Genomic DNA, 72,089 nt, shown 5'->3' with positions numbered 1-72,089 from the left:
CAGTGACCACAACCCCAATCCCCCTTTCCACATTTATCCCACACTTTACCTTCCCTCTGTTACTGACCATCACAGCGTTCTCTTGGCCACAATACTGAAATAAAAGCCACCTCAAAGCAAGCCTTCCAATCCAACTTTATACATCTATCCATCCAACATGACACCAAGAAATCAACTAATCACCCTTATGCATTCCCTTAGTGACTGGCTTGTGTGTGCCTTTGCCTATCCGACTGATGTCATGCAGGGCTACCCCAGTGGCTGCAGCATGACTGGTGGCAGGCTGCTGACTCAGTTGGGATCTCTTGAAAATGGCCTTGCTGGTCGACCTTGAGGAGCTGGTGGCTGGGAGTGTGAGATCGAGTGACAGAGTTTCTGCTTCTTCTTCACTCTCCTCTCCCTCTTCTTGGTCAACCACTGGCTGAGCAGGCTACATTTCTTGGGTGTGTGAAATGAGGAAGGCACAAGGGTGGTATTGTGGTGAGAGGAGGGCAGGAAAGCAAGAGGTGCATGCAAGAAGGAGGATAACATATGAGGATACCGGAATCTTGTATCTGTTCAGCCCCGCTGCTGGCCAAGGGCTCAGCCATGCCCCTGCCAAGATGGTCAGCACCGTCTCCTCCAAAGGGGTGAGGTGAAGCTAGGAATGGGAGGTGTGCCTCGTGTTAGGTACAGATTGTTGGTAGGTGAGTGATTGGTGGGGGAGTCGTGCATTGAGAAATGTGTGAGGCTAGTGGTGCAGTTGGTAGGAGACGGCTTTTGAAGATGCATTCACTGACCTTGACCACTGGTCTGAGGTCATGAAGCTTCTTTGGGCACTGGAGCCAGGTGGTGGGGGCGACAGCCTCGTTGATGTGGTCCCACATCCTTCTTTCTGGAGGGCCTCCTGGCCCCTGTGGGTAGAGGACCTCTCTTGCAGTGTTGACCCCTTGCACAAAGCTGGAGTGCTGTGTGCAAGACCCTGGGTGCCCCTTCCCTGGCTTGTTGAGTGCTCCTCTTTTCGTTAGAACCGGTTCTTTGTGTTAGTGCTGTAGCACTTTTCCCATTTTTTATAGATGCGGAAGGGAATTCAGCTTTAAGAACTGAAGACTCCCATTTGGAAATTCTTATAATGGTAATTTTTTTCAGAAGGCAGTTGAGCAGTAAGGGCTAAAAACTGCCTATTTTTAAATGATTTTTTTTTTCATTTTAGAAGGCAGTACCCCTTTAAGGGTCCGGGCTGCTTTCTAAAATGACAGCCTCGCTTTAAGAGAAGGCTGTTCTTGCTTCAGTGACGCTGCGGCCACGCTACATTGGGCTTCCTGCTCGGACTACTGCCACGAAAACAGCCTTGCACGGTGAGTTTAGCGCTGGACTAATATTAATTAGCAACCAGCGCCAATATCCCGGTCCTACCAGCGCCATTAATTTTGGTGGCCACTAACTCTGGCCCGCGGTGGCACTGGCAGGTTTTTAGCGCTCTCGAATTTCTAGACCGATGAAATTCACAATGACACAAGCAATTGGAGATTCAATAACATTGGGCTGGAATTTGCGGACGAGGGCGTACCTCCGGAGTACGCCTCCGACCTGATAAAATAATCCGCGCCTACCTTCAGGCTCCCGGGCTTCGGAGACTTCAGGCCCTGGGCCTGCTTAAAGGCCCACGGATACCAGGGACGCAGGCAGTTTGGAAAAGTCCCTGGGATCACGTGTGCCAGGTCTTCCAATCAGAAAGGAGGGGCTGGATTTTGCTAATAGGGAGCTTTTGGAGGCGGGACTCCCACTTGTCAGGTTTAAGTCGACTTCTGGCCAACCGACGCTATTTTCCCTTGATTGACCTTGTTAAGCCCGCCCAGCGGGATTAGCAGACCAATTAAGGGAAAGCCGTTAACAGAGAATGTCAGCGTATCACGTTTCATCTGTCAAAAGTTTTTGACAGATGAATTGTCATCGTTTGACAGCTCTGTGAAGCTATCAAACACTGACATTCTCTGTTGTTTGATGAGTCCTTGTATTGAAGACTCATCAAACCTATCTGCTGAGCAGAAATCAGATGGCTGTTGCATCGGAGAATGCAGCAGCCATCTGTCATCTCTGCCGGTGAGATGCGAGATTCTCCATTTCCCCAATTGTTGAAGCCTGCAGGAAGAAACAAAGATAAGTAAACATTTTCTATCACTTTACACTCACCTCACATACTCACCTCTCCACACTTGCACCCATCACTCACCTCCACAGTGCACTTTTGGGCCCCTCCGACCCCCGCAGACCCACTGCTCACCTCGCTGACCCTGGCGGGGTTTCCTGACGTTGGGAAGCCCGCACTTGCAGGGGTAAAATGGGGATAATCCTCTTAACTGCGTGGTAACTACCTGTTATCAGGCAGTTAAGTGGCTATAATCCCCTTCCCGCCTCGGGGAGGCGGCTCCCAGTGCGGGTCGGGTACCCGCCTCCTGGGAAGATGGCACGGAGGCGTGCTGTGGGAAGGATGGGCACCCGCCCCCAGATTCTGCCATTTTTCTGGCAGTCCCGCCTCCAAACCCGCCTCCCCAGGGCTGGCAAGATCGCACCCAAGGATTCCTAATATGCTTACGAGGATTCCTTTTACGAACGGAATCTCCATAAACATATGAGGAATCCCCAAATAATTAAATAATTTATACAACTGGAATAAAAATAATTGTTCCCATTTTCACATTTAATTAAAAGTCCAGTCAATAAAGCATTTACAATAAAACTGTAATTGTTTGAAAAATAATTTTAAACATATTAATCTGAGCCAAAATTTACATAAACTAATTTTAAATGTTTGTGCATGATTTTTTTATTTAAATTTTTTAAATTTAAGTTCTATATTAACCTTTACACTGGTGTAAGCAGGCCCTGTGCCTGCTTTTACCAGGTGTAATGGTTGCATGGGCATTTAAATAGCCCAACCCTGCACCAGCGAAAGTGATTTTTAGGTCTGTGGGGTTGAACCTTGACAGATCACAAGTTCCGGGTTTTCGCGCATGTCTTTCTGATGGCATAGGCTGTGTGTACGCTGCCATTGGGGGCGCAAAATCCGGGCCTATGTTTCACTGCTTACACCATTGCACCATTCACCGTACATGGACATGGTAGTATCTGGTGAGTTATTTTCTCCCTTCACCCAACTGGATGTTCCTATGTATCATACCATCCACAGCCAAAAAAAAACGGAGTGGTGGGGAAGTTCCTTCTTGGTATCTATTAATACAACTCCAAAAGCAGCATTAGAGCAATCCAGGTACAACTCAATCTCTGCTCTTAACTCCCTACTTATGGGGAAGTGCTTAGCATCTACTCAGTACACCCCCACAAGGTGTTTATCTCATTGCTAATTTAAGTGCTCAGAAAATGATACAATTTATAACATCAAATATTAACACGTACTTAATAATCTAAATGCAGTGAAATTGTCAACTTTTGGGAATATCCCAAAATGTGGGAACAGAACCCATGGATGACTAACCCGCGTTGTACTGCACAATGACTGCATCAGCTCTTAAATCAGCCAGCATCCACATTCTGATGTGCAATGACTTATTATGAATTTGAACAAACCAGAACCAATGATAGCCAAATATATGGTGTTTTCCTAATTGGTTTGCCCTGAATCTGCCACCAATAAAATTCTCCACACTTTCAGAAATCTGATTTGATAGATTGAAAATCAAAAGTAGAAAAGCCCGATTCCAAAATAGGACTCCGTATAATTGAGGTTTAAGGGTGAACTCTCCTCTATTGACCAAACAGTTTTCAGACTTGTCTGCAGTTGTGACTGCTTAATCCAGGTACTGCTGATTCTCCTCAAATGTATTGCCAACCTGCCATATTTCATCAGTGCCAGACTGCATGTCAGCAGATTGCGGGGGGGCGGAAGGGAGTAGTTAAAATTTGCTTTGCCAAGTCCTTTATACAAGATTCAGTTTCAAATGCTATCCAAAATTCATGAGGTCAGTTTTCCAGTTCTTCCCCACCCTAAACCTCAGCCAGGCAGCTCGTAAGAGCAGAAGGAGTCACAGGCTCAACAATCAACGTGGCCTTGAACGTCTTTTGAGTACAGCATGCCAAGGTGGGTCTCAGAAGATGATTGCTTAATTGAAGATGTGCTAGGTTCACATTTTAAAACAGAGATGGGAAAAGGTTTGGATTTATGGGCCTGTAATAAAACTTAATTGTTGATATTACCAAATGTATCTAGCGTGCAACCTGGTTAAAGGGGCATTGACTCCATAAGGGCGCGTTTGCTGACAGGCACAATTCATGGAACACCATTTAAGCAAGTTTGTTATCAATCTTTAACTTAAATTATAATAAATAATTTATACCAGGAGGTAAGTTGTGTTGCAATAATGTTTTTATCCCTCAATCATGCCATAACGTGCTTCTCCGTCAGAAACGCTGGTAATCTATTGGAGGCAGCAATGTTATTTTAAGGCATAAATGGTTCCTTGCAGCTCAAATGCAAACTCTGGCAATTTGTGGCAATGAACTCCATGTACTTGTACTGCCAAAGCAGCTGTTTCACAGCACACAGAAGAGGAGCAGCCACACAGGGATCAGAATCCACAAGTGAACTTACTCAAGATTTTTCAAATGCCCTTATTTTAAAGAAGAATGACAGTAGATTGATAAATCTGTATGCCCCCCACCTCCACCCCCCACCCCCCCACCCCCACCCACACCTCCGAGGCTTAAGGCTAGATTCGAGTTGGCATGGTGATGCCATGTTTCAGTGTTCTAATGTGTCATGCAACAGCCCAACAAATGGTGAATGTGCCATCAGGAAGGATCATTAAACTGAAACTAGGCACCGAAATGGTGAGTCAACCAGGGATACTCTCTCAAACTTCCTGCAACAATGCAGAGACGTGGTCAGCTATGAAAGAATGCATACCATGGGAACCTAAATAGCGGAGCAAATGACAAAAAAAAATACTTTTTTATTAAAATGTAACTATTTCTTCTTCTTAGGCAGTCCCTCGGAACTGAGGATGACTTGCTTCCACATTAAAAATGAGTTCTCAGGTGACTGATGAGTCCAATGCGGGACCTACAGTCTCTGTCACAGGTGGGGCAGACGGTGGTTGAAGGGGCGGGTGGGTGGGGTGCTTGGGTTGACGTGTGCTCCTTGTGCTGCCTGCGCTTGGCCTCCGCTTGCTCCCAGCGAAGAGACTCAAGGTGTTCAGCGCCTTCCTGGATGCTTCCCCTCCACTTTGTGCGGTCTTGGGCCAGGGATTCCCAGGTGTTGGTGGGGATGTTACACTTTTTCAAGGAGGCTTTGAGGGTGTCCTTGAAGCGTTTCCTCTGCCCACCTGGGGCTCTGAGGAAGAGAGTGTTTGAAGACCAGCACCTCAAACCCGGCACTAAGCTCATGGTCTACGGAGCAGCAGTGATACCCGCCCTGCTGTATGCCTCATAAACATGGACCATATACAGCAGGCACCTCAAAGCACTGGAGAGGTACCACCAATGCTGCCTCCGCAAGATCCTGCAAATCCATTGGCAGGATAGGCGCACCAATGTCAGTGTTCTTGCTCAGGCCAACATCCCCAGCATCAAAGCTTTGACCATGCTCGATCAGCTCCGATGGATGGGTCACATCGTCCGCATGTAACTATTTACTACACAGATGAGACCCTTTTGGTTTGACCTTTAACAGCACTTAATTATTGTTTGGTTATTGACTGAAAAAATGGGGAGAATTTATATGCTGAGGTTGGGCATTATATATAAAAAGGATATAGAAACACTGGAGAGTGTGAAAAAAGATTGATAAGACTAATACCAGAACTGGGAGGCTACAACTATCAAGAAAGACTGAACAGGCTCAGGCTCTTTTCTCTAGAAAAGAGAAAATTGAGAGTTGACCTGACGGAGATCTTTAACATTATGAAGGGGTTCGAGATGGTAGACGTAGAGATGTTTCCACTTCTGTGGGTGTCCAAACTAAGGGCCATAAATATAAGATAGTAATACTAATAAAACCAGTAAGGAATTCAGGAGAAACCTCTTTGCTCAGAGATTGATGAGAATGTAGAACTCGCTACCATATAGAGTGGTTGAGGCAAATAGCATAGATGCATTTAAGGGGAAGCTAAATAAGTACATGAGGGAGAAAGGAATAGAAGGATATGTTAATAGGGTGAGATGAATTAAATAGAGTGGGAGGAGGCTCACAAGGAGCATAGACCAGTTGGGCCAAATGGCCTGTTTCTGTGCTGTAAATTCTATGTAATTCTATGTTATAGTTTGGTGCTTGAGTTCTTAGTTTTGGAAGAGGCCTGAGAACCTGGCCTTATCTGCACCTTTGCACATATGCCTGTGAAAGCTCAGATCTGCAGTTTCTTCACATTTTAAATCAATTCCAAGTGGTAATATTATCACACACATCTGAAATTAGAATTGACCCCACAGGTGGAGCATCAGCATTAGCAGGACCAATTATGCCAGAACCACAGAGCTCCAGACTGAGCAGTTCTGTGCAGCACAGGCACTGCCAGCAGCAACAATCTTGATGTGGCAAGAGTGTAAATTAGAAGCATGGAAAAATAATTGATTAAAAATACTTTGCCCCCTTGAAACTCTACAGACTCTTTAAAGGGGGTGGAAGTGCAGGATGGAAGGACTTCTTAGTCCGTGAATGGCCCAGACATGCCCCAAAACTGCTGTCGGGAGACAGGGGGAATAGGCAGAAGACAGGCCTGACGCACCCCATCAGGATTTCCTTTGCAAAACAAATGACGCAGAAACCAGAGGATCCAAGTTCTGCCCCAAATTGAAACCTTCCACTTGGGATCATATCGCATTTTTCCCCAGGCCATGGAATTGTGGGTGCATTGTGTATATTTTTTCATGTTTTAACAAGTCACCTTATTACACTTTTTTTTAATGATTTCATCTTTTTTCTATTCATTTTCTTTCCCCAATGATCTCCCCTCTTTCTCTGAAGGCAATGACTCACGCTGGCGTATAATGCCATATGCGAAGCTGGACGGTGCGCGGCAGTGTGCTATTTGACCATAGGCTAAAGGGAGAGGTTGTCACACTTGAGCTCGATCTTGTCCTCACCCAACATCCACGCATGCTCTTTCCAGCCGGGGAGGGCGGGTGGAGTGGTGGGGACAGATCACTAGGTACAATCAGGGTGGTTTCCCCACCCTTACCCATGAGGCCAGATGCAATACCCTTACCACAATCCTGGTGATCAGCTAACATGTGGGCCAAGGAGCAAACCTGGGGTCTATCCATTTTGTATGACTCAGTGCAGGCCAGACAGTGGAAATTATTATTGTTTGAGTCAAAACTAAATAAGGACCACACAGAAAGAAAGAAAACTAGCATTTATATAGCGCCTTTCACTACCTCAGGACATCCCAAAGTACTTTTGAAGTGCAGTTGCAATGTAAGAAACACGGCAGCCAATTTGCACACAACAAGGTCCCACAAACTGCAATGTGATAATGATCAGATGATCTACATAGAAACATAGAAGATAGGAGCAGGAGTAGGCCATTCGGCTCCTCGAGCCTGCTCCGCCATTCAATGAGATCATGGCTGATCATCCAAATTCAGTACCCTGTCCCTGCCTTCTCCCCATATCCCTTGATCCCTTTAGCCTTAAGAAATATATCTAACTCCTTCTTGAATATATTTAATGAATTGGCCTCAACTGCCTTCTGTGGTAGAGAATTCCACAGGTTCACCACTCTCTGGGTGAAGAAATTCCTCCTCATCTCTGTCCTAAATGGCTTACCCCTTATCTTTAGACTGTGACCCCTGGTTCTGGACTTCCCCACCATCGGGAACATCCTTCCTGCACCTAGTCTGTCCAGTCCTGTTAGAATTTTATAAGTTTCAATGAGATCCCCTCTCATTCTTCTAAACTCCAGCGAGTATAAGCCCAATCGACCCAATCTCTCCTCATACGTTATTCCTGCCATCCCAGGTATCAGCCTGGTGAATCTTCGCTGCACTCCCTCCATGGCAAGAACATCCTTCCTCAGATAAGGCGACCAAAACTGCACACAATACTCAAGATGTGGTCTCACCAAGGCCCTGTACAACTGCAGCAAGACATCCTTGTTCCTGTACTCAAACCCTCTCACTATAAAGGCCAACATACCATTTGCCTTCTTAACCGCCTGCTGCACCTGCATGCTTACTTTCAGCGACTGGTGCACAAGGACACCCAGGTCTCGTTGCACTTCCCCTTCTCCCAATCTATTGCCATTCAGATAATACCCTGCCTTCCTGTTTTAGATATGTTGGTTGAGAGATAAATGTTGGCCAGAACTCCCCTGCTCTTCTTCGAATAGCGCAGTGGGATTTTTCGCATCCACCTGAGGGGGCAGACGGGGCTTTTGGTTTAACATCTCATCCAAAAGACGGCAGGCAGCTCCCACAGTGCTATACTCCCTCAGCACTGCACTGGAGTCTCAGCCTAGATTTGTGCTCAAGCCTCTGGAGTGGGTCTTGAACCCACAACCTTCTGACTCAGAGGCGAGAGCGCCACGAGACATGCGCAAAAAGTTTGAGTTGTCATCGATGTGGCAACTGCTGCAGTGCAGTCCACACCTGGCAGTCAGTAGAGAGTTAAGAATTGCCCTGGTCACTATTTGCACTGACATCATAGTGTATGTACCTTTAAGGGGAGAACTACTTTTTACAGCTCCTGTATACTGTAGTACCGGCAGTGACCACACCTGTATATAAACCCTGAGTAGGGATCTGTACAGTTAGTTTTAGAGTAACCCTCATCCAGTAAACACCTGTTGATTGTTCCCTGCAGTCTCTTGTCTAATTATTGAAGGACACACAACATCAAGATACACGGATCTAACATTGGCGACGAGAAGATTCAAACCTACCTGCAACTCTGCATCACCTCCCAGGGATTCGCTCCTGGAGAACAGTGAAAGAAGAAGGCCGAGTCCAGAAGCACGGGCGTCGACCATCCAGCGGAGACTTGAGCATCGCAGGGGAGGCTGTTGAGAGCTGGGCTTGGTTCTCCAGTCACGGTGGTCCAGCGAAACGGGCTGGCAACAGGTACGGCGCAGACCCTTCCCAGACAGCGGCGGCTAGAGCCGACCGACGGCACAGAAAAAGGCCGAGCAGCGTCGACGGGAGAAGAGAGAGGGTAGAGCGCACAGGGCGCAGCTGGTGTTCAGAACTGAGCGGCGTCGATGGGAGAAGAGAGAGGGTAGAGCGCACAGGGCACAGCCGGTGTTCAGGACCGAGCGGCGTCAACGAGAGAGAGCAGAGCGCAGCTGGTGTTCAAGGGCCGAGCAGCGTCAACGAGAAAGAGAGGCGCGCAGGAAAACGCGCAGAGCGCAGCCGATGTTCAAGGGCCGAGCAGCGTCAGCGGGGAAGAAAGGAAAGCGCGGGAGCCGCCATTTTGAGCCGCAGTGGAGAAGAAGGGAGAGCGCGGGAGACGCCATTTTGAGCCGCAGCGGAGAAGAAGGGAGAGCGCGGGAGACGCCATTTTGAGCCAGTCTAACCACACCCAGGGATGCCGAAGAGTGGCAGTGTCACAGCGTTCGACAATGAAGTCGAAGATTGGACGACATATGTCGAACGCATAGAAGTGTACTGCAAGGCGAATTAAGTGCCAGATGACACATTGTTGAATTCAATGAGTGCAAAAACATATGGCTTACTGCAAAACCTAGTAACCCCAGAGAAGCCAGTGGAAAAGGATTTTGAAAACATAGTGTCAATCCTACAGGACCACTTAAACCCCACACTGCTGCTGATAGCAGAAAGATTTAAGTTTCACAAAAGGAACCAGCATAAAGATGAAAGTAATGCTGAGTATTTAACGGAACTACGCAAGCTATCGAAACACTGCCAGTTTGGAACGGGACTAGCAGATACTTTAAGGGACAAGTTTGTGTGTGGGCTTCAAAGTGAAGGAACCCAGAAACGGCTTCTATCAGAATAGGATCTTACGCTGGACAAGGCTTTCAGCATTGCAGTATCACACGAAGCAGCCACACGGGGCACTGCAGAGATACAACGGAGACCACAAGAATATGGCACAAATGAAATGTCATACGGAACAGTGAAGTGCTATCGCTGCGGCAGAACAACACATGACCATAATGATTGCTGGTTCAAGGACAAAGTATGCAGACAGTGTGGAAAAGTAGGACACATAGCAAGAGTCTGCAGGTCGGGAAAGAAAACCAGCAGCAAGAAATCTCCACAGGAGAAGTACAAGAAGGTACATAAGGTGACGGAGAGTAGTTCAGACGAACAGAAAAGTGATACAGACTCCGGAAGCAAGGAGCTGGGTTGTCTGAAACTACATAATGTGATCAAAACGGAGGATCACCAAACTATCTGGGTCACGCTCAAGATAGCCGGAGTCTAAGTGAAAATGGAATTGGACACAGGATCAGCCCTAACAGTCATAAACTGAAGGGACTACAAGCAGCTATTCTCACATATACCCTTGAGAGATACAGAGATTGTCTTGAAGACGTACACGGGGCAAAAAGTCTACCCCAAAGGAAAAATAAGGGTGAACGTTATATATAACGGCAAGGGATCACCAAAAATGGACCTATATGTATTGCCAGATGGAGGACCACCACTACTAGGACGTGAATGGATCCGGAAGATACAGCTAGATTGGCATTCCATACAAGCACTGACTGTAGATGCCAAAAATGATGATGATGTCACACCTGGACGACTGTCAAAAATGCTAACTGATGCACAAGAAGTGTTCCAGCAGGGACTCGGAACACTAAAAGGCATAACAGCGATGATCAAAATAGAGGAAAATGCAAGCCCAAAGTTTTTTAAGGCCAGACCGGTACCTTATGCGATCCGCCCAGCCGTCGAAGCAGAGCTGGAAGGTTTGGAACGTACAGGAGTACTGTCCAAAGTGGACTGGAGCGAGTGGGCTACACCCATCGTTCCTGTAATGAAGAGGTCGTTGAGTAATACGCCTGGGGAACCAAAGAAGGTTCGCATCTGTGGGGACTTTAAGGTGACAGTGAACCCAGTCCTTCACACTGTACAATATCCGCTTCCGCGGATTGAAGATATTTTCGCCTCGCTATCTGGAGGGAAACACTTCACTAAGATTGATCTGGCCCAGGCGTACCTGCAAATGGAGGTAGAAGAAGCCTCGAAACAGTACCTCACGATCAACACTCATAAAGGTCTCTACCAATACAACCGGCTGGTGTTCGGGGTAGCATCAGCTCCGGCTATTTGGCAAAGGGCAATGGATCAAGTCCTGCAAGGGATTCCAGGGACCCAGTGTTATTTGGACGACATCCTGGTCACGGGCGAAAATGACAGTGATCACCTCGCCAACCTGGAGCAGGTGCTCACTAGATTGAAGGAATATGGGCTCCGAGCTAATCGCCACAAATGCGAGTTTTTCCAGAAGCAGATCTCGTATTGTGGCCACGTTATTGATAAAGAGGGGTTACATAAGTCCCCTGAAAAGATTGAGGCAGTAGTCAAGGCTCCAGCACCAGAAAATGTGTCACAACTGAGGTCGTTCCTCGGGCTGGTGAACTACTACCATAAGTTCTTGCCAAATTTGTCTACAGTACTACACCCACTGAACACCCTACTGCAAACGGGGGTACCATGGAAGCGGAATGACGAATGTAAACGAGCTTTCCAGAAGTGCAAAGACTTGATCACATCAAAAGAGTTGTTGGCTCATTTCAACCCAGCACTACCAATTCGGTTGGCGTGTGATGCATCACCCTATGGCATTGGAGCGGTGCTGTCGCACAAATTCCCGGACGGCTCGGAGAGGCCAGTAGCCTTTGCGTCTCGGTCACTAACCTCAGCCGAGCGTAACTACGCCCAGATTGACAGGGAGGCCCTCAGCCTAGTGTGGGGAGTGAAAAAGTTCAACCACTATCTGCACGGGCAGAAGTTCACCTTGCTGACTGACCACCAACCACTTGTCTCCATCTTTAATCCAAAGAAGGGCGTTCCGGTGATGACTGCGCAACGGCTACAAATATGGTCCCTTTTTCTAGGGGTGAACCAATATGAAATCGAGTATAAGGGCACGAAACAGCATGGAAACGCTGATGGGCTATCACGCCTGCCACTGCCTACTGCGGAGGAAGCACCAGCAGTGGACCCTGTCGAAATATTTTATTCGACTATAATTGAACGCTTGCCAGTAACTAACGCTGATATAGAGAAGGAGACCCGAAATGACCCGACACTAACTCGGGTATATGACTTGACGGTGAAGGGATGGCCAACACATGGCGACTCACTGTTGCCAGCATTCTCATCCAGAAGAGAACAGCTGTCAGTATGCCAGGGGACCTTGATGTGTGGATCCCGAGTGGTAATTCCACCCAAGTTAAGGGAGAGATTGCTCAATGAGCTTCACGAAGGCCATCTGGGAGGGGTGAAAATGAAAAGCCTTGCTAGGGCTTATGTGTGGTGGCCGGGGATCGATCAGCAAATTGAGGACCTGACAAAGAGCTGCTCAGGATGCCAGAAGGTCCAAAATGCACCACCACATGCCCCTCTACACCCATGGGAGTGGCCCTCATCTCCATGGCAACGGGTGCATATTGATTTTGCTGGTCCATTCATGGACTCAATATTTTTAATAGCCATGGATGCGCACTCGAAATGGCCTGAGGTGATCAAAATGTCCTCCACCACCACAGAGAAAACTATTGCAGTCCTACGGACCATTTTTGCCAGGAACGGCTTGCCAGAGCAGATTTGCTCTGATAACGGACCACAGTTTGTGTCTGAAGAGTTTTGAAGATTTATGAAAAGGAATGGGGTAAGGCATTACATATCCGCCCCGTATCATCCAGCCACAAATGGATTGGCTGAGAGGTTCGTACAAACCTTTAAAAAAGCAGTAAGGGCCATGTGCGATGACGACATTCCACTGCAGCATAAGGTGGACAATTTCCTGTTAGCCTACAGAAATGCAACACATGCAGTCACCAACCAGACCCCGGCCATGATGTTCTTTAACCGAAGGTTGAGATCTCGTCTGGATTTGCTCAGACCAAATGTACGAAGAGATGTTGAGAATAAGCAATTCCAGTACATCAATGAGAAGCCGACAAGGAGCTTCAATGTAGGGCAACCAGTCTTGGCCCGCGACTACTGAACAGAGAAATGGCAACCAGGAACTGTAGTGTATGTACCCGTCTACCTTTAAGAGAACTATTGTATGTAACCGTTCACCTTTAAGAGAACTATTTTAGGTGTGGCACTACTTTGTTTGGCTTCTGTATACGGTAATACCGACGGTGACCACACCAGTGTATAAGTGTTGTGCCAGGAGTTATTGGGCAGATTCGCCCTGACCTTCGAATAGTAAAGTCCTGTTTTAAGTTACTCTTGGAGTCTGTGTATTAATTAACTAAACAACCCACAGACTTTACAGTGGCGACGAGTCCGATCGTACCCTGCGGCAACAATACGTCCGAAGCAGTTAACGAGCGTCGAGAAGAGGCAACCGCCCTCGTCGTTCTGCTGGGAAAAAACTCGAGGCTGCAGAACTAGAAAGGAGGAAGAATTTAGAGACAAAGACTTCCATCAGCAACAGGCACTGACTGTCCCTTCTGCCACGGTGAGGAGTGAGCCGTTCAGCACGAGAAGCAAGGCGGCCACGGTGACTGTGAGTAAGGGAAAGTAAAAAGAATAACCGGAGGATAAGGGCGGTGCACTCGACCACGGTCGAGGGGGAAAGGAGCCGGACAGAAGTCGGGCCCAGAGGCGCTGAGCCTGGGGCAGCGTGGAGCAAGGAAGCCGCGGTACAGACAGACTGGGGGACGCAATGGCGTCGTGAGACAGCTAGACCGTGACCGGCGAAAAAGGCCGGGCAGCGACCGAAGCCACGAAGCGCTGTGACCGGGAACGTAGGCGCGGGAAGAGATAAACTCAGCTGCAGCCGGGGAGGGAAGCACCGGACTGCGAGAGGGCTGGGAGGCACGATTGGGAGCCGAGCGAGCGGGAGAGGCAGAGCCGAGCAAGGGAGACTGAGCGAGAGCCAGTCCAGCGGCTGAAACTGTCCTCCGTCAACGGGGTGTACCCAGCGCCGGTTGCCCTGCCGAGAAAAGGGAAAGCACTGAAGCCGATGCGCAGGCTTGAAACCTGAAAGCCAGCGGCCGTCGCCAGTGGGGAAAGTGTACCCCTCCCGCCAGGGAAGAAACGTGGGAAGCCGCCATTAGGCGGGGAAGAAGACAGAAGCGGGGAACCGCCATTGAAGTGAGCGGGGAGAGAAGATAAGCGCGGGAAACCGCCATTTTCGCGGGAACCGCCATCTTGAAAAAAAAAAAAAATTTTAAAGAAATAATTCGTGGTGTTTATCAGGAAGAGAGGAAGATGCCTAAGCGTGGTAACATCAACGATTTTAATTCCGAGGTAGAAGACTGGGCCACGTATGTGGAACGCATTGAGATCTATTGTGAGGCCAATAAAATAGAAGAAGATGACAAAGCTATAACCTTGCTAAACTCGATGGGCGCGAAGACATACGGGCTCTTGAAGCATCTACTATCACCGGCTAAACCGGCGGATCAGACTTTCGATGATATTGTGGCTGTTCTGAAGGATCACTTGAACCCCACACCGTTGATGTTGGCGGAACGATTCAAATTCTATGCGAGAACGCAACGGAAAGACGAAAGCAACGCAGAATACTTGGTCGAACTGCGTAGACTAGCGAAATACTGCCAGTTTGGAGGGAATCTGACAGAGGCATTGCGAGACAAGTTCGTGTGCGGATTGGCAAAGGAAGGAACGCAAAAGCGACTACTCGAAGAGAACGACCTTACACTTGACAGGGCTGTCCTTATTGCAGCATCGCACGAAGCCGCAGCGAAGGGAACTGCGGAAATGCAGCTAAAGACAGCGGCACTCAGTGTGGATCAAATTACCTCGACAACAACAAAATGCTATCGTTGTGGGAAGACAACACACGACCAGAACCAATGCTGGTTTAAGAACCAGGAATGTAGGAAATGTGGCAAACTGGGTCACATAGCTAAGGTATGCCGGTCAGGGAAAAGGACCAACAACCAAAGGAAGCCATCACAGGAAAAGTACAACAAGGTACACAAGGTGGCTGAGAAGAGTTCAGACGAACAGAATTCAGACTCAGACCCAAACGGCCAGGAGCTGGGTAGTCTGAGAATTCACAATGTGAGTAAGGAAGCTGACCTACAAACTATCTGGGTCATGCTAAAAATAGCTGGAATCCAAGTGAAAATGGTGTTGGACACTGGATCAGCTCTATCAGTCATAAATCGAAGGGATTACCACCGGCTATTCTCACATATACCCTTAAGAGATACCAAGTTCGTATTGCAGACATACACGGGGCATAAAGTATACCCCATGGGAAAGATAAGAGTCAAAGTGAGAGATAGGGGTAAAGAACACCCAAGAATGAACTTATACGTACTACCTGAGGGAGGACCACCACTTCTGGGACGGGAGTGGATCAAGAAAATAGACATGGAATGGCACTATCTAAAAGCCATAACGAGTGAGGACTCGGTGCAGACAATCAGCTCAGATTCTGAAACGGATGACGATAAGACCAACCCAAATATGAAAGACAAGGCTGAAATGGACTTGCCGACGAAGGTTGGAAAAACGAAGACATGCATAAAGGCTTATGCTCCAGAGAAGAACAAAGTTTCAGAGCAGAACTCCACCGAACAACGACAACCTAGTTTGACAGAAAATTCTGAGCCTGTTCAAGTTACGGACATATCCATGATGGAAGAACACCGAGCTCGGACTCAAACTTATTTCAAATTACGACAACAATTAGAACAATTGAGTTACCGTCTCGTACAAGAGATGAAAACAATGAAAAAGTTCTATGACACCGAATGGGAGAATCTGGAAAGACAACAGAAGCAGCTAGCTCAAGCAGAGAGCGACCATAGAGCCATCATGACCAATTACCGATCACATCTCCCTTATGCTGTTCAGGAGTTAGAATATTTGCAGGAAGAAGCAAATGAAGAGGAATCTTCAGGAAGCCAGGATTTTATTCCAGTTCTTCTCTATGACTCCTTACAAGCAGAGTGTGAGAAGTTGAAAGAACAGTATGAACAGGCCCAGGCTACAATTCTGGAAGGGGTTAACTCGGCAACCTCCGAAAAGCTAGTTTCAGTGGAAGCATATGAGCAACTGAAGGTTGAACATGAGCAAGAAGTCCAAAGGCTGCAGGAAATTCTTGATGAGCTCAAGGCCAAGACAGACTCATCGGTAGAAGTTCCATCCATAGATGAGAAATTAGAGGTGAAAGACATGGCAGAACATGAAAGACAAGATGTACAAGAACTCATAAAAATATTAAAGGAAACCCAAGACAAATATGGGGCGGCAATGACCGAGATTCAACAACTTGAAGAACAGATTCAACTGGGAATCCGTTCAGTGGAAGAAAAGGGAACTGTAAGAAACACAGAGACTGTAAGAATGGCCTCTGAACATGAGCTAGAGAGCATCAATGTGCAACTTCTCCAAGCGCTGGAAGCCAAAGTACAAGAGGAAAAGGTGAAAGCATTGGAGGAAAAGGTGGATGAAATGGAGAAGACTCTGACCCACAGTGTTCCCGTGGAAGAGTTAACGGTCAGCCAACTCCTTCATATGCTGAAGGACAAGACTCTACCATGGGAACAATCTGAACACGAGCTTCAATCTTCAAAGGGAAGGAGTTCGGAGCTCTCAAAAGTTATGGAAATAGCTGAGGTTGCAACACAGATTTTACAGGGATGCCAAAAGTACGCTGAATCACGTCAATGTGAACAGCAGAATGTTGAAACAGCTGCTCCAGTAGAAGGATTGAATAGCCTGATCAATCAATCCCCGAGGGAAGGGGAAGTATTGAAATCACAAACGAGGTCATTAGTGAAGGATTTGCAGGAAACCCAGGAAGAGCGGGATGAATATGAACACATGAAGAAGTCTCTTCAGGAAAGATGTCTAGGGAGGGAACAACAGTCGGCTAACGTCCAGTTGGGTACGGAAGAAGTAGCAGGCCCTCTCGCTAGACTAGCTCAGGACGACACCGAATATTACCATGACCTGTTGAGTGACACGGAATATTACGATGACTTGGTCTGCCCAGCTTGTGATGAAAACTCCCAAAGTGCAGAAATCAGGATGAAGCACTTAAAGTCTAAGGAACATAGGGAGATGGTGGCGCTACAGCTGGCAGCGGATAAGGGAGCCCCGAGAGTCTCCAAGAAGCAGAAAAGAAAAAGACAAAGCAGAAGACGATAACCATCTAAATCATTATCACTTCTATCAGATCATGCACGTGGGCCCTACGAAGGGGGCCAAATCAGTTGGAAAGTAGGAAAAATTACCAAGGCAGTCCAGCTGTTTGTAAAAGTCAGCACTGCTGGTTCAGCAGGACGGAAGTTCAAGCTGTTAAGCCAAGGGAAAGACTATTGGATGAGTCACGCTAGAAATGTGAACCGGCTACACCACAGAGATGTTGTTCGGACCGAGTCAAGACCAGAGACTGAATCTGTGAACTGTTCCCGCAGAGACTGAATCTGTGAACTGTTTCCCGCAGAGACTATATCTGTGAATTGTTTTACATGAAGTTGATTATATGTTATGTTTAATGGGGAATAAGTATGTTGTAAGCTAAAAAGGGAGGATTGTAGTGTATGTACCCGTCTACCTTTAAGAGAACTATTGTATGTAACCGTTCACCTTTAAGAGAACTATTTTAGGTGTGGCACTACTTTGTTTGGCTTCTGTATACGGTAATACCGACGGTGACCACACCAGTATATAAGTTTTGTGCCAGGAGTTATTGGGCAGATTCGCCCTGACCTTCGAATAGTAAAGTCCTGTTTTAAGTTACTCTTGGAGTCTGTGTATTAATTAACTAAACAACCCACAGACTTTACAGGAACGGTATGCACACGGCAGGGGCCACTAATGTACACAGTGGATGTTGGGGAGAACATTGTGAGACGCCATGTCGACCAGATCCTAGAGTCACAGGAACGAGTCAACCCCATGTCTCGTGTACCTGGTGATGAACCCGACATACAGGTAGCATCTACCCCAGAAACAGTAGCATCGGAAGCTGATGAACCAACTGACGACAGGGGGCCAGAATCGCCTCCGCACCAAGAGCAAGACACTCAGGAAAGGCGCTATCCAGAAAGGATCAGGAAGCCGCCCCAAAGACTGAATTTATAAATAGACTATTTTCAGTTAATGTTGCATGTTAAAAGTGTTAATTGTAATTAGTTGATATTTAATTGTTAAATGAATGTTATGGTACTGTTAATCTAAAAGGGGAGGAATTGTAGTGTATGTACCTTTAAGGGGAGAACTACTTTTTACAGCTCCTGTATACTGTAGTACCGGCAGTGACCACACCTGTATACAAACCCTGAGTAGGGATCTGTACAGTTAGTTTTAGAGTAACCCTCATCCAGTAAACACCTGTTGATTGTTCCCTGCAGTCTCTTGTCTAATTATTGAAAGCCACACAACATCAAGATACACAGATCTAACAATCACGAACGTTCTTATAAAGATTTCCTCTGATTCATATTTCCAGTAAAATTGTAAACGCATCCTAAAAGGTCATTTTTTTACAATTTTGCTAGAAGTACCAGAGAAAACCTTCGCAAAAACATTGATGATGTCGCTGCATATTTCTAATGTCACGACATATTTACGATGCTGCTACATATTTACACAGTCAGAGCAGTTCTTACTCCCATGATGCCATGTAAATTGAGTTTTTAGAGCAAGTTAGTTCAGGAACCATGGCTTCCATATGGGTCGTAGTAATGTAACAAGACTCAATATCGAGTTCAACAATTTCAGATCATAACCTCGGCCCCTATCATATTTTTATATATTTTTTATCCACACTTTTGGTTTGTGCCTTTTCCTTTTTTTCTCTCCCACATGGCAGCTGTCTTTCATTCTGCCAGCGCATTTCACACTTCATCTAGAGCCATCCTTTGTCTCTTTACCTGTCCTATTACCATCTCGTCTCGCCTTGAATATCTCTTAATGTCTCTTCACCTCTCACAGATCTTCCCTTTTGTTCTTTCATCCCCTCCCCCATTTCCCAGCCCCCAAACTTGCTTTTTAATCTGTTTCATTTTCTGCTTTTTTCTCAGTTCTGACGAAGGGTCTTTGACCTGAAACGTTAACTCTGTTTCTCTCTCCACGGATGTTGCCTGGCCTGCTGAGTTTTCTGTTGTTATTTCAGATTTCCAGCATCCGCAGTATTTTGCTACCCCTTTTGAGTTGAGTTGGTGACACTTCAGAACTTCTTACTAGCAACAGATCAAAGAGGGAAAATGAGTGATTATACGGGAGAATTCTTTCACTTTGTACCAATTGTGCAATGCCACATTGTTTTTCAACCTTTTACGTATCTGGAATTTTACTCATGGTCCTTAAGTTGATCGGATCGGACAGCTGCATCCATAAGGAGGCCCTTGTTCTGGTTAAAACAGCAGGAGTCTGTGCAGTGCCTGAACAGGGCACTAAGCCCCTCCTTTGACTGCTTTTGTTAATGTAAGTGCAGCGCTGTTAGTTTTGGCAGAGGGAGAGCTGTTCTCAGCTTCTTGTGTGCAGCCAGTCCTGGAGACGGTGCCAAGCTCTCCCTCAGGAATAATGTTGCAGTTAAAGGCTCTGAGGACAGCCAGTACACAGCCTGCAATGCATACACAATACAATCTCATTAACCTCTCAGTGCGAAAGGACGAGAGGGGCCTGAATAAGGTTTCTGTGACTCAGATGTATCCAGAACTGAAAAACTTAATGTTATGCACCAAGTTTTTTTTTAACTTTCTGAATATAACTCAAATCTGTCCTTTGGCTCCTATAGTAATAAATTTATTTTATTTATCAAATTACTTTCCAAAAGCATTGCTTTAAATGGGATCAAGTGGCTGCATTAAAAATGTTCCTTTATTCCAGAACAGCATGATTTTTATCAACTTCACTAGTGCAAGGCAGAAGGATTAGGATGGAAATCAGAGTGCTACATTTTATGTTAGGACGAATGATTTATTTTTAACAGAGTTTTGGTAATATGGAGTGATAATGTTCCAATGCACTGTGACACACTGTGATGTCCCAGCTCACTGTATCACACTGTATCGCACTGTGATGTTCCATCTCACTGTGATGTCCCAGCTCACTGTGTCGCACTGTATCTCACTGTGATGTTCCATCTCACTGTGATGTTCCAGCTCACTGTATCACACTGTATCTCACTGTGATGTTCCATCTCACTGTGATGTTCCAGCTCACTGTATCTCACTGTGATGTTCCAGCTCACTGTATCACACTGTATCTCATTGTGATGTTCCATCTCACTGTGATGTTCCAGCTCACTGTATCTCACTGTGATGTTCCAGCTCATTGTATCTCACTGTATCTCACTGTGATGTTCCAGCTCACTGTATCTCACTGTGATGTTCCAGCTCACTGTATCTCACTGTGATGTTCCAGCTCACTGTATCACACTGTATCTCATTGTGATGTTCTATCTCACTGTGATGTTCCAGCTCACTGTATCTCACTGTGATGTTCCAGCTCATTGTATCTCACTGTATCTCACTGTGATGTTCCAGCTCACTGTACCACACTGTATCTCATTGTGATGTTCTATCTCACTGTGATGTTCCAGCTCACTGTATCTCACTGTGATGTTCCAGCTCATTGTATCTCACTGTATCTCACTGTGATGTTCCAGCTCACTGTATCTCACTGTGATGTTCCATCTCACTGTATCTCACTGTAATGTTCCAGCTCATTGTATCTCACAGTGATGTTCCAGCTCATTGTATCTCACTGTATCTCACTGTGCTGAATTCTCACCTCTGATTCGCCATAAAAATGAATCTTCAGCCTAAGCAGTACCATTGGATGATAATGTAGAATGGAAGCCAAATGTTACCCCAAAGAGATGGAGATAGGGAAGTATCAAAGGGAGTTCTCCACTAGGGTCCTCTTGACACCTTCCAGTGAGAGCTGGCTGTGTCCATGAAGCCATACTCCAGTAAGAGTCAAGCTTTACAAGGGGAGGGGAAGAAAGTGGAAGGAAAAAGACTGCCCATAAATATGCACTAAACTATTGCTAAAGAAGGAAAGAACTTGCATTTATATAGCGCCTCTTAGGACCTCAGGATGTCCCAAAGCATTTTAAATCTTTGAAGTGCAGTCACTGTTGTAATGTAGGAAATGCAGCAGCCAATTTGCACACAGCAGCCTCGATGTTCATTGGGCCGTGAGGCGGGCTTTGAGGTGGGCGGGGGGTTAAAATCGCAACAAATGGCGGGCGGACCCCCCCCACCCCACCTGGTTCCCGACTCCGAGCAATTTTAACTCAGGCGTGTCTGATGGTCCCGACTCCGTCCCACATCCAACAGGCGGGACTGGTCTTTAAGGCCCTTAATTACCACTAAATGGCCTCTATAATCCTATTTTAACAGGCCCTTGCAACTTTAACCCTTTTCCCACGTAAAACACGCCTGGTGGGAATCACGAATGTGAAACCTGGTGAGAGCACTATTGCATTGGTGACTTTCAACTGCAGGTCAACCATTAAAGTTGAGATTTGATCAGCCATGATTTGCAGGTGGCAGGACTTAGTGGTCTCAGGTCTGGGGCAACTTTTAGAAGGCTTATCCACACCTGTGGAAGGTTGGTGCCTCACACCCAACTCCATTGTGACCTCCTGAGAAACCCCTCTTGCCACCTTCACTCAGCGCTTCCTCAATGGAGGCATATACCAGAAGCATGAGAGCCATTTATTTCCTTCCCATCTTGAGCACCAGCCGCGGCACCAGCAGAACCAGGAACAACAGCAGCACCAACAACAGCAGCAGCAGCAGCAGCAGGAGCGCCAGGCTGCTGCTCACCCACCTGAAGCGGCACAGGCCAGTAGAGGCCAGCGCCTGGAAGCCCGTCGGTGCAGGAGATACCCCCCAAACAGGGTCTACAGACACAGGGTCAGCTACCTCAACATGTCTGAGCAGCAGTGCCAAAGGCGGCTCCGACTTTCGCGAGAGGTAGTGACTGACACCTGCCCAATGCTACACCAAGACCTGCTGCCCAGAGGACCAGCTGGACAACCATTACCAGTGGCCATTAAAGTCACCACCGCACTCAACGTTTTTGCCTCAGGCTCATTCCAGGGATCAGCAGCAGACATCAGCGGTATCTCCCAGGCGGCCGCACACACTTGCATCACGTAGGTAACTGATGCCCTCTTTGCCCTCGCGTACAATCACATCCATTTCACCAAGAGCCCTCCCTGTGTGTTGTCAGTTGTGTTCAAAGCATCAGAGTAAGAGGGAGTTTAAGGGCTGCATGGTGGAATAGTTATGTGAATGTGAGCATAGAGAGAGAGGGAATGTGTAAGGGTGCATGGATGTCAGTGTCAAGTGGGATGTGGAGGAAGAGATTGCTGAAGCTGAGTGCTGGTGAGGAAAGGCAATGGGGATCAGCTTGAGGGTGATGGGAAATTGATACTCACTTTTGCAGTGCGCTGAAGGTCATGAAATCTTTTCCTGCACTGTATCTATTATGTCCGTGAATGATTGGGACACGGACAGCAGGAGTTGAACAAAACAAGTCTTTACTGATGGAAGTCAATAGTGAAACTGAAAACAACAGAGGCTCACTAGCGCCTTTTATTCAGGGGTGGTCACTGCCGGTACTGCAGTCTGAGACCAGTTATTCTCTTAAAGGTACATACACAACAGTATCCAGGTTCTGCGGGTGACTCCCAAGGAATTGACCTCCTCAGCCACCTGCAGCCACACAGCCTTGGTCTGAGTGGAAGGCCTCTTCCTCCCTGATGAAGGGAACAGGACCTCCCTGTTGGCCCTAGCCCCATCCACCAATGCCTGTAGTGCTGACTCGTCAAAGCGAGGAGCTGCTCTTGCCCTCCCGCTTGTCATCTCTCCTGCAGGTCCCTCTGACACCAAATGGAGGAAGCTTGGAAACCTGCAGAAGAAGCAAGGCTTGCTGTGGACCTTAAATGCAGCAGCAATGATGGCATCATCGGAGGGGACTTTCAGTCATGAAAACCCCCTTGCAAAGGCTTCCCACACGTTGGAAATCAATTGGCCAATTGAGTTAAAATTGCATCAATCTCCCACATCCATTTAGATTCGTGTGGGAAACACGAAATTCAGATAACACGACAACAGCCCGCACCTGAGCTAAAATCACCCCCCAGCAAGTTCCCACAAACAGCAATGAGATAATGACCAGATCGCCTATTTTAGGTGTTGGCTGAGTGATAAATGTTGGGCAGCACACCAGGAGAACTCACCTGCTCTTCTTCAAATAGTGCTTCAAATGACGTCTTCATGAGAGGACAGACAAGACCTCAGTTTAATGTCTCATGCTGACTCAGGTGACAGTGCTACTACTGAGCCAAGACTTACATTGACAGAACACTGTAGGATGGAGCACTTGATACAGGAACATATTTAGTATATTATATTGCAGTAGTTCTAAAATTAATGTAGCTTTTTAGTGATAAATTCCTCACAAGTAGTGATGAAATATCTAATTATGCTGAACAAAAGTTATTAATAAGATCAGCTGTGGGTGGGAATGACAGAAAATGTTAACTTTAGTACCCAGCTGGAGTGGTTGTCTCAAAATATGCAGAATTCAAAAATAGATTATTAATTATATTTTCGTCCACTGTGAAACTTGACTCAGTGCATCAATAGAATCTTTTCTCAGTTTTTTGGATTTTATTTTTTCCCTGGTGCTGACTCATGCTGAGGTACACTTCCTCAGAGGTTGCTGGTCTCTGATAGCGCTGAATCACGTTGGGCTGCAGTTCCTCAGGGGTCACTGAACTTTGATGCCGTTGACTTGCGCTGGGGTATAGTTGATTGGGGGGGGGGTCACTGGCCCCTGAAGGTGCTAACTTGTGCTGGGTATGGTTCCTTGGGAGCTTCTGGTCCCTGAAGGTGCTGACTCGTGCTGGGTATGGTTCCTTGGGGGTCACTGGCTGGCTAGTAACTCAATCAAGAGGCCATTATTCATTAGCTCAGACATTGAGGGGGTGAGCATTCCCCTATCGACAATTTTAGCAAAAACATTTAGGGCTAGATTTTCCTGGAGCCGTCAGGCGGGGTTTCAGGTGTGTGGGGGGGGGGGGGGGCGGAAATCCCGAATTTGGGGGTCCCGACACCATCCTGCCCAAAACCCTGCCCCACGTAAGTTTCAGGGGCGGTGGGTACCCGCCCCGCACTGGGACCCGCCGAAACCAGGCGGGAAGGGATTAGTGCCAATTAACTGCCTGTTAACAGGTAGTTAACAGGCAGTTTTTAGCCTAATCCCTATTTTGAGGGGTGTCGTGTGGGATTCCCAACGGCTCCAAACCACGCCAGGTTAGAGCAGGCGGGCCGTCAGGTTGAAGGAGTTGGAGGGGTCGCGACCTCGGCGCTCCGGTGAGTGATGGGTGCATGAGTGCAAAGGTAAGTGTGTTTGGTGTGTCTAAAGTGTGTAAAGAACTTTTACTTACCTGTACTTACCTTAACAGCCTTTTTTCCTGTAGGCATCGGGAGCCCATCACTCAGCCGGAACTTAAAGCTGAACGGCTGCGATCTGTCAAAAGTGACAGCCTTCAGCTTTGAGTGCCGGTAAGAGTTCTAACTGAGACTGTGCAGAAGGACTCATGTTAGAACTCGGACTATCAGTGTTTCACAGCTTCAAACAGCTGTAAAACACTGATATTTCATCTGTCAAGAACTCTTGACAGATGAAATTGCAGTCTGTGACATCACCTGTTGCTGGGTGGCCCTTAATTGGCCTGCTAAGCCTGCTGGGCGGGCTCAACAAGGTCAATCAAGGGAAAATCGCGCGGATTGGCCGGACGTCGATGTAGGCGGGTCAAAAACCCGAAAGGGGAAGTCCCGCCTTCTTCCCAACAGGTTCGGGAAAATCTACCCCTTGGAGTACACATGACCATAGAAACATAGAAAAATAGGTGCAGGAATAGGCCATTCGGCCCTTCGAACCTGCTCCGCCATTCAATATGATCATGGCTGATCCTCTATCTCAATACCATATTCCCACTCTCTCCCCATACCCCTTAATGCCTTGATGCATTCCACCATTGGGGGAACACACCTGAGCCTGATATTGGCCCAGAAATTCGGGTCTCCACGGGTGAGTACGCACGGGGTACTCACCCGTAGGCCGAATGGAAGTGCCGGTTTTCTGCATGCACTGCGCATGCATGGTAAACCGGCACTTCCGATCCTCTGAACGAAGAGGTTCAGAGGTCGAACGCGCGTGCAGGAGAGGCTGCGCGTGCGCATCAAACTTACGTTTTTTTTGCAGGTTTTCCTGGGATCGTAAACCTGCAGGATTTAGAAATGTAAAAAGCAGGCATAAGGCCTGCTTTTTACAAGGTAAGTGGTGAATTAATTAAAATTAAACAAATTTTTCCACAGGTTTATTATTTTTAAATACTTTAAAGCAAGGTAAGTTTATTTTTTAGCCCCATTGGGATATAAAATTATTTTTTCCAAAAATTTAAATTATTGTTTAAAATAGTTATTTCATGTAATTTATAGTTTATTTTAAAAATGTGATGTTTTTAAAAAATGTATTTGAATGTTTAGTGCTATTTTGGGGCCGTAGTATTTATAAGTTTTGACAGCTCTTCCTGTCAATCTTATGAATGGAGCATTCCCTGCTCCGATTGGCTGCCCATGGCCCACGTGATCCCAGGGGACGCATCGAACTAACTGCGACCCTGGGATACGCAAGCACTGTGTACCGGCAACTGGGCCAGGCCCAGGATCGAAATCCCACGGGACCCTACAGCTCAACGGCCGGCGCGCAAGGTAAATGCAGATCGGGGGCTTGCACCCGCGGGAAGCCCCCGACCCGAATTTCTGGGCCAGTGTCTTCATCCAGTGACCACACATGCATACGTAAATTGTATGATACAAATCAGGAACAGGAATCCTGGCTGATTATTGTTCTTCTCCCAAACCCAGTGACATTAAAGCCAGCTGCAGTATCTTACCATAATCCAGCTGGGATCATCCACTAACTCAACATGGACCAAGGATCTTAGCAGTTCTTCCTTGCTTTGTGCAGCTCATCACACACCACATAGTGCATTTACCCACTGAGCCATCAGAGAAGACCGCCCCCCCGCCCCCCTCCAGTGATTGTTTCAATTTTCCTCAGATGATGCAGCAGTTACCTCAAGGAACCCCATGTAAATTGTTTGATGACATCAGTGCTATCACACTGAGTGAATCTGCAACAAAAACAATAATTTGCATTTATACAGCACTTTTAAAATAGTAAAACGTCCCAAGATGCTTCACAGGAGTGTTATCAGATAAAATTTGCCACAGAGCCACATAAGGAGTGATTAAAAAGCTTGGTCAAAGAGGTAGGTTTTAAGGAGTAGAGAGGCGGAGAGGCGGCGAGGTTTAGGAAGGGAGTTCCAGAGTTTGGGGCCTAGACGGCCAATGGTGGAGCGAAAGAAAATTGGCCTCTGTGTTGCAGTCATAACTGAGGCAATCATTTGCCCTAACTGTGGTGTATGTAACCTGTTCCACCTTAAGAGAACTTAAGCCTGGTCCACCTTAAGAAAGGTACTACTTTCTTTGGCTGCTGTATACGTAATACCGGTGGTGACCACACCGGTATATAAGCACAGTGTAATAATATTGTATTCAGCATAGTCCGACCTCCAACCAGTAAAGACCTGTTGAATTTACTCTTGTGGTCTGTGTAGTAATTCTCACTATAACACACAGGCTTAACAGTGGCGACGAGTCCGATTCTTACCCTGCTGCAGTAATTTCCACGGCGACTTCGTCCACAGACAGGACGTCGAAGAGAGGTTTCCACCCTCATCACCTACGGGAAGACACGTCGAGCGGCAGGCATTGAGCAACCGGAGTGCAGAAGACATCCTGACCTCGAAGCCTCCATCAGCGACTGTCAGCTTCTTCTACTACCTCGTGGTGGGTAAGCCGGGCAGCGACGCGACAGAAAGTCAACCGCGTTGGCTGTACAGACGGGGCTGGGAAGACGGAGGAATAAGGGCGGTGAGGTCGATCGCGACCAGAGATAAGGGCCGGGCCGCTTTCGAGCGAGAGGCGCAGCGCGGGACATCGATCGCGACCGGAGATAAGGGCCGCATTCGGGCTAAAGGCGCAGCGTCTGGGGAAACTGAAGGCGCGAGAGCCGCGGTGAAGCGGAGACAGCGTCGGGGGACGGGTGAAGACCGCCAAGCGCGGGAAAACCGCCATTTTGTGGGCAGAGGACGACGGCAAGAGCGGGAAGCCGCCATCTTAGATAACATTAAAAATGCGATAAATTGCTACGATGCCTAAACATGGGAACATTAATGCCTTCGACAGTGATATAGAAGACTGGGCTATGTATGTAGAACGCATACAAAACTATTGTAAGGCAAATAAAATTCCTGAGACAGATAAAGCACTAACATTACTAAACTTAATGGGTGCGAAGACATACGGGCAATTGAAACACCTGTTATCACCAGATGATCCGGCGGATAAGACGTTCGAACAGATTGTTACTGTCCTAAAAAATCATCTTAGCCCCACGCCGCTGATGCTAGCGGAACGATTTAAATTTTACGATAGAAGACAGCTGCAAAATGAAAGCAATGCTGAATATTTGATGGAATTACGTAAGCTAGCAAAATATTGTCAGTTTGGAACGGGACTGACAGAGGCACTTCGAGATAGATTTGTGTGTGGTTTATTTAAACAGGATACACAAAGGCGACTGCTCGAGGAGAATGAGCTGTCTCTCGAGAAGGCGGTCACTATGGCAGCAGCACACGAGGCCGCAGCGAGAGGCACGGCAGTAATGCAGCTACGGCCACCGGAACTAGGTACAAACAAATTGGGTTTGAGTTCTGTCAAATGTTATCATTGTGGAAAGACAACGCACGATCAGAACCAGTGTTGGTTTAAAAACCAAGAATGCAGAACGTGTGGCAGGTTTGGCCACATAGCTAAAGTATGCCGGTCAGGAAAGAAGACCAGCAATAAAAAGTCACCGCAAGGAAAATATGCAAAGGTACACAAGGTGACAAAGAACAGTTTGACTGAACAGAAGTCAGATTCAGACGCTAGCAGTAATGAACTGGATAGCTTAAGAATACACAACGTTGGTAAGGATACAGACCTCCAGACAATTTGGGTCACTCTTAAGATAGCAGGAGTCCAAGTAAAAATGGAATTGGACACTGGATCGGCATTGACGGTCATGAATAAGAAAGATTACAGAAGGTTATTCCAACATATTCCCTTACAGGATACGGAGATTATATTGAAAACGTACACGGGGCAAAGAGTGTACCCCATCGGAAAAATAGAGATAGAAGTGGTCCACAAGGGCGAAGGAAGCCAAGTAATGGACTTATATGTGCTACCTGAAGGAGGTCCACCACTACTAGGACGGGAGTGGATTAGGAAAATGAATATGGACTGGCACTCCTTGAAAGCACTAACGGTAGATTCCAGGGAAACAGCTGTCAAACCTAAACGATTGTCCAGAATATTGGATGAGGCTAAAGAGGTGTTCCAGCCAGGACTGGGAACACTGAGAGGAATTACGGCAAACATCAAGATTGATGAACATGCACAACCAAAATTTTTTAAAGCCAGACCGGTACCCTATGCAATACGACCTGCGGTTGAAGCGGAGCTGGAAGCACTAGAACGTTCAGGGGTACTGTCTAAAGTAGATTGGAGTGAGTGGGCTACGCCCATTGTTCCCGTTATGAAACGTCCTGCGAGCAATAAGCCAGGAGATCCAGGGAAGGTTCGCATCTGTGGAGATTTCAAGATCACCGTTAATCCGGTGCTTCACACGGTGCAGTATCCGCTTCCACGGATTGAGGATATTTTCGCTTCACTGTCTGGCGGGAAACACTTCACCAAGATAGACCTGGCGCAGGCGTACTTGCAGATGGAGGTTGAAGAAGAGTCATGCCAATACCTCACGATCAACACGCATCGAGGGTTGTACCGGTACAATAGGCTGGTTTTTGGTGTGGCATCGGCTCCAGCAATTTGGCAGAGGGCCATGGAGCAGGTATTACAGGGAATTCCAGGCACACAATGTTACCTGGATGACATTCTGATCACAGGTGATGGTGATGAACAGTATCTCGCTAACTTGGAACTGGTGCTCAACAGACTGAAAGAGTATGGACTTAGGGTAAATCGGCAGAAATGTGAGTTCTTCCAGAAGCGGATCTCGTACTGTGGTCATGTCATTGACCGGGAGGGGCTTCATAAGTCTCCTGACAAGATAGCGGCAGTTGTAAAGGCTCCCGCTCCGGAGAATGTCTCTCAGTTGAGGTCGTTTCTAGGATTAATTAACTACTACCATAAATTTCTGCCAAATCTATCCACGGTGCTGCATCCGCTGAACGCTCTTTTACAGAAAGGGGTACCATGGGACTGGGGCGAAAACTGTAAGAAGACATTTCGCAAAAGCAAAGAATTGATCACCTCAGAGGAAGTGTTGGCTCACTTCAACCCGACACTGCCTATTCAGTTGGCTTGTGATGCTTCTCCATATGGTATTGGGGCAGTACTCTCACATAAATTGCCAAATGGCACGGAAAGGCCAGTCGCGTTTGCATCCAGATCATTGACCTCCGCTGAGCGCAACTATGTGCAGATCGATAGGGAGGCCCTTAGCCTTGTATGGGGAGTGAAGAAGTTTAATCATTACCTACAGGGCCAAAAATTCACACTTCTGACGGACCATCAACCGTTGGTGTCCATTTTTAACCCTAAGAAGGGTGTTTCGGTGATGACAGCACAGCGTCTCCAGAGATGGTCTCTTTTCTTAGGGGCACATCAATATCAGATAGAATTCAAAGGTACAAAACAGCATGGCAATGCTGATGGCCTGTCGCGCCTGCCACTACCTGAAGATGAAGACACGACGGAAGTTGACCCTGTTGAGTTATTTCATTCGACCATTATCGAGTGTTTACCTGTCACCAACGCAAGTATTGAAAGAGAAACCAGGAACGACCCGACACTGTCCAGAGTCTACGAGGTGACAGTGAAAGGATGGCCAACACGGGGTGATCCTCTGTTACCGGCATTCTCGGCAAGGCGAGACCAGCTGTCCGTCTGCCATGGTACTTTGATGTACGGGACAAGAGTGATTATTCCTCCCAAGTTAAGGGAAAGAGTTTTAAAAGAACTACATGAAGGTCATCTGGGGGGAGTTAAAATGAAAAGTCTTGCTAGGGCTTACGTATGGTGGCCGGGTATTGACCAACAGATTGAGGAGTTAATGAAAAGCTGCGCTGGGTGTCAAAAAGTGCAAAATGCACCTCCGATAGCACCGCTACACCCATGGGAATGGCCTTCAGCCCCATGGCAACGCGTACACATTGACTTTGCTGGTCCATTCATGGACTCCATGTTCCTAATCGCGGTGGACGCACATTCCAAATGGCCAGAAGTCATCAAGATGAATACCACTACTTCAGAAAAGACAATTGCGGTGTTAAGAACAATATTCGCAAGGAACGGATTGCCAGAACAGATCTGTTCGGACAACGGACCACAGTTTGTATCGGAAGAATTCCAACAATTCTTAAAGAAGAATGGAGTTAAACATTATACCTCTGCCCCGTATCATCCGGCGACAAACGGGTTGGCTGAAAGATTTGTCCAGACATTCAAAAAGGCTATTAAGGCCATGAATGATGATCAGATTCCGCTGCAACACAAGGTCGATAAGTTCCTGATGTCATATAGAAACGCCGATCATGCCGTGACTAACCAAAGTCCTGCTATGATGTTTTATAACAGGAGGTTGCGGTCCAAGTTGGACTTGTTAAAACCAAATGTGCAGAGGGAAGTGGAAAACAAACAGTTTCGGCATATTAACAGCAAGACCACTCGAACTTTCGACATAGGACAACCAGTGATGGCAAGGGGCTATGGAAACGACAAATGGCAGTCCGGAACAATCCGGGCCAGACAAGGACCTCTGATGTACACCGTAGATATTGGTCATAAGGTGATAAGGCGTCATGCGGATCAACTGGTAGAGTCGAGAGCAAGGGTCGAACCCATGGTTGTGACAGAGACAGCTGTGGAAGACGTTCATGAACCTGAAGCATCTACCTCGGCTGAGAATGTATTTGATGATGATGACACCCAATACATTGGCAACCAACTAGAGGAGGCACCTCAACAACAAGAATCAGAGACCACTGAAAGGCGTTATCCAAGCAAAATCAGAAAGCCTCCTGAGAGACTGAACCTTTGAACTGTTATACCTGAAGTTATATATGTATATATGTTATGTTTATTTGGGGATATGACTGTTAAGCTAAAAAGGGAGGATTGTGGTGTATGTAACCTGTTCCACCTTAAGAGAACTTAAGCCTGGTCCACCTTAAGAAAGGTACTACTTTCTTTGGCTGCTGTATACGTAATACCGGTGGTGACCACACCGGTATATAAGCACAGTGTAATAATATTGTATTCAGTATAGTCCGACCTCCAACCAGTAAAGACCTGTTGAATTTACTCTTGTGGTCTGTGTAGTAATTCTCACTATAACACACAGACTTAACACTAACCATAAACAAGCGAAGCTCACTAGTGAAATGGGGTGCAGGACAGAAATATGCCAGAAAATCCGAGGCCCAATAATTGGGTGCAAGTCCGGAATCCCGATCTGCGCACTCGGTATGCCAAGCTCTGCAGCAGGAGCACTAGGATGTAAATCTAACCAACGGTTTTATCTAGCAGTGCACTAGTTGAAATAACAACAGAAAATGCTGGAAAAACTCAGCAGGCCAGGCAACGTTTGTGGAGAGAGAAATAGAGTCAACGTTTCAGGTCGAAACCCTTGAAACGTTGAAACGTTGACTCTATTTCTCTCTCCACGGATGTTGCCTGGCCTGCTGAGATTTTCCAGCATTTTCTGTTGTTATTTCGGATTTCCAGCATTCACAGTATTTTGCTATCGTGCACTAGTTGAGTTCATCACAGGGGGTGGGGGCGGAGTTTGCTTCAGTAGATTTGCGGGATTGTAGGTTTTTTTTTTGTATAACCTGTTTTGATTTCTTTGCCTTCTGCTGTTATTCACAGCATCCCCATACTTGCTGTCACATTCAACGTAAGTGGAATATTTTACGATCGCTTCTTATTGAGACAAAATGAAGAATTCATACATCGCCCTGCTGTAGCAAATGCTCCACTCATGGAGTTAACCTGGAGGCAGTGTTGATTTACATGTATTATTATCACATTCAACTATCTATTTTTTTGTTCCTCATTTTCCATGAAAAGTTTATAGACCGAGTGACGGCACATTTTTACATTCCGCACTACTTACGCAGCACTTGGAATACTTTAAATTTCCAACATGTCGCAAGCCAAGTTCCCCCCCCCCACCCCCACCCACACCCACACACACACACACACACAAACTTAACTGTCTTTCAACTACCAAAACATTTCTGCACTTCATCAGTGGCTGGAAGCACTGCCTGTTTGCATACCTCCCTGTTTAACCCTGGACAAACTGGAGCTGCTCAGCAGGATGGTTCGACTGCTGATGGGATGGAAAAATCGCACCTTCCTGCTTTATTTAGAGTATGAGTGCATTTATGCCGACTGGTTTTTCCAGTTGTGGGCCGTGGGCCAATAGCCTAACGGCATTTGGCAAAGGCGTGTCGAATCTGCCGCGTGACTAAATACTGATGAGGTGCTACTGAAAATGAAACTACTGAGAAGGACTTGGGACTGCAAAAAAACCCCAAACACCGAGTGGGCAATAAAGTTCTGATGCCACAAGGCAGCTTAATAAAGTATGAATTTAAAAATCGCTATTCTGTTCATCCCAAAATCTCATTTCAGACATTGACCATTAGAAAGAAACAAAAACTTATTTATATATAGCACTTTTAATGTAGTAAAACATCCCAAGGCACTTCACCAGAGCCTTATCAAACAAAATTTGACACCGAGCCACATAAGGAGATATAAGGAGAGGTGATCAAAAGCTTGGTCAATGAGGAAGGTTTTCAGGAGTGTCTTAAAGGAGGAGAGAGAGGCGGAGAGCTTTAGGAAGGGAATTCCAGAGCTTAGGGCCTTGGCAGCACGAGCAACGCGGGTGGAGCGATGAAAATCGGGGATGTGCAAAGAGTCCGGATTATTTATATACAACAGAAACCACTGTTGTATATGCATAAATCACATGCACAGAAAAAAAGCATAAACATGCCCACTTGTGGAATGCCAAGACGACAGGTTCAGAACCCGAGGCTTTCCAGCCGCAGCTATGAATCTGATCAATCGTTCTAGTTACACTGGGGCAGCGGGTGTAACAGCTTAGAAGAATGGAGTGTTTACACTGGGGCAGCGGGTGTAACAGCTTAGAAGAATGGAGTGTTTATTAGTTTCAAAATGATACTGGTCACTCTGCCCCTGTGGCAGTGGACAACCCGCTGACTGATAATAAAATGGCTTCTGAGTCGACGTTGGAGAATCCCATAACGTGGAACAAAGAAAGTACAGAAAGCAAATTAAAGGGAGAAAAAAAATGGATTGAATTATCAACACAAACTGTCTTATCCCTTTGCGCATGTCAATTTCACAAATTTTGAAATCAAATAACCACAGATATTCCGACGTGCTTGTTATAATGTCAGCCATCAGTTGGTCAGGATCGGTTTTGGTTGAGGCTGAATCTGTGGAATTCGCAATCATTTCAGTTTGTTAAGTGAGAGGACAACTGCAAAAGGTGTCAGCCGTGGCTCAGTTTGTGGCGCTCTTGCCTCTGAGTCCGAATGTTGTGGGTTCCAGTCCCACTCCAGAGATGTAAGCACAAAATCCAGGCTGTCACTTCAGTGCAGTACCGAGGGAGTGCTGCACTGTCGGAGATGCGTCTTTCGGATGCAACGTTATACCGAGCCCCTTCTGCCTTCTCAGGTGGACATAAAAGATCCCATGACATTATTTTGAAGAAGTGCAGGGGAGTTCTACCTGGTGTCCTGGCCAATATTTGGCCCGCAAACAACATTACTAAAAAAAAGATTATAAAGAAAAAGAAAGACTTGCATTTATATAGCGCCTTTCACGACCACTGGATGTCCCAAAGTGCTTTACAGCCATTATCTGGTCATTATTTCATTGCTGTTTGTGGGATCTTGCTATCTGTGAATTGGCTGCCATGTTTCTACATTACAACAGTGACTACACTTCAAAAGTACTTCATTGGCTGTGAAGCACTTTGGGACATCCTGAGGGCTGTGAAAGTTGCTATATTAATGTGTTTGTTCTTTCCTTCTTTCCTTCCTTTCTTCTTTCCTTCTTTCTTTTCCAATTGCTGCCACTCAATCACTCTATTTGGCCAAGGTATGCAACAGTGCTGTTTTGTTCAAGTATTCTCTATTAGAAGCAACTGCACTGGCAAAAATGACATTTAATATAAAATAAACTACCAACCTGAACATAAACTTTACACATGGCCACGTCTCTATGGGCCACATTACGGGCAGGATTTTCATCGGGCCGTGGAGGCGGGATTGGAGGTGTGTGGGGGGTTAAAATCCCGAAATCGGGGGTCCCGAACCCATCCCGCATCCATCCCGCCTCCATGCCAGTTTCAAAGGAGGCAGGTACCCGACCTGTACTGGGACCCGCTTCCCCGAGGCGGGAAGGGGATTAGTGCCAATTAACTGCCTGTTAACAGGTAGTTAACAGACAGTTTTTAGCCTAATCCCTATTTTTAATGTTAAAGTGTGGGATTCCCGACGGCTCCAAACCACGCCAAGTTAGAGGAGGCGGACCGTCGGGATGAAGGGCTTGGAGGGGTCGAGATGTCCAGTGTTCAGGTGAGTGATGAGTGCATGAGTGCAAAGGTAAGTGTGTTTGGTCTGTGTAAAGTGTTTAAAGAAGTTCTACTAACCTTTACTTACCTTTACAGCCTTCCTTCCTTCAGGTCTCGGGAGTCCCTCATCTCACCGGCACAGAAAGCAGAATGGCTGCGAGCTGTCAAAAATTGCAGCATTCAGCTTTCTGTTCCAGGCAGATCTCTAAATCAGCCTGAGAGGAAGGAATTAACTTAGAGTACAGATTGTCAGTGTTTGACAGCTTCAAACAGCTGTCAAACGCTGATATTTCATCTGTCAAAAGGTCTTGACAGATGAAATTTCAACCTGTGATGTCACCTGTTGCCGGGTGGCCCTTAATTGGCCTGCTGAGCCCGCTGGGCGGGCTCAACAAGGTCAATCAAGTCAAAATCACGTGGGTTGGCCACAACTCGATGGAGGCGGGACGACAACCCCGAAAGTTGTAGTCCTGCCTCCTACCCGACTCCTCAATGAAAATCCAGTGCTATATGTATAAAGCCTAATGCCAGTTCAAGGTATTCTATCTCCGTCTGAAATATGGCCCTGAACTTAGAAACATAGAAAAATAGGAGCAGGAGTAGGCCATTCGGCCCTTCGAGCCTGCTCCGCCATTCAATATGATCATGGCTGATCCTCTATCTCAATACCATATTCCCGCTCTCTCCCCATACCCCTTGATGCCTTTTGTGTCTAGAAATCTATCTATCTCCTTCTTAAATATATTCAGTGACTTGGCCTCCACAACCTTCTGTGGTAGAGAATTCCACAGGTTCACCACCATCTGAGTGAAGAAATTTCTCCTCATCTCAGTCCTAAATGTCCTACCCCATATCCTGAGACTGTGACCCCTCATTCTAGACCCCCCCCCCAGCCAGAGGAAACATCCTCCCTGCATCCAGTCTGTCTAGCCCTGTCAGAATTTTATACGTTTCAATGAGACAATTTTATATGTTTATAACGGATCTCCTCACTGGTGCTGTGCAGTGCTGAGATGCAGCCTGATATTTTGGGGGAAAGAATGTGGTTGTGCTATGTGTAAGCTAATAAACCGTGTAATGAAAGTGGGGATATGTGGAGATCGCCTGCATACCCTCACTGTTTGGGTCCGTACATGAACAACGGCTGCCGCAGGGCTGTCGGTGTCTATAAGGCTTCACCCTGGCATGTGTCACCGCTGCACCCCAGCGTGAGTCCTGCCTTTAGGAGAGGAGCCCTGTGATGGGCCTGTGAACTGGTTGGTGTGCAGGCTGGGAGTCGGTTTTGCTCCGAAGCTTTTGCTTATAGTTTTGATAGTAAATTAATACGGCGCATCAGTCTAAAGAAATCACATCAAAGTGCAACTGGGGCGGGTAAAGGGGAGAGAAGTTTCAAGAAAAGTGGGAAGGGCGAAGTCCTAGGCCTTCAATGGCACTATGGGATGCTATACTCACAGACATGTAACACATTTGTGTCAAATTTCTTCTTTTACTCTTTTAAAAGAAGTGTTAATCCATTTATTTTAACAGGTTCACACCTCCATTAAAATAGTGCGGAGAGGAATTTCAGACATACATGCAAAGTATTTGTGTGCTCGGCTCCACGCCACAAGTGCAAAGCTCGAGAGAGAGAGAGAGAGAGAGAGAGAGAGAGAGAGAGAGAGAGAGAGAGAGAGAGAGCGGGCGAGGGGGGGAGGAGGGGAAAAGAGGCCGGGTAGCAACAAGGGAAATCAGTAGCGTGCTTGTGATTACAGCATCTGAAGCTGTGATTTAGAAATCAGGACCAGGAGAGGGAAAGAAGACCTGCTGGAAATGCATAGCTGGCCAGTAAGAATCTGAAAGAGAAAAGTGTTGAGATACCGCGGCAAACGTGGGAGCCGAGACCAGAGCTATTGAACACACAACTGCTTTATTCCAACCACATGACAAACAGGAACTAGAAAAGCCCGCGCATCCACTTAAATACTTCCCAGACAGGAAGTGCTCCCGGCAGCCTGTCCCTGCGGGAAACAAGTTGCTGGAGGAAAGGGCCCCCGGCTGGGGGCTTCTGCTTAGACTGTCTGTGCCGCCGTGAGCGGATTATGTCCAGTGGTGGCGTGTCGCCACAGAGCTCCCCCCAGAATCCGCTTAGGAGGAGTGGACGAGTTGTGACGGTGGTCTAATGGTTCTGCCGCAGCGGCTCTGAGTGGTCGCCGGTCTGGTTGGTTGGGTCGGGCGGTTCGCCGCCGGCTGTGCTGGCTTGCCGGGGGGACGGCCTCTAGTTGGAGGCTGGGCCACGGGGACCTGTTCCCCTGGTTCTGTGTGTGCTGGTTTGAGCCGGTCGATGGAGACTGTCTCGACCCTGTCGCCGAGTCGCAGCTTGAAGACCTTGTCCCCGGTTTGTAGTACCTCGTACGGACCGTCATACGGGGGTCGCAGGGGCCCGCGGTGCGTGTCGTGTCGCACGAAGACGAAGCGCGCCTGCTGTAAATTTGGCGGAACGTGAGGTGCGAGTTCGCCGTGTCGGTTGACCGGAAGTGGGGCGAACTGCTGAGCGGAAGAGAAAGAGTCGAGCCGCTGCTGTTCGGCCGACCAAGGCTTGGTAGGCTCTGGAAGGAATTCGCCTGGGACGCGCAGCGGTTGTCCGTAGACTAACTCCGCTGCCAAGGACTGGAGGTCTTCCTTGACCGCGGTGCGTAGGCCGAGTAGCACCCACGGTAGGCGGTCAGTCCAGGTACTGTCCTGCAGGCCGGCGCGGAGTGAGGCCTTGAGTGACCTGTGGAAGCGTTCACAAAGTCCGTTGGCCTGCGGGTGGTACGCCGTGGTGCGGTGGAGCGTCACCCCGAGGTTGCGTGCTGTGGCCGTCCAGAGTTCAGAGGTGAACTGGGCGCCTCTGTCGGAGGTTATGTCGGCCGGTACGCCGAACCTCGCAACCCAGGTGTTAACGAACGCCCTGGCGATGTCGGCTGTGGTGGTGGAGGTCAGCGGCACTGCCTCAGGCCAGCGTGTGTAGCGGTCGACCATCGTGAGGAGATAAGTTTGGCCTTGCGATGGCGGCAGGGGACCGACGATGTCGACGTGTACGTGGTCAAAGCGGCGGCTGGGTACCTCGAAGTCTCCCAGGGGTGCTTTGGTGTGCAGCTGTACCTTAGCCCGTTGGCAGGCGAGGCAGGAGGTGGCCCAAGTCCGAACATCTCTGCTGAGGCCGCGCCAGACGAAGCGCTTGGAGAGGAGTTTGACGGATGCGCGGGAACCCGGGTGAGAGAGCCCGTGGAGCGCGTCGAAGACGCGGCGGCGCCAGGTCTCAGGGACGACCAGCCTGGGTTGGCCGAGTGAGACGTCGCACGTGACTGCCGTGGCTTCGGGCCCGTGCGCGACCTTGGCAGGCTGGTAGCCGCCGAGAGGAGGTCTGGGTCCATGAGCTGGGCCGCTGCTAGTTGTGCGTAGTCGACCGCGAGGTGATTCGCACAGACGGCGGGACGGGAAAGGCAGTCAGCGACCACGTTGTCTCTACCGGAGACGTGCTGAATGTCCGTAGTAAACTCGGAGACGGCCGCGAGCTGGCGTTGCTGCCTAGCGGACCAGGGTTCGGTGTGCTTGGCCATCGCGTATGTGAGTGGCTTGTGGTCCACATACGCGGTGAAGGGGCGGCCTTCCAGGAGGAACCTGAAATGGCGGACCGACAGGTGGAGTGCGAGAAGCTCGCGGTCGAAAGTGGAGTATTTGACCTCCGGGGGGCGCAGTTGGCGGCTGTAGAAGGCAAGTGGCTGCCACGCGCCACTGACCCACTGCTCGAACACGGCCCCGACTGCGTGGTCGGAGGCGTCGGTGGTGAGCGCGACCCGGGCATCGGCCCTTGGGTGCGCGAGCAGAGTGGCGTCGGCGAGCGCGTTTTTGGTGGATTCTGCAGCGCTGCCCAAACCTTGGGGACTGTAGCGTAGGTGAGCGAGGCGACGAGGTAGTCGTACTTCGTGGCGTCGACTGTAATGCCTTTCAGCCGGAATCTGGACTCAGCTTGAACAAACCAGGCTTCGGCGAGGTTCTCCCAAAAGTCTGGTAATTTAACCGTGACTGCGTTTGTATCCGCCATGCTAGCTTAGGATTTGTCCTGAGCGTCGGGGTCACCAGTGTTGAGATACCGCGGCAAACGTGGGAGCCGAGACCAGAGCTATTGAACACACAACTGCTTTATTCCAACCACATGACAAACAGGAACTAGAAAAGCCCGCGCATCCACTTAAATACTTCCCAGACAGGAAGTGCTCCCGGCAGCCTGTCCCTGCGGGAAACAAGTTGCTGGAGGAAAGGGCCCCCGGCTGGGGGCTTCTGCTTAGACTGTCTGTGCCGCCGTGAGCGGATTATGTCCAGTGGTGGCGTGTCGCCACAAAAGAAAGGTTAACTTGTCAGATGGGGACCATTCATCCAAACTGCTTAAATCTAACATCCACATCAGCCTTGGACAAACATCCCAGAGTTTTTGAGCGTTGCTTTAGCTGGCACTGAAGGAGTTAAACTTGACCAAAATAGCCACTGTGGCACAAGCCAGCATCTCAATAACACATTCCCAAAATTCAATTACTTCCACTCCTTCGAACCAAAATACACAAACTGAAATCAGAAGGGCCTCAAAACAGGAGTAAAGCGGTTCAGCTATATACTTTTTGATATATTTTTTTCCAAACGTGCAGCTTTTAAAGAAAATCAAAAATCAAGAATGTGCAAGCAAAGTCTAAAAATAAACCCACCTCAAATAGACAGTTAAAGCAGAAGTATCCATTTGTTTGTCAATTTGCAAGTTCGTTTCATAAATCAAAAATCAGTGTCTGTGAGTAGAGCCCTAAGTAGGTAGATTAATGCAGCAAAATGTAATTCACTTTTGAAGGACAAAAATTAGAAATTCCAAAAGGACTCTACAGGGCTGATTCCATGATTGGAGCCAGGCAGTAAGGAGCAGCATTTGCAGAGAGTGCCTGATTGTGGATTTAGTTGGGAGCATTCATTTCCACGTTGGCCTACAAAGGTTTAGGGATCAGGTACAGGCCATTGTGTAGATGCTTTTGGCTTTGTTTCATTTCAGACTGGGCCCATTTTCAGTTTCCCTGATCGCTTAATGGCTGGATGTGATCCTCAGCGTGCTGCTGAGTCACACGGAGCAGGAGGGCCCCTGCTTCGGCTCCCTGTTGTGTGCTGAGCTTGTTGATCTCGGCCGCACTTGGCGCTCTATTATTGAGATGCTGTTTAAAAAAAACAGCAGCAAACGTGTGGCTCACTTGCCGTCAGCTGTACTTAGTAATCTAAACTTGATGATTTACCTTCTTCAGCCAGCAGCAGAAACTCATCTTTGGCTGTGTGTGTGGGTGTGTGGGTCTTCGGGGATGCCCTGAGTTCTTTAATTCTGCTTCTGCCTGCTGGCCGCTAGTTACTGGTGCTAGGTGGGAATGTAAAGGGGGGAGTGCGGTAACCTGGAGGCTGGTTAGCAACATTACTATGCAAAAATGTCTAAAGTCTCATTGTCCCTAGGCAACGGAGGGGGAATCATCAGCCAGGATTCCTGATTAACACCGGTTGTATCCGTGTGTTAATGAAGACACGGAAAGCAGGAGTTGATTTAACAAGTGTTTACTGAACAAAGTCTGGAGGTGAACTAACTATACAAGACGCCATACAGGCTTATATACCCGAGTGGTCACTACCGGTACTACAGTACACAGGGGCTTCAAAAAAACATAGTTCCTCTTAAAGGTACATACACCACAATTCCTCCCCTTTTAGATAAATAGTACATAACATTTTAAGTAATCATTAATTAACATTTTTACAAGAACAATAATCTACACATTTGCTGAAGTTAATCAATTACAAATTCAGTCTCTCTGGAGGCTTCCTGACTCGGTCCGGATAACGCCTCGGTGGTGTAGTAGGTTTCGGTGGTGTAGTAGGTTCTTTTGGCAAGGTTGATTCGGCTTGAATACCAGTGTCGGGTTCATCTGGTTCCAGTATCACCGGATCGGAGGTAGATACTATGGGTATCTCTGCTTCATCATTAGGCGTATAGAGTTGTGGTGTAGGTTGTCCCTTTTCGGATGACTCTATGATCTGGTCAGCATGGCGCCTTATTATGCTTTCTCCAATGTCCACGGTATACATCAGTGGTCCTAGTCGTGTGCAAATAGTTCCAGGCTGCCATTTCTCGATACGGTAGTCCCGGGCCAAAACTTGTTGACCTATCTGGAAGGTTCCAGTTGGCCTTTCATTCATGCCTTGAAATTGTCGGCTCTCTACGTCCCTTCTGATGTTTGGCTTGATCAAATCCAGCCGGCATCTTAGTCTTTTATTGAAAAACATCATGGCGGGGGTTTGGTTTGTAACCATATGTGTTGCATTCCTGTACGCAAACAAGAAGTTATCTACCTTATGTTGTAGATTTATGTCTTCATTACCCATGGCCTTTATGGCCTTCTTGAAGGTCTGGACAAACCTTTCAGCTAATCCATTGGTGGCGGGATGGTATGGGGCAGAAGTGTAGTGCTTAACCCCATTGTTTTTTAAGAACTTCCTGAATTCTTTGGATACAAATTGCGGTCCATTATCAGAACAGATCTGTTCAGGCAGCCCATTCCTGGCGAATATGGTCCTTAATACTGTGATGGTTTTTTCCGCGGTGGTGGAAGACATCTTTATTACCTCCAGCCACTTGGAGTGTGCATCAACCGTGATTAAGAACATTGAGTCCATAAATGGACCAGCAAAGTCGATATGTACCCTTTGCCATGGAGATGAGGGCCACTCCCATGGATGTAGAGGGGCTTGTGGTGGGGCGTTTTGGACCTTCTGGCATCCTAGACAGCTCTTGGTCATTTCTTCGATGTCTCCATCGATACCTGGCCACCACACAAACGCTCTGGCTAAATTCTTCATTTTCACTCCACCCAGGTGCCCCTCGTGAAGCTCCTTTAGCACTTTATCCTGGAGTTTGGGTGGAATCACCACTCTGGATCCACACATCAAGGTTCCTCGGCACACTGACAGCTGTTCTCTTCTTTGCGAGAATGCTGGCAACAGTGGTTCGGCATGTGCTGGCCATCCCTTCACCGTTAAATCATAGACTCGTGAGAGAGTTGGGTCATTTCTCGTTTCCTTTTCAATGGTAGAATTTGTCACTGGTAGACATTCCATTATGGTCGAGTGGAACATCTCCACTGGGTCCACTGTAGGTGCCTCTTCTACTGTTGGCAACGGTAGGCGCGATAAACCGTCAGCATTCCCATGCTGTTTTGTTCCTTTGTATTCTATGTCATATTGGTGTGCCCCTAGGAAAAGGGACCACCTCTGTAGCCTTTGCGCTGTCATAATGGGAACGCCCTTTTTAGGGTTGAATATGGAGACGAGGGGTTGATGGTCAGTCAACAAGGTAAAGTTTTGTCCGTGTAGGTAATGGTTGAATTTCTTCACTCCCCACACCAGGCTGAGTGCCTCCCTGTCGATCTGGGCATAGTTACGCTCAGCTGAGTTCAATGAGCGTGACGCAAAAGCTATCGGCCGCTCCGAACCATCAGGGAATTTATGCGATAATACCGCTCCCATGCCGTAAGGGGATGCATCGCACGCCAGTCTGATTGGCAGTGATGGGTTGTAATGAGCCAACACTTCCTTGGATGTGATCAAGCCTTTGCAATTATGGAAGGCACGTTTACAGTCTTCGCTCCATTTCCAAATTACTCCCGTTTGTAGCAGTGCATTAAGAGGGTGCAGAACCGTTGACAAGTTCGGTAAAAATTTATGATAGTAATTTATTAATCCCAGGAACGACCTTAATTGTGAGACATTTTCAGGCGCTGGGGCTTTTACGACCGCTTCAATTTTTTCAGGTGATTTATGCAACCCTTCTTCGTTAATGACATGGCCACAATATGATATTTGTTTCTGGAAAAATTCGCACTTGGAGCGATTTGCTCGTAGGCCCCGTTCTCTCAGCCTCGTGAGCACCTGCTCCAAATTGGCAAGGTGCTCGTTGTCATTTTCTCCTGTTACAAGGATGTCGTCTAGGTAGCATTGAGTCCCCGGAATCCCTTGCAGTACTTGCTCCATAGCCCTTTGCCAGATAGCTGGAGCTGATGCTACTCCGAAAACCAGTCGATTGTACTGGTACAGGCCTTTGTGTGTGTTTATCATGAGATACTTTTTAGAGGTCTCCTCAACCTCCATCTGTAGATATGCCTGTGCCAAGTCAATTTTGGTGAAATGTTTCCCTCCGGATAGTGAGGCGAAAATATCTTCTATCCTCGGAAGAGGATACTGTACCGTATGAAGAACCGGGTTTACAGTCACCTTGAAGTCCCCACAGATGCGAATTTTTCTCTGTTCTTCAGATTTATCATTATTCAACGTTTTCTTCATGACCGGGACGATGGGTGTTGCCCACTCGCTCCAATCTACCTTGGATAACACACCTGCTTTTTCCAAATTCTCCAGCTCTGCCTCGACTGCTGGACGAATTGCGTATGGCACCGGCCTTGCCTTAAAAAACTTGGGAATTGCCGCATCTTCCACTTTTATTGAGGCGGTGGCGCCTTTCAGGGTTCCTAGTTCCTGTTGAAACACTTCTTTGGCGTTAGCCAAGATTTCTTTTAATCGTCCAGGTATGACGTCATCATCATTTTTTTTCTTACTGGTCACCATCAGTGCCTGAATGGAGTGCCAGTCCAAACGTATCTTTCTGATCCATTCACGTCCCAACAACGGTGGACCACCATCTTGCAGAACGTATAAATACAACTTCTGTATTTCCTTGCCGTTGTATACAACAGGCACCCTTATTTTCCCTCTGGGGTATACTTTCTGCCCCGTATATGTCTTCAAGATAATGGATGTGTCTTTCAAAGGTATATGTGGAAATAGCCGCTCGTAATCCCGTCGACTTATGACGGTCAGAGCTGATCCTGTATTTAGCTCCATTTTAACTGGGGACCCCGCTATTGTGAGGGTAACCCAAATGGTCTGGTAATCTTCTTTGGCAATTACATTATGTAACTGGGGACAGCTTAGTCTCTTGTTTCCGGAGTTGCTATCGCTCTTCTGGTCTTCGGAGCTACTGTCCATCATCATTTGTACCTTCCTGTACTTTTCCTTATTGACCTTTTTACTGTCAGCGGATTTTTTTCCAGATCGGCATACACGTGCAATGTGTCCCATCTTTCCGCATTGCCTGCATGCTTTGCCCTTGAACCAGCAGTCCCTCTGGTCATGGGTGGATCTGCCGCAGCGATAACATCTCTCGAAACCCCGTGTCATTTCATGGGTGCCGAAGTCCTGTGGCTTTTGCTGTATCTCTGCAGCTCCTCTTGCTGCTGCTTCGTATGATACAGCCGCACTGAAAGCCTTGTCCAGTGTCAAACCTTTCTCAGAAAGTAGTCTTTTCTGTGTTCCTTCGCTTAGGAGACCACAGACGAATTTGTCTCGTAGAGAATCTGCCAGTCCTGCCCCGAATTGGCAGTGCTTTGACAGCTTTCGTAATTCGGTGAGGTAATCAGTGTTACTTTCATTCTTGTGCTGATTCCTCCTGAAGAATTTGAATCGTTCCGCTATCAGCAGCGGTGTTGGGTTTAAGTGCTCCTGTAGGGTATCAACAATCTCCTTAAAATTCTTGTCCATCGGTTTGGCTGGAGTGATCAAGTTTCGTAACAGCCCGTATGTCCTTGCGCCCATCAGATTTAGAAGTACCGATGCCTTTTTATCATCCGTTACTTCATTCGCCTTGCAATATACCTCCACTCTTTCCACATATGTGGTCCAATCTTCTATATCACTATCGAAAGCAGTGATATTGCCAGTTTTAGGCATCCTGAAAATCAAAAATGGCGCCTCCCGCGCTTTCCCTTCTTCCCTGCCGAGTCAAGATGGCGCCTCCCGCGCTTTCCCGCCGCTGCCGCTGCTGCCAACGCTGTTCTCCACGGTTTTTATTTACATATATATTTTTAAACAGTTTCTCCGTCACTTGGAGAATCGTTCCCGTTGGGACTCTCTGGGACTTTCCCCTCCCTTTGCTTGGCCCGAACGCCGACCTGCTTTGCAGCGCCGGCCGTGTCCTGAGTGCTCCACCCTCTGTCTCTGTTTGCTTCTGCCTTCAGACTCGCTGCCCGGCCCCGCTGCAGAGCTACCCGATCGAGCCCCAGCCCGCCGCCCAGGAAGGATCAGTGCACTACCTGCCAGCAGCCCGTTTAGCTGGTGAAACCACAGTTTTTTTGTTTTTTTTCTTCGACCTTCGTCTGAGGAATCGAACTCCTTGAGGTGCTGCCGAATTGCAGGTAAGTTCGTTTCAAACTCGTCGCCACTGTTGTATCCGTGTGTTAATGAAGACACGGAAAGCAGGAGTTGATTTAACAAGTGTTTACTGAACAAAGCCTGGAGGTGAACTAACTATACAAGACGCCATACAGGCTTATATACCCGAGTGGTCACTACCGGTACTACAGTACACAGGGGCTTCAAAAAAACATAGTTCCTCTTAAAGGTACATACACCACAATTCCTCCCCTTTTAGATAAATAGTACATAACATTTTAAGTAATCATTAATTAACATTTTTACAAGAACAATAATCTACACATTTGCTGAAGTTAATCAATTACAAATTCAGTCTCTCTGGAGGCTTCCTGACTCGGTCCGGATAACGCCTCGGTGGTGTAGTAGGTTTCGGTGGTGTAGTAGGTTCTTTTGGCAAGGTTGATTCGGCTTGAATACCAGTGTCGGGTTCATCTGGTTCCAGTATCACCGGATCGGAGGTAGATACTATGGGTATCTCTGCTTCATCATTAGGCGTATAGAGTTGTGGTGTAGGTTGTCCCTTTTCGGATGACTCTATGATCTGGTCAGCATGGCGCCTTATTATGCTTTCTCCAATGTCCACGGTATACATCAGTGGTCCTAGTCGTGTGCAAATAGTTCCAGGCTGCCATTTCTCGATACGGTAGTCCCGGGCCAAAACTTGTTGACCTATCTGGAAGGTTCCAGTTGGCCTTTCATTCATGCCTTGAAATTGCCGGCTCTCTACGTCCCTTCTGATGTTTGGCTTGATCAAATCCAGCCGGCATCTTAGTCTTTTATTGAAAAACATCATGGCGGGGGTTTGGTTTGTAACCATATGTGTTGCATTCCTGTACGCAAACAAGAAGTTATCTACCTTATGTTGTAGATTTATGTCTTCATTACCCATGGCCTTTATGGCCTTCTTGAAGGTCTGGACAAACCTTTCAGCTAATCCATTGGTGGCGGGATGGTATGGGGCAGAAGTGTAGTGCTTAACCCCATTGTTTTTTAAGAACTTCCTGAATTCTTTGGATACAAATTGCGGTCCATTATCAGAACAGATCTGTTCAGGCAGCCCATTCCTGGCGAATATGGTCCTTAATACTGTGATGGTTTTTTCCGCGGTGGTGGAAGACATCTTTATTACCTCCAGCCACTTGGAGTGTGCATCAACCGTGATTAAGAACATTGAGTCCATAAATGGACCAGCAAAGTCGATATGTACCCTTTGCCATGGAGATGAGGGCCACTCCCATGGATGTAGAGGGGCTTGTGGTGGGGCGTTTTGGACCTTCTGGCATCCTAGACAGCTCTTGGTCATTTCTTCGATGTCTCCATCGATACCTGGCCACCACACAAACGCTCTGGCTAAATTCTTCATTTTCACTCCACCCAGGTGCCCCTCGTGAAGCTCCTTTAGCACTTTATCCTGGAGTTTGGGTGGAATCACCACTCTGGATCCACACATCAAGGTTCCTCGGCACACTGACAGCTGTTCTCTTCTTTGCGAGAATGCTGGCAACAGTGGTTCGGCATGTGCTGGCCATCCCTTCACCGTTAAATCATAGACTCGTGAGAGAGTTGGGTCATTTCTCGTTTCCTTTTCAATGGTAGAATTTGTCACTGGTAGACATTCCATTATGGTCGAGTGGAACATCTCCACTGGGTCCACTGTAGGTGCCTCTTCTACTGTTGGCAACGGTAGGCGCGATAAACCGTCAGCATTCCCATGCTGTTTTGTTCCTTTGTATTCTATGTCATATTGGTGTGCCCCTAGGAAAAGGGACCACCTCTGTAGCCTTTGCGCTGTCATAATGGGAACGCCCTTTTTAGGGTTGAATATGGAGACGAGGGGTTGATGGTCAGTCAACAAGGTAAAGTTTTGTCCGTGTAGGTAATGGTTGAATTTCTTCACTCCCCACACCAGGCTGAGTGCCTCCCTGTCGATCTGGGCATAGTTACGCTCAGCTGAGTTCAATGAGCGTGACGCAAAAGCTATCGGCCGCTCCGAACCATCAGGGAATTTATGCGATAATACCGCTCCCATGCCGTAAGGGGATGCATCGCACGCCAGTCTGATTGGCAGTGATGGGTTGTAATGAGCCAACACTTCCTTGGATGTGATCAAGCCTTTGCAATTATGGAAGGCACGTTTACAGTCTTCGCTCCATTTCCAAATTACTCCCGTTTGTAGCAGTGCATTAAGAGGGTGCAGAACCGTTGACAAGTTCGGTAAAAATTTATGATAGTAATTTATTAATCCCAGGAACGACCTTAATTGTGAGACATTTTCAGGCGCTGGGGCTTTTACGACCGCTTCAATTTTTTCAGGTGATTTATGCAACCCTTCTTCGTTAATGACATGGCCACAATATGATATTTGTTTCTGGAAAAATTCGCACTTGGAGCGATTTGCTCGTAGGCCCCGTTCTCTCAGCCTCGTGAGCACCTGCTCCAAATTGGCAAGGTGCTCGTTGTCATTTTCTCCTGTTACAAGGATGTCGTCTAGGTAGCATTGAGTCCCCGGAATCCCTTGCAGTACTTGCTCCATAGCCCTTTGCCAGATAGCTGGAGCTGATGCTACTCCGAAAACCAGTCGATTGTACTGGTACAGGCCTTTGTGTGTGTTTATCATGAGATACTTTTTAGAGGTCTCCTCAACCTCCATCTGTAGATATGCCTGTGCCAAGTCAATTTTGGTGAAATGTTTCCCTCCGGATAGTGAGGCGAAAATATCTTCTATCCTCGGAAGAGGATACTGTACCGTATGAAGAACCGGGTTTACAGTCACCTTGAAGTCCCCACAGATGCGAATTTTTCTCTGTTCTTCAGATTTATCATTATTCAACGTTTTCTTCATGACCGGGACGATGGGTGTTGCCCACTCGCTCCAATCTACCTTGGATAACACACCTGCTTTTTCCAAATTCTCCAGCTCTGCCTCGACTGCTGGACGAATTGCGTATGGCACCGGCCTTGCCTTAAAAAACTTGGGAATTGCCGCATCTTCCACTTTTATTGAGGCGGTGGCGCCTTTCAGGGTTCCTAGTTCCTGTTGAAACACTTCTTTGGCGTTAGCCAAGATTTCTTTTAATCGTCCAGGTATGACGTCATCATCATTTTTTTTCTTACTGGTCACCATCAGTGCCTGAATGGAGTGCCAGTCCAAACGTATCTTTCTGATCCATTCACGTCCCAACAACGGTGGACCACCATCTTGCAGAACGTATAAATACAACTTCTGTATTTCCTTGCCGTTGTATACAACAGGCACCCTTATTTTCCCTCTGGGGTATACTTTCTGCCCCGTATATGTCTTCAAGATAATGGATGTGTCTTTCAAAGGTATATGTGGAAATAGCCGCTCGTAATCCCGTCGACTTATGACGGTCAGAGCTGATCCTGTATTTAGCTCCATTTTAACTGGGGACCCCGCTATTGTGAGGGTAACCCAAATGGTCTGGTAATCTTCTTTGGCAATTACATTATGTAATTTGAGACAGCTTAGTCTCTTGTTTCCGGAGTCGCTATCGCTCTTCTGGTCTTCGGAGCTACTGTCCATCATCATTTGTACCTTCCTGTACTTTTCCTTATTGACCTTTTTACTGTCAGCGGATTTTTTTCCAGATCGGCATACACGTGCAATGTGTCCCATCTTTCCGCATTGCCTGCATGCTTTGCCCTTGAACCAGCAGTCCCTCTGGTCATGGGTGGATCTGCCGCAGCGATAACATCTCTCGAAACCCCATGTCATTTCATGGGTGCCGAAGTCCTGTGGCTTTTGCTGTATCTCTGCAACTCCTCTTGCTGCTGCTTCGTATGATACAGCCGCACTGAAAGCCTTGTCCAGTGTCAAACCTTTCTCAGAAAGTAGTCTTTTCTGTGTTCCTTCGCTTAGGAGACCACAGACGAATTTGTCTCGTAGAGAATCTGCCAGTCCTGCCCCGAATTGGCAGTGCTTTGACAGCTTTCGTAATTCGGTGAGGTAATCAGTGTTACTTTCATTCTTGTGCTGATTCCTCCTGAAGAATTTGAATCGTTCCGCTATCAGCAGCGGTGTTGGGTTTAAGTGCTCCTGTAGGGTATCAACAATCTCCTTAAAATTCTTGTCCATCGGTTTGGCTGGAGTGATCAAGTTTCATAACAGCCCGTATGTCCTTGCGCCCATCAGATTTAGAAGTACCGATGCCTTTTTATCATCCGTTACTTCATTCGCCTTGCAATATACCTCCACTCTTTCCACATATGTGGTCCAATCTTCTATATCACTATCGAAAGCAGTGATATTGCCAGTTTTAGGCATCCTGAAAATCAAAAATGGCGCCTCCCGCGCTTTCCCTTCTTCCCTGCCGAGTCAAGATGGCGCCTCCCGCGCTTTCCCGCCGCTGCCGCTGCTGCCAACGCTGTTCTCCACGGTTTTTATTTACATATATATTTTTAAACAGTTTCTCCGTCACTTGGAGAATCGTTCCCGTTGGACTCTCTGGGACTTTCCCCTCCCTTTGCTTGGCCCGAACGCCGACCTGCTTTGCAGCGCCGGCCGTGTCCTGAGTGCTCCACCCTCTGTCTCTGTTTGCTTCTGCCTTCAGACTCGCTGCCCGGCCCCGCTGCAGAGCTACCCGATCGAGCCCCAGCCCGCCGCCCAGGAAGGATCAGTGCACTACCTGCCAGCAGCCCGTTTAGCTGGTGAAACCACAGTTTTTTTCTTTTTTTTCTTCGACCTTCGTCTGAGGAATCGAACTCCTTGAGGTGCTGCCGAATTGCAGGTAAGTTCGTTTCAAACTCGTCGCCACTGTTGTATCCGTGTGTTAATGAAGACACGGAAAGCAGGAGTTGATTTAACAAGTGTTTACTGAACAAAGCCTGGAGGTGAACTAACTATACAAGACGCCATACAGGCTTATATACCCGAGTGGTCACTACCGGTACTACAGTACACAGGGGCTTCAAAAAAACATAGTTCCTCTTACAGGTACATACACCACACCACCCAATGGCCCCTGCCAGGAAACACTAGTGTGAGGATGGAGGATAAAATTGGGCTTGGCTATGGTGCCCCTCACCCCCTCCCCTCCGCCCCCCACCCCACCATTTCCACCCCCACACACACGCAAGCAAATGGCCTGCTGGCACTTTTTTGACTCACGCATGAAAAATAGCCACTTGAATGAACTATTGTAGCTACCTTTGGACCTCCCGAGCATGAGTGCCATCGGGATAGAAGGAGAGATAATTGGGAGGGAATCTGTTTTCTCTGTTAAACTACTCTTGGCTGTTGTAATCGGACAACTATTTCACATCTGAGGCTTGAAGATTGATTGTTTTGATAGTCCTGTTGTTGCACTGGGAGAGCCATGTGTTTTAACTTGAAGATCATGCACCAAATAGACTGTCTGGACAGGACCATTTTCTCATACCAAAGCCAAATTTGGCTGCTTATTGCAAATTGATGCGAGTCCAAAGCAGTCAGATTGGCAGATCAACGCTGCGGCATTGAAGCAAATCAACTCGGGCTTTGTTTCTGCTGTTATTTTTTTTTTAAATGAGGTCTACATGGGTGGTGTAATGCCAGAACATGTGAGCCTCCCACTGATTTTAAATCGCAGCACCAGTTAACAATCTGATTTGGCTTGCTCACACGCAGTGCGCTTTGCCAGTTCTTTCTGTGTTGCTGGTCAGGGCACCCTCACCCGGGAAAAAGATCCCAACAATCTTCCTCTCTTGCCCCTCAGTGCTGTGTTTTTACTGGTCAGCTCACAGAGAAACGGAGACAGCGAGGCCGCGAAGTAGTCATAATTCCGCTCTTGTCTTTCTCTCCCAGACAGTAGACCTGCAGCAGACTTAGGCAGTTCTGAAGCGAAAGGAAGGAACAAAGACAAAAGCATCAGTTGTTATCAAAAGACTGTCCTGAATCTTGCAGTGAGCCGACAGGTGGCTTGGCTGTGGAAATGGCTCAGTGGGCCTGTGCACTCTCTGGTGTAGTTCTGAGCCATACACAGTAAGTAGGTCTTGCGTTTGATCCTCCGTCTGTGCTGAGTAAGCCAATCTCTACTAGCAACTGCAAAGTTCCCATTCATGCTCCAAGAATTAGTTCCGAGCGACTCCCATTGTAGCCTCAACTTCTGTATGAAACTCGCCGTGTAGACCCTCATGTCGCGGTCTTGTTGACACAAAAACGCTTCCTACCCAAAACAGTTCAGTGTAAACGATAGCAAAATACTGCGGATGCTGGAAATCCGAAATAACAACAGAAAATACTGGAAAAACTCAGCAGGCCAGGCAACATCCATGGAGTCTTGACGAAGGGTTTCAACCTGAAACATTGACTCTATTTCTCTCTCCACGGATGTTGCCTGGCCTGCTGAGTTTTTCCAGCATTTTCTGTTGTTACTTCAGTTCAGTGTAAAGCTGCTTTTATACGACGGGGGACCTGAACTATCACCGGTCTCGCACAGTTGGCCGCAGCCTGAATTTACTGGGCCTTCCTGGAAACGAGCCGTACTGCAGGATTACCTTTGGCTCGCAGCTGACTGTGTGAGACTTGTGCAATAGGTACTGGCAGTGCCAGCACAGGCCCCGCATGATGTAGAAGCAGCTTAAAGCACCGGCCTAAAGTGACACTAGAATTCAACGTTAGTCTGGCCCACTACTGCTGAGTGTCAGTTCTCATCTCTGTAAGGGCTGTTTTACTATTTGTTACATAAAAGTCCAAATGCAACCAAGTTCTTGAGAAATATTCTGCCCATTTTTGCATACAACCACAAAGGACATTTTTACCATTAGAATACTATAATAAATTATTGCGCTACAAACTCTTATTTACTTCAGGAAGTGACGCAGAATGGCTGCTTTTGAAGACAAAAGGCAAATGATGAGGCTTTAAGTCACCAAAAACCTGTGTGAGATAAATGGCACTTCAAGCACTTACAGCTTTGCTTAGTTGAACACAAACAAAAACTGTAATGGTACATGACCTTTCAGCTTATTCACCAAAATAATTCCCGTGGAACTCGTTGTCTTTTGAAAGTGTACAATTAGTGGGGAAAAAAAACTATAGGTTTCTGCCTTTACGATCACTTTGCTTTCTCAATGTGTAACAATTTATAAATAGGCTGCATTGTACTCATAGAGTATTTAACTCTTCCACTGGCATTATCCTCAAAGTAGGTTTGAAGAGAGCGCCCTAAGACTCTCTCTCCCTTTTTCTCATTCTGTCACTCGTGCTCTCACTCTTTCGTGTTCTATCTCTCGTGCTCTTGTGTTCTCTCACTCTCTTTCTCTTGCGCTTCTCTTTCTCTCTCTGCCTGTCACTTTCTGTTTTGCTCTCTTCTCTCTTGGGTTCTATTTCCTGATCTTTCTCTTCTCGTGCAGTAGTTCCTGCGCTTGGCGTTCATTGCCCCAGTTTCTAATTTTTACAGGAGATTGACTAGTTTTTACAAAGCCCTTTTTTATGGATTTTGAAAACTGGCTGATCTCTTCCTGTGGCATTGCTCGTGTGTAATCTTGGGTCTGGAGGAAGGTTGTAATGTTCAGCTGCTAAGTTTGCCTGTTATCTTAAAGCCACTGCTCAGATATTCTCTGAAAATAGACGCTGAGGTCAATGGGAGACTAATTATGGTGGTTGAAAGTTTCTCTAGTTTGGCAGTTGCTTGGTTCCTCTTTTACTTACACAGTCTCTTCAGGTTATCTCAAGGTCAGAAAAATTGCAGCAAGAACTTTGTGGATTTCTTCCTGTTTTCTAAAGATTCTTCAGTTGTTAGTTGTTTTAGACAAAGTGCAATGTCTGTAGTGTGATTTCTGGCATATGACAGCTGGAGTGCAATGTAGAAAAAGCAAAACAAAAGAAAGACTCAGGATGTCCCAAAGTGTTTTACAACCAATGAAGTACTTTTGAAGTGTGGCCACTGATGTAATGTGGAAACGAGGCAGCCAATTTGCGCAAGGTCCCACAAACAGCAATGTGACAATGACCAGATATTCTGTTCTTTGTGGTGCTGGCTGAGGGATAACTATTGGCCAAGACACCAGGGAGATCTCCCCCCTGTTCTTCTTTGAAATAGTGCCATGGGATCTTATACGTCCACCTGAGCGGGCAGGCGGGGCCTCGGTTTAACGTCTCATCTGAAAGACGGCACCTACTGACAGTGCAGTACATTTACTGTCCAGGATATTGCGGTTTGTAACAAAGGGTCAAGAAATCTAACAAAAAAAAGTTTCATCTTATTTGCATCTTGCCTTCTTTACAAACTTGAGTTTAGTTAGAGGCCTGATGTGGGAGGCAGGGTGTCTTTAGGCTTGGGGAGTGAGGGCAGTTTAAGTGGTAGGTCCAAAACAGCACACAGGGAGGAGTGATGGTAGTCACCTGAGAGTAACATAGGAACAGGAGTAGGCCATTCAGCTCCTCGAGTCTGTTCCGCCATTCAATTTGATCATGGCTCATTCAAAAGAGGTTAAAAGAAATAGAAAAGAGTAAATATTCCTAATAAGAGAGAGAAGATTTAATAAATAACTTACTGGAGGCAAGAGCGGCAGCAAATGGGTCATGTTAAAGGCCAGGATACACAGCAAGAAATAGCAGGTTGAAGGTAGGGATTAGGTTCAAGAAGGGAGACATGGAATTGAGAAAGAAGTGGTGGCCTTGGCTTGTTCTATTCCCAGAAGAAAGGGTTCGGGTTATGGAAGCGGTGAGAGATGCACATCCTGAGTTTTAAAACACAGGAAATTTGTAAGAGTTTTGCCTGAGCCAGTGAAGTGGTTTTTGGTTGATTCTTGGGAAATAAGGGATTCATATTTACCTCATTCCCTGTAGCTTCTGAATTCTCAATACAAACAAAAAATTGTCTGTCTGTCTCTCTTGATCACGTGTGTGAATCTCAGCAGTCCCACTGACACTAGAATGGGACTCTGTAATCAGCCCCTACATTGTATCCACTAGTTCTCGGTCACCTCATTCATAGATACTGGGAGGGGCGGGTTCAGCAAATCAGTTCTTTTTTTAAATTGCCAGATTCTCTGCTTTCTGAGCTATGCTGCAGTGAAGTTCCACAGCTGTCAGCACCCCTCTGGAGCCTTGCCCAAGCTGCTACTTTGCATAAGAAGGCTTAAATAGTGAGTAAGGTTATTCCAACATGAAGGACATCATAACCAAGTCCAATCCTCTGCTCACCCCATGAGCCAAACCTTGCGGCAGGGCTTACTTTATAGCAATCAGGAGTGGGAACCCTGGCTAATTTCTCTTCTCAATAGCCGAGGAGTCCATTGTAAAGCCCCAGTTTGAACGTGGCTAGCAGCACAGCGCTGGAGTGGAGCTTGGGGCCTTTCTAGTCTTCATGACTCAGGACCTCACAGGGTGGTGCATTTACCCGCTAATCCATTGGTAAAGCTCTAGTAAAGCGGGTTCATACTGTTTCTTGAATACCATTCCAGTCTTTCAGATGAGACATTAAACCGAGGCCCCCTCTGCCCTCTCAGGTGGATGTAAAAGATCCCATGGCACTATTTCGAAGAAGAGCAGGGGAGTTATCCCCAGTGTCCTGGCTAATATTTATCCCGTAATCAACATCACAATAAAAATCCCAGATTATCTGGTGATTATCACATTGGCCCAGAACTTGGTGTCGGGGGCTTGCCGCGCGTGCAAGCCCCCGATGTGCACTTACCCGGTGCGCCGACATCTGAAACCTGGCCCGCAGTGGATTTCCTTTCAGTGGCCAGGTTCTGATGTCGGCGCGCTGTGCTAACCTGACCCAGCGGCGTAGTTAGTGCGATGTGCCGGCTGGGATCAGGTGAGCACTGTTCAGCCAATCAGGGGAGGGGAAACTTCATTCATAAGTTTGAGAGTAAGAACTATCAAACTCATGAGAAGTACTGCACCCCAAAACACTACTTAAACTTTAAATAAAATTTACAAAAACATCCCAATCATTAAATTAAGTATAAATAAGTTTAAAAAAATAATTTGAACAAGAATTTTTTTTTTTGAAAAAAATAAATTTTTAATAAAAAGGGTCTAAAACTAAACTTACCTTATTGTAGATTCTTTAAAATAATAAACCTGTGGGAAAAAAAATTCTAAATTGCACTAAAACACCACTTACCTGTAAAAATAAATACTTACGTGTGCTTTTTACAAGCGTAAAGACCGGAGGCCTTTACACATGCGCAAATCCCCCAAAACAGAGGAAATCCAAGACGCACGCGCTGCCCCCTACAGCGCACGCGCTAGCCTCTTCACCTCTTGGATTAGAGGAGAGGAAATGCCGGTTTTCAGCGCATGCGCTGTGCATGCTGAAAACCGGCATTTCCTCCGGCCAGACGCGTGAGTACCCCTTCCGTACTCACGCGTTTGGGGAGGAATTACTGCCCCATTGCTGTTTGTGGGAGCTTGCTGTTTGCAAATTGGCTGCTGTATTTCCTACATTACAACAGAGATGACACTTCAAACATACTTCAGTAGCTGAAAAGAAAGACTTGCATTTATATAGCGCCTTTCACGACTACCGGACGTCTCAAAGCGCTTTACAGCCAATTAAGTACTTTTTGAAGTGGAGTCACAGTTGTAATGTGGGAAACGCGGCAGCCAATTTGCGCACAGCAAGTTCTCACAAAAGCAATGTGATAATGACCAGATAATCTGTGTTTGTTATGTTGGTTGAGGGATAAATATTGGTCAGGACGCTGGGGATAACTCCCTTGCTCTTCTTCAAAATAGTGCCTTGGGATCTTTTACAAGCAGACAGCGCCTGGAGTGGGACTTGAACCCATAACTTTATGACTCAAAAGCAAGCGTGCTACCCACTGAGCCACAACTGACACTGTGCTGTGGGGCATTGTGTGAAAGGCGCTATATAAATGCAAGTCTTTCTTTTGCACAATAAGACTTTTTTGAAGATTGGTTCTGTCATAAAGGTGAACAAAATGATTTGCTAATTACATGCCGGCTGCAGAGGTTTTGCAGGTTTCTTTAAAATGGCTGCTGTTGGAAAACTGCAGCTGAAATACTCGAACTTCTCGAAACTATAAGGTAAAATGGCATTCGCAGCCAACTGTTTTGAGGAGACCACTTAAGTTAGTTCCCTGACGATTACACTGCAACCTGACAAGGGATTACTGGCGAATGTACTCTCTCAGGTCCCAAGGTCAGCAAAAGCCACCAGGGCCTGATGGGGTGGCCAAAGGGATGCTGTGAGCTTAAGCAACATTCCTGTGTTCAGGTGGCCTGTTTGATTAGCAAAGCAGAGCGAGAGGAGCTCTATACCTAAACTAGCTGGAGTGCCCGGCGGTGCCGAGGCTTTTTCGAGGGCATGTTGTTGTTGGAAGAGAGAGAGAGAGCATGCGCGACTGGGGGGGAAGAGAGAGCGCGACTGGGGGGAAGAGAGAGAGCGACTGGGGGGAAGAGAGACAGCGACTGGGGGGAGGGAGGGGGGAAGGGGGGGGAGGGGAGGGAGGGGGAGGGGAGGGAAGGGGGAGGGAGGGAGGGGAGGGGGGGAGGAAGGGGAGGGGGGGAGGAGGGGAGGGGGGAGGAGAGGGGGAGGGGGGGAGGAGGGGAGGGGGGAGTCCCCGAGCCCCGCCCCCCGATCTCCCGATGTCCCGCCCCCCGATCTCCCGATGTCCCGCCCCGCGATCTCCCGATGTGCAGCCCCGCGATCTCCCGATGTGCCGCCCCGCGATCTCCCGATGTGCCGCCCCCCGATCTCCCATCCCCCGATCTCCCGATGTCCCGCCCCCTGATCTCCCGTCCCCCGATCTCCCGATGTCCCGCCCCCCGATCTCCCGATGTCCCGCCCCCCCGATCTCCCGATGTCCCGCCCCCGGTTCTCCCGATGTCCCGCCCCCGCGATCTCCCGATGTCCCCCGCCCGAGCCGGCTTCAAGACCAGGGAGACGCCGCCGCGCAACCTGCCGCGTGAGGCCCGGCCAGACTCAAGTCGCGCTCCGGGCAGAAGATGACGCGGACGCTGACTCCCGCCTTTACTAAGATGGCGGCGGTGGCGACGCTCGGCTCAGGCCCGCCCCCTCCAGCCTTCACAAATATCGTGACAGGAGGCGCCTAGCTCGGGCGTGGCTGGTCAACAGACGCCCAGGCTTTGAGGCCTGGAAAAACGGTGAAAGGTAGGAAAATTATAGAGGTTAGACAAAAGATTTACAAATTAATTATCTTTTTTAAAAAACAATTTGTCTTTTAAAAGCAACTTTTTTTTTTCTGGATATGTAGATTTGAAAAGAAACACGCAGAAAGCGGGAAAAAGAAAGGAAAAGTTTGGAATCAAGATGGCGGCGACTCACCTCGGTTTAGAACGATAAGGCCCGCCCACACAGGCACCGATTGGTGGACCGTCAGGTCACCGAAGCGTAGGATTGGTCAATCGTCCCGTCACTCGACCGTAGGAGGGCCCGGCCGCACGCGCCAGGAACCCGCCGTACGATTGGTCGACCTCGACGTCACTCGATGCTAATGAGCGGATAATGAGCGGAATGTTGAACATTTTTTGGATACCGCGGGTGCAATTTTTGTCCGGCCGAAACGTAAATACGCTTAGGACGGTTCTGGAATCGTCAGCTTTCTTTCGATGTAATGCACGTGTAGGTACGCTCTATAACTTTCGAGTTAATTCAAGACAGACAGACAGACAGACGGAATGACAGACAGAAGTATCCTTTTATATATATAGATAGATGAGCCCAGTGACCAAAAGTAGGCATCTGAACTCCAGAATTTTTTTTTATATAGTTATAATTTATTTCCATTACATTTGTAACCATTGACGAGAACAACATTATTTTAGGGTAACAATACAATTGTTGGGGTTTATGCCCCTAAATAGTGATGGGGGAATGTCTTCATTAGTGCTCCTTCACATAACAGGAACAATATACCCCAGGAGGTGGACAGACTTATATGATAACAACAACAATGTGCATTTATATAGCGCCTTTAACATAGTAAAATCTCTCACAGCGCTTCACAGGAATGATTACTAAACAAAATTGGACACCGAGCCACATAAGAAGATATTAAGACAGGTGGTCAAAGAGGTGGTTTTAAAGAGTGTCTTAAAGGAGGAGAGAGAGGTAGAGAGGTGGAGAGGTTTAGGGAGGGAATACCAGAGCTTAGGGCCTTGGCAAGCTGAAGGCACAGCTGCCAATGACAGGAGAAAGGGGAGACAGCTAAACACCTCGCATGTCTTTGGGGCAGTGACCCAGAAGGAAGTGTGGCCTCAGCACCCAAGGAAGCTGTCCTCCACTTCCGAGGAGCAGATACCAGCCCCCTAACACCGTAACGTATGGCAAAGTTATTGTAACCAAAGGATACTTGGAATTATAGCCGCAAATAAGTGTTCAATGCAGCAGTGACCTTTCTGTGCACTGGGATTGCCTGACTGCAGGTAGCGATGCCCTGAAGGTTATCCCTTAAAGCCAGCTCTGCCTGCTTGTTTAACCCTACATCACGTTGGTGTCTGGCTGGCTCAGGAATGCGACCCTTATCCTGAAAATCCTTTCCCTGAGGTGCCACTTCTTCCAGTCTTGATACTGACTGTGCATGTAAGCACACGGGAATACCTTCACGGAAAAGAAACTTGCAGGCAAAGTGACATTTTAGACTATTTGCAGAAAACTTACCAGCACCCAAAAGTAATTTATTTTGCTAGCAAAGTGGTAATTTAGAGATTGGCAAAGTTTAAAGTCCCGCATGTGAATACTGATTTTCATAGCCTATGCCTCCAACAGAATACATAATATAATATCTGAACTGAGCAAACTTTGCATGTTGGTGGTTCCTTTGAATGTTTAACATTAGTATTCAGCAACAGTTACAGCTACATACCTCAGGCTGTCTGTTTCACCAGTCTCTCTATCCCCACCCATTTCAGAAAATGTCAGTTCATTATAATTAGGATCCATTCCGTTTTTCTTCTGGCCAAAACACTTTAAATAGTAAAGACTGAAGATATGATAGAATCATACCGCACAGAAGGAGGCCATTCGGCCTGTGCCGTCTTGTGAAAGAGCCATTCCCCTGCTCATTCCTCATAGCCTTGCAATTTTTTTTTTCATTTTAAGTATGATATTCACACCAAATTTATTTCTGCAATGGGCTTGGGTGTGACGCTACCAACCCTACCTTGGTGAAATAATCTGTTGACCGAGAGCGAGGTACCCACGGACTACCAGGGCCAATGGAAGCCCAGCATGAATTAGCCTTCAGGAGAGACGCGGTGCTCGCTTGGTGATGGCCAAGTTATACCTTCCCCACTCCACACAATGGGCATGCTGTTTTTTCCTAGGAAGGTGGGTGTGTCACTCAGCACAATTGTGACAACGCATAAATATGGTATACCAGCGCATTCCAATTCAGAGGAAACCAGTGTGTGTCAGGTGGGTATTCTGGGTAGTACAGTGGCCTGTGGGAAAACTAAGTGTAACAATGGCAGTAGAGGTGTTATTTATCCCAGCAGTGCTTTTTTAAATTTGTTTATGGGATGTGGGCGTCGCTGGCGAGGCCATCATTTATTGCCCATCCCTAATTGCCCTTGAGAAGGTGGTGGTGAGCCACCTTCTTGAACCGCTGCAGTCCCTGTGGTGAAGGTACTCCCACAGTGCTGTTAGGTAGGGAGTTCCAGGACTTTGACCCAGCGATGATGAAGGATCGGTGATGTACTTCTAAGTCAGGATGGTGTGTGACTTGGAGGGGAACATGGAGGTGGTGGTGTTCCCATGCACCTGCTGCCCTTGTCCTTCCAGGTGGAAGAGGTCGCGCGTTTGGGAGGTGCTGCTGAAGAAGTCTTGGCGAGTTGCTGCAGTGCATCTTGTAGATGGTACACACTGCAGCCACGGTATGCCAGTGGCGGAGGGAGTGAATGTTTAAGGTGGTGGATGGGGTGCCAATCAAGTGGGCTGCTTTGTGCTGGATGGTGTCGAGCTTCTTGAGTGTTGTTGGAGTTGCACTTATCCAGGCAAGTGGAGAGTATTCCATCACACTCCTTACTTGTGCCTTGTAGATGTTGGAAAGGCTTTGGGAGTCAGTGAGACACTTGCCGCAGAATACCTAGCCTCTGACCTGCTCTTGTTGCCACAGTATTTATGTGGCTGGTCCAGTTAAGTTTCTGGTCAATGGTGACCCCCAGGATGTTGATGGTGTGGGATTTGACGATGGTAATGCCATTGAATGTCAAGGGGAGGTGGTTAGACTCTCACCTGTTGGAGATAGTCATTGCCTGGCACTTATGTGGCGCGAATGTTACCTGCCACTTATCAGCCCAAGCCTGAACGTCATCCAGGTCTTCTTGCATGCGGGCATGGACTGCTTCATTATCTGAGGAGTTGTGAATGGCACTGAACACTGTGCAGTCATCAGTGAACATCCCCATTTCTGACCTTGTGTTGCAGGGAAGGTCATTGATGAAGCAGCTGAAGATGGTTGGGCCTAGGACACTGCCCTGAGGAACCCCTGCAGCGATGTCCTGGGGCTGTGATGATTGACCTCCAACCACCACAACTATCTTCCTTTGTGCTAGGTATGACTCCAGCCAGTGGTGTGAGGGAACTGAAGTAATATGAACACAATTAAAACAATATTGAAGAACTAAGCGTTATTGACCTTATTTTATTCACTTTCTCCAGGCTGATGTCATTAACAATTGTGGTTTTAAAAAAAGGAACTGGCTAGCAGTAGTAGTGCTGGGTGCCATGGCAGCCATTTTATTTCAGTCACAGGAGGACTGATCTCTCAGAATGTGGTTTTTACATTGTGTTTTTTTTTATATTGGTGCCTGTACAGACTTTACACTGATATCAGAACTTAAACAAACTCGCTAGTCACAATTTCTGAATGGCTGTATATGGGCAGTCATGCTTTGATGTTTCTGTGTTTGATCCAGAACCTGCCCCCTTTGTGTACGCCAAGCAAATTCAAGACGGTCGGACCCGCAGCATCTTTTGATTCAGAGGTGAGAGTTCTACCACCTGAACAAAGCTGAACCATAAGTGCTATAAGTGGCTTCACCAACCCTGAGCTAGGGAGGGGGAAAATAAACAGCCAGGATTCTTGCTCCTGATTTCTGGCTATGGTTCCTGCTGGTAAAAAGAGCAAGGCCTTAACATTCAATAGGTGTTCTTCTGGTCTTCCACTATTTCTCTGGTGGAAGATTGGTTGAAGCCCCTGGGAAATGGCATAAATGGCTAAATTTGACCATTTATGCATATTACACAGAATAAATGCAACATTAATGTACCTCAGCTGTAAGGGTGCTACAATTGACCTCAGCACCCTCAGGCTAGGAAGATGAAAAACATCTAGCAGGGTTCTTACTCCAGATCAGTAACCAGTGACCCCTGCTGAAACTGTACGAGGACAGGATCAAATTCAGATGTGAGGGCAAATTTATTAAGGCTGTGCTCCCCCTGTGAAGCATCGCCAGTACTGAGCCTCGGTCGGAGAATCAGGGCCTTCGTAGTTTTGACCTGCATTCCCGTCTGGCGATCTGTGTGTCAGAAGGTTGTGGGTTCAAGTCTCACTCCAGAGAGTAAAGCACAAAAATCTAGGCTGACACTCCAGGGCAGTACTGAGGGAGTGCTGCACAGTCGGAGGTGCCGTCTTTTGGATAAGACGTTAAACCGAGGCCCCGTCTGCGCTCTCAAGTGGACGTAAAAGATCCCATGGCACTATTTCGGAGAAGAGCAGGGTGTCCTGGTGTCCTGGCCAATATTTATCCCTCAATCAACATCACTAAGACAGATTATCTGGTCATTATCGCATTGCTGTTTGTGGGAGCTTGCTGTGCGCAAATTGGCAACCGCTTTTCCTACATTAAAACAGTGACTACACTTCTTCCTTCCTTCCTTCCTTTCTTCCTTCCTCCTTTTCTTTCCTTTTCCTTAATAGAGTCTGTGGCCCCCATGGTTGCATGACATATCAACACTCATTTGGCCGCCTGAATGAGGTACAGAGAACTGTTGGTATGAATCAGTGTCAGGAGGAGGGAAGAAGATCAGATGGAAAACTGGAGCAGAAGACAAAATAAACAAGCATATGGAATCAATAAATAATCCACTTGCTGCTCGCGCTATTATAATCATTAAGAAAATCTATTTTTTTAAAGAACGCTAAGCTCACATTCAGAAAAATCGAAGAATAATATGTTGTCAAATCAAAATCAGCATAATTTAATTTTCTTACCTCATTCCACGTTTTCTTGAAAGAAGTTAAAGTAAAATTTATTTTCTCAAGAAACATTTAATTGGAATTAGATAAGAAATTACAATCTCTTTGCTACTGGATTTTAATTAGTGCGGTTGTTATTCCTGGATTTCTGCTTTATTTAAAATAAAATCTTGATGCAAGTCTTTCCTAAACAAGAACGTTATTTTTGGCTACGTTCAAATTCCTACAAAAGCTTCGATAGACGAAACATCAACATTTAACAGAAGCCACAGCGTCGCTGCCCACCTGCTGAGTGGGTATATCCACTGCCCAGTGTGGTGCTGAGCCAGTCACGTTGGAAAGTTACCAGGCTCTGTCTCTGAACTGTGCTGAGTTAGGTGATCTTTGCAGGGGTGGTGGTGAGGAAAGAATTCTAGAATTATAGAATCATAGAATTTTACAGCACAGAAGGAGGCCATTTGGCACACCTATGCCGGGCTCTTTGAAAGAGCTGTCCAATTTAGCCCCACACCCCAGCTTTTCCCCCCATAACCCTGCAACTAACTCTAAAAATGATTCCTAGTGCCATTTCACTGGGGGTTCCACCGGCTTCTTGCAAGAGTTGTGGCAGAAGGTTAACAGGACTAGACAGACTAGATGCAGGAAGGATGTTCCCGATGGCGGGGGAGTCCAGAACCAGGGGTCACAGTCTAAGGATAAGGGGTAAGCCATTTAGGACAGAGATGAGGAGGAATTTCTTCACCCAGAGAGTGGTGAACCTGTGGAATTCTCTACCACAGAATGCAGTTGAGGCCAATTCATTAAATATATTCAAGAAGGAGTTAGATATATTTCTTAAGGCTAAAGGGATCAAGGGATATGGGGAGAAAGCAGGGACAGGGTACTGAATTTGGATGATCAGCCATGATCTCATTAAATAGCAGAGCAGGCTTGAGGGGCCGAATGGCCTACTCCTGCTCCTATCTTTGATGTTTCTATGAACTCCACTGACTGACTGGAATTTCAGGGCCCATGTGTCTGGAAGTCCACAGACGACAAGATCAGACTCATCTGTGACTTCCATGGTCAAGTAGCCCACCAATGCACAGGCTTAGACTTTCCAATGGAGGGGTGTCTCCGGGAGAGGGGGCAGTGGGGTGGGATGTCCGCCTGCCCCGAGATGCCCCCATTGAGGCCGGATGTGTTTCCAGCCCCGAGGCAGGCTCCTTGGCGGAGGTTGTGAAATTGTGCCAGACCCAGGGTGGAAACTTCCTGCAGCAGGCCTCAGGATGTGCTGTGCTGGGATGCAGAAGGCAATTGTTGAAGAAAATAGATAACTTTTGAAGTTTGGTGGTGCTGCTGGGGTGTGCACATCGCCACGCTCTGAGTGCACTTGTACAAGCCCATTCATCATTATTTATCTGAGGCGCCCACTGTCGACCTCTGACCCCTGGACACCATTGCTTAATAATTTAGCATTCAGTCACGGCTCAGTCGTTAGTGGGAAACAGGGTGGACGCCATGTTTCCCCTCATTTTAATTTAATTGGCATGCGCCCACCCAAATATGGATTGGCACTTTTTAGGCCAATTGATCCTCTCTCTGAAAAAACTGAGGGAGGGGGGTGGCGAGCGCAGTTCTGGCCTGCCCCACCCCTAATCCTACAGAAAACAGGCAGGATGGGGCTGGAAAGCCTAGGCCTTTCTGTGTAGACTCACACATAAAGAATGATCTGTTCAGCGAGATAGATGGGGCTGACAGTGCCCAGGGAATCAAACCCCAGCAAGAGTTAATGGCTTCAGGAGAGCAAGGGGAGAAATTGAAGGGAGAGAGTCTGATTGAAGAGATTCAATGGAGATGCATGATCTGAAGATTGTATTAGATTCTAGTCAGCGGGCAAACATCAAACACAGCCTCACGGTATCTGAAACCCTCCACTATTAACAAAACACTCTACGATGGTTGCAGCGTTGAATTCTGAAAAAATAAGTAACGCTACAATTGCCACAATTTAAGATTTATAAGAGCAGTGCTTAAAATAGATTAATTGTCTGAATTTGACCTTTTCAGGTTGGTATGGTTGTTGTAATCTACACGGGTAAAAACTATTTTTGCTGCTTTGTGCATTATTTATTTACAGCTGGTATCAATTGGAGTGTCATAGTATAAGAATTCAGACTTGAAACATGTTTTTCCCAAGTAAAGTGAGGTAACTCCAAGCCAAACGGCGTCCTTTGCACTTGACAATAAATCCATGAGGTATTGAATTTTGTATGTTACTGATTACTCAGCCAGTAAAAATCCAGCCGAAGAAACCTGCTGGCCTTTCAGTTCAGGCTCAGCCTTGCTTTTAGCAAGCCCCCTGCAACCGCCGCTTCTGGTCTACAGAATAACTGCCATAAAAAGCAAACCCTCCCAGGGTTAATGCGTCATTCTATTTACATGTAACCCAGGAACATTACGCTGCTGTTGACGTCTCACTGGTAATGTACATTCAGTCCTAGCTCCTCTCTCTCTCTCTCTCTCTCCAGCTGCCAACAGACCACAGATAGGTTTTGTTCCCGATTTAGTGCTGATTACCCAGGTGAATGTTAATGGCATTGAGCCGATGACCTCAACCCCGTGGCGGATCGGGTTGCTCCCTCCCGACAGCTGCGGCTTGTTTTTAAAAGGGCGGCTCGCCTTTCCGAATGCCGAGAACCGTGAAAAAATGATCATCGTGAGGTTTTCCCTTTGCTGCAGGAGTTCACAAAAAGAATTGGACTGGCTTCTCGGACCAGGGCACGTTGAAAGGCTGTAGTTGCAGACTTCAATAAAGTGATGTTTATTCTGCAAAAGTTTTAACTTTTTTTTCCCTATCCGACCTGCTCTCTGCTGACACAACCCTGAGAACCTACACACCCCTGAGAACCACGCCTAAGTGGCTCTTCAGCATGTCTGAGGCAATGAGTGGTGACGAGCTATTCTACCATAATGGCATCACACCCAAATCCAATCTAGTCCTCATCTGACACCCGCACACACGCACAGGGCCACTTGATAGTAATTGGGAGCAAGAATCTTGGCTTGATTTCTTCCCTCCCCAGCATGTAATGGGGAGTGAATATGGGACCTTCCTTATTACAACAGTGACTACACTTCAAAAGTCCTTCACTGGCTGTAAAGTGCTTTGAGATGTCTGGTGGTCGTGAAAGGTGCTACATAAATGCAAGTCTTTCTTTCTTTACTTTGTATCGCTCAGCTCCACACTGACGGGGTCGGTAGCTCTCCTGCCTCGGGGCAGTAATTTATTGGAGTCAAGCCCCACGCAGGAGATTTGAGCCCTCACCTAGCCAGCTGAGAATTTGTTTTTGAAAGTGGAAAGAAACCTCAGGCTGACCCAGCCGGCATGTCAGATCGGTCTGTCAGGAAGGGCATTTTTTCCCCCTGCTGCACAAGCACATTTGCCAAGTTATGCATGGCTTGGGGGTTTGTGATTGGCCCGTCCCACTAGAAAAATATTGACATCAGGAGGAATTGAGTACAGGACCCACCTGTTCAAATTGGGCAACACCGTCTGATCAATGTGTCAACCCTCATGGGAAACAGATACTAAGTCCCCAGGCATTGGTCACTTTGATACTCTGCATACACATAGTGCAGATTTTACAAGTGTCACTGCTGCTGATGGTGGTGTGGAATGGGTGTTTGGGAAATCAGGCAGGGAACCCAATCACTGGTTCTGCACCCGTCATGCAACACGCCTTTACTTCTGAAGGAAGGAGGTGTATAACAGGCTCTCACGGACAACAAGTGAGAACTTTATTACAATATCAAAATGGAGTATAATTGTACGATGATCAAACTGAAACGCAATTTCCTGTGATCACGGGAATGCACTGTGTGACTCCTCTCCCCCATATAAACCAGGCCTTGCTGGAAGGCCCATTCCACAGCGTTTAAAGGGAGATCAGTCATTTATAATTGCTGTAAATTGAAACTAGTTTAACTGTCGATTTATGTCACAAGTCAATTTCATTGGCCTTTTATTGCCGTGTTTTTTTTCCTGTTTTTTAGCTGAGATATTTTTCAGTTAATTTACAATTTACGTTCTTCCCTTCTTCTTTATGTTGGAAGGGCCTATATACTGCGACTGTACTTACATGGAATTTTTTAGCTGGGTATATAGGGAACAACAGCAACCAGTATGGGCAGAAGTAAATCCGTTAGGATTTCACAGCACGAGCTGTAAACCCAATAGTTGGGCTTTGCTGAGCCCATCAGATTAAAGCCATGGGTAGACCACCAGTTGTTGGTGTAATCCCAGCTCAGTATTTCGAATGCAAGCAGGCTGTCCACGTACCACGTACTGTCAGCAGGGATGTTCTACAGCAGTAACTAAATTTCTTTAGCATTGGTGGCAGCGGTGAATGGTGTAACATTTGCATATTGATTTATCATTGGCCCGCAGGCATCTGTAAGGAATACCTATTATATTCACATGAAATCACATGCTGAGTTGTCATTGGCCTGCAGGTATCTGTAAGGACTGCTATTGTTTTGGAGGACCCAGGGTCCTGACTCCATTTTGTCCACACGGTGCTGTATTGATTGAGAAAGCTTACAGACCTGATGCTTCATTAAAAGAGTTTAAACTGTAATACTCCGTTGTCCTGCAATTTATTATTTTTGTAGAAAGTGTGCAAAACAAGACATGGTGTCAGAACAGGGATTTGAAATGGACATCGTTGGCGCTCCCTTACCCCGAATGAATTGGGAATCTTTGAACTTACCTAGAGAATGGAGCAAGTTCAAGCAACACGTGGAGTTGATGTTTTCGGGTCCACTGAAAAGCAAAGGGGAGGAAGAAAGATGCAGCTACCTACTCCTGTGGATCGAAGAAAAAGGGAGAGACATTTTTAACACATGGTCTCTCACCACGGATGAAGCAAAGGTACTGAAAAGTTATTTTGACCGTTTTGAAGCATATGTGATGCCCAAGACAAATACGATATTTGCTAGGTACAAGTTTCAGGAGGAAGTACAAGGAGCTAGTGAGTCGTTTGAACAGTTCGTGACTGAGTTAAAACTGCTGGTAAAAGACTGTGTATATGCAGATAAAGATGAGATGGTCAGAGACCGCATCGTGTTTGGAATACATTCAGCCAAAGTGAGAGAGAAACTTTTGAATGTTGGGTCCGGGCTAACGCTGGACAAAGCTATGGACATAGCTAGATCACATGAGATAGCCCAAGCACAGTTGAAAACCATAACCGGCACCACGAGCAGCTCGTGTGAACAGACAGTGCACGCAGTTAATAGACACACACCAAAGAACACTGCCCAGAGAGCGTGTTTCAGAACAGAAAGAACAGCGAGAGTTCTAAAAATGGGTGACACAGACATAAAACGCTTCAAAAACTGTGGCTATTGTGGAAACAACTGGCATGGAGAAAAGGAGTACTGCCCTGCCAAAGGAAGGCAATGTACTAAATGTGGTAAACTGAACCACTTTGCTAAAGTTTGCAAAACTGTTTTCGGAAAAGCAGTACACACAGTGAGTGACAGCCAAATGCCAGATAGAGAGCCAAATGCAGAGGAACTGTTTATTGATTCTGTGTCACAGAAAAAACAGATTTCAGAGACTGAGCAAGCTTTTGCCGATATTGAGATAGGAAAACAGGGCAAAGAGCTTAAGTTTAAACTAGACACTGGATCTCAGGTTAATGTAATTCCTCTGAGTGAGTATCTCAGCTTGAAGAATGAGTGTGAGCTACAGCCCACCTCATGCAGACTGACCGGCTATGGAGGTGAGCAGCTCATTGTAAAAGGCACATGCGTGATGAAATGCAAGTACAAAGAAAGCGACATGATGCTGGACTTTTACATTATTGACAGTCAAGCACCTCCAGTGCTAGGTCTAAAGGCATGTTTAGACATGGACCTCGTCAAGCTAGTGCTATCATTGACAGCACCAGTTGAGAAGCAGACAGTCATGGAGGAGTTTGCTGATGTTTTCAAAGGAATCGGACTATTCCCAGGTGAATGCACTATTCACCTTGACCCAGCAGCAACCCCTGTGGTTTGCCCACTGAGAAGGATACCCCTTGCTCTACATAGTCGCCTGAAGGAGGAACTGCAGAGCATGGAGAATACAGAAATCATCGTCCGGGAAACAGAACCGACAGAGTGGGTCAACGCGTTAGTAGTGGTTGAGAAACCACGTACAGGCAAGCTCAGAGTCTGTCTCGACCCCAGAGATTTGAACAAGGCTATCAAGCGCCCTCACTACCTCTACCAACGCTAGATGACAGCATACCCAAGCTAGTGGGAGCACGTTACTTCAGTGTAATGGATGCACGATCAGGATACTGGACTATCAAGCTCACGGAAGAGTCATCTAAGCTAACAACGTTCAACACACCATTTGGACGCTACCAATTTCTGCGTTTACCATTTGGTCTTATCTCAGCTCAGGATGAATTCCAGCGGAAGATCGATGAAACCTATGAAGGCCTCAAAGGAGTGGTCGCAATCGTAGACGACATCCTGTTCTATGGCAGAAATAGAGAGGAACATGACAGGAACCTCCGTGCGATGCTACAAAGATCACGGGAGAAAGGTATCCAGCTCAACCCCGAGAAAAGCATAATCGGATCCACCGAGATCAGTTATTTTGGGCATCGCCTCTCAACTGATGGCATTAAGCTGGATCCAGAGAAAATCTCCGCCATCAAGAAGATGGAGCCGCCAAAGAACCACGCAGAGCTAGAGACAGTACTAGGCATGGTTAACTACTTAGCCAAGTTTGCCCTGAGCCTCTCCGAAATCAACGCACCCATGCATCAGTTGCTCAAACAATCCAATGAGTTCCTGTGGGACAAACAACACGACACAGCATTTCAGAAAATGAAAGACCTATCACCAGAGAACCAGGACCAGTTCTTGCCTACTTTGACCCCAACAAAGAGCTCAGACTACAAGTGGACGCGTCAAAGTACGGACTAGGTGCAGTATTACTGCAAGAAGGAAAGCCCATCGGCTACGCTTCCAGATCTCTCACAAACAGTGAAACCAACTATGCTCAAATCGAGAAAGAGCTATATGCTGTCAGGAATGACCCAGATTCTGCCTCGCCTCACCACCAGGGGGCACCATGAACTCTTAATTGTGTCCTTCTTTATTCCTAATTGTACTCACCTGTGCATGGTTATATGACTACTATTTAAGTGGTGCTTAGTTTATGTTCATTGCTCAGTCTTGAGTTTCACTGCCTTGTGATACCGCTTTCCGGCCTGCTAGCCTGTATCTGTGCTGTTGTTATTTTGTTTATTTCAAGTAAAGTCTATCTTTGTTTTTGCAACCTAACCTCTGCCTCAGTTTGCCTTCCTGCAGTTGGGTTCACCAAGTTCCAGTCCTCACATATGCAATTCTGTTTGGATGTAAGCGTTTCCACCAATACGTCTATGGTCGACAAGTCATTGTGGAATCCGACCACAAGCCCCTCGAGTCAATCATGAGGAAACCACTAGCCGCAGCCCCACCAAGGCTACAGAGAATGATACTTCAGCTACAGAAGTATGACTTCACAATCATTCACCATCCAGGCATAGACATTCCTGTCGCAGACATGCTCTCCAGAAAGTCTCTTAGCTACCAGGACAGCAGCCTCAGTGAAGGCATGGATGTGCAGGTGCACATGGTGTACAACAGCTTACCTGTGAGTGACTCAAAACTGAAGGAGATCCGAGCAGAAACAGAGAAAGATGCACAACTCACACTGCTGAGCAAAGTCATACATGAAGGATGGCCTGAGGAAAGGAGGAAATGCCCTCAGAGCATATCTGAATTCTGGAACCACAGAGACGAACTGTCACAAATCAACAGAATCGTCTTCAAAGGGGAGAAAATCATCATTCCTACCAGTCTCAGAGAAGAGATGTTGACAAAAATTCATGCTGGACATATGGGCATGGAAAAATGCAAACAAAGAGCACGTGACATTGGCCCAGAAATTTGGGTCCCAACACGTGAGTACGGATGGAGTACTCACGCGTGGACCCGATGGAAGTGCCAGAATCTTGCATGCACTATGTATGCGCGGGAAACCGGCACTTCCGATCCTCTGAACCAAGGGGTTCAGAGGTCGAACGCATGCGCGCGGGAGTCTGCGCGTGCGTGTTGAACTTCCTTTTTTTTTCAGGTTTTAACGTGCGGGTATGTCTCTACATTTTAGAAATGTAAAAAGCAGGCGTAAGGATTTCATTTTCAAAGGTAAGTGGTCAATTATTTAAAATTAAAACATTTTTTCCACAGGTTTTTTACTTTTAAATACTTTAAAGCAAGGTAAGTTTATTTTTAGCCCCATTTTTTTATAAAATTATTTTTTTCAAAAATTTAAATTTTTGTTTAAAATAGTTATTTAATGTCATTTATAGTTTATTTACAAAGTGTGATGTTTTTTAAAAATGTATTTGCAGGTAAAGTACAGTTTTACAGCCTCAGCATTTATACGTTTTGACAGGTCTATCTGTCAAGACTTATGAATGGAGCATTCCCTGCTCCGATTGGCTGCCTGTTGCTCACGTGATCCCAGGGGACGCTTCGCACTAACTACGCCCCTGGGACACGCCAGCATAGCGCGCCGGCCCCTGGGACAGGCCTCTGAGAGGAATTCCATGCAGGCCAAGAGGTCAACTGCCGGTGCGCTAGGTAAGTGTAGGTCGGGGGCTTGCACCCGCGGGAAGCCCCCGACCCAAATTTCTGGGCCATTATGTTTTGGCCCGTAATGTGCAAACACATTGAGGACATTGTCGGAAAATGTTCCATTTATCTAGAACGCCGCCCATCAAATGTCAAAGAGCCCATGATACCTCACCGTATCCCAGACAGGCCCTGGCAGGTCATCAGCTGCAAGCAAGTGCATGCAAAACGTGTACAGAGACAGCAACACCAAAAGAGATACTATGACAGGTCAGCTAGACTACTGCCGCCGCTGCACAATGGAGAATCCATCAGAATCCAGGAGCATGACTACTGGAAGCCAGCAGTCGTCATCCAGCCAGCTGACACTGAGCGATTGTATCACGTCCGCACCCCAGAAGGACAGGTGTACCGCCGCAATCGCAGGCACCTCCTGAACACCAAGGAACAACACCGTCATTCCGATGAGAGGATCAGTTCCATACCACACAAGATCGGGACAAGAGGTCAAGCCTAGAGTTATCCTTGACTTGTGAACTGCCAAAGGATGTAGGCGGATCGCTGCCCTAAAAAAAATAACTACATCATTATTGAAATGTTGAGATGTTTTCAGTGCTAGTTAAATGTTGAGTTTACTTATATGTTGATGCTACTGAGAACATTATGTAGAAGAAAGGTTCAAAAGTAATGCATAACATTTTTCTTTTAAAAGAAAGGGGATGTAACATTTGCATATTGATTTATCATTGGCCCGCAGGCATCTGTAAGGAATACCTATTATATTCACATGTGATCACATGCTGAGTTGTCATTGGCCTGCAGGCATCTGTAAGGACTGCTATTGTTTTGGAGGACCCAGGGTCCTGACTCCATTTTGTCCACACGGTGCTGTATTGATTGAGAAAGCTTACAGACCTGATGCTTCAGTAAAAGAGTTTAAACTGTAATACTCCGTTGTCCTGCAATTTATTATTTTTGTACAAAGTGTGCAAAACAAGACAAATGGGAGCCGGAAGAAGGCAGACACAACACGTGGTATCAGGAGTGGACGTGATGGAAAGAATAAGGAG

Source organism: Somniosus microcephalus, chromosome 13 (assembly GCF_052327205.1).
Source record: "Somniosus microcephalus isolate GS21.2 chromosome 13, FLI_Smic_1.0, whole genome shotgun sequence".
Classification (NCBI taxonomy): Eukaryota; Metazoa; Chordata; class Chondrichthyes; order Squaliformes; family Somniosidae; genus Somniosus; species Somniosus microcephalus.
Note: the sequence above shows the minus strand (reverse complement) of the source record.